The 72,089-nt window shown below is 43.8% G+C and overlaps 1 long non-coding RNA gene across 1 annotated transcript; it reads right to left on the bottom strand.

Moving 5' to 3' along the window:
* Nucleotides 1-29,630: 29,630 nt before the first annotated feature.
* On the bottom strand, nucleotides 29,631-33,653 carry LOC308238958. Its single transcript, XR_013959671.1, has 4 exons — nucleotides 33,526-33,653; nucleotides 33,021-33,182; nucleotides 32,726-32,833; nucleotides 29,631-30,474 (listed from the first exon to the last, which is right to left on the bottom strand). It is a non-coding gene; the product is annotated as an uncharacterized lncRNA (long non-coding RNA).
* Between the last annotated feature and the right edge of the window lie 38,436 nt (nucleotides 33,654-72,089).

The following is a 72,089-nucleotide window of genomic DNA, read 5'->3' on the forward strand; positions in this document are numbered from 1 at the left end:
AGGCAGCCGATCCGTGATTCTCTCTCATCATGGATGTTTCTATCTCTTTCTCCCTCTCCCTTCCTCTCTGAAATCAATAAAAAAAATATTATTTAAAAAAAGTCAGTAACATCTCTGTCAGTAATTAAGTATCTGAAGCTTAAGTGTGTACGTCATTATAAATGACACTTTATTTTGAAGAATGACAAGTAAAAAACAAACAAAAAGAAAAAAAACACAGTCTCTTTCCTCGGAGAGTCTAGGGGACAAGAAATGCAAATTTTTAAAAAAATAGAGAAGAGGGTAAAGGAAGAGCAAATTCAATGAAGGATCTGAAAACCAGGCAATGGTCAGTGGAAGACAATGAGTGTCTGGCAAGTGCTTCTCAGCCCCTGCCTGACAAGAACTTTAGGAAGAGTCTGAGGAATGACTTTGTTCACTGCCAAGAGTGGTGACAGAACAAGGCTCGGTGGCTAATAGACACACACACTCCTGTCTATAGGTGCAGCACTTAGTGCCCTAATACAGTGAGGAAGCTTGCCTGCAGAGACATCAAAGCAGATACTTACTCATTTGCTAACTTATCCTTCAGTGGGACACCGCATGCCTCCTTTGGCAAGGCAAGGACTATTCCCAGAAGATACGGAAATGCATACGACAGTGTAGTGAGCAAGACTGAGAAACCACTCCCATTTTTCATACAGCGGGTCAGTGCTGTGTAGAACACGGGCATTGTGGGAACACAGAGGGACCTCCAGTCAAGCTCAGAGGCCAATCCGTCTTTGCTCTTATAGAAGCGTGGGCATTATTAGCTATTGGGGGGAGGGTGGCAGTGAGAAGAGGACCTTAAGGGACTCTCCACCTTGGGAGAAAAACTATGGACTGAAATGGAAATGGTGTATGATTCCAGGTAGCCACTGAAGAGCCCTGTTATTTTATATTGGTGACATCCTATATAATAAAAGCCTAATACGCAAATCGACCAAATGGGGGAACGACCAGTCGCTGTGATGCGCGCTGACCACCAGGGGGCAGACGCTCAACGCTGGAGCTGCCCTCTGGTGGTCAGCGCTCTCCCACAGGGGGAGCGCCACTCAGCCAGAAGCTGTGCTCATGGCTGGCGAGTGCAGCGGCGGTGAGGAGCATGGGGTCCCGGACTGCGAGAGCCCCGGACTGCGAGAGGGATGTCTGACTGCTGGCTTAGGCCCAATCCCCGGGGATCGGACCAAAGCCGGCAGTCAGACATCCCCCGAGGGAAGTCCCAGACTGTGAGATGGCGCAGGCCTGGCTGAGGGCCATCCCCCCCCTCCCCAGTGCATGAATCTCATGCACCGGGCCTCTAGTTTATTAATTAAAAGGTGTATATGTTCATTATAGATGATAGGGAAATGAAATAAAACATTAAAATAAAGCTGCATTTTAATCCAACCACCCCACTTATTACTAATATTGTAGATTTTCTTCAGTCCATTTTTCTGAACCATACCTAATACCACACCCTACATTTCCAAGCCTGTATACGGTTAGATATTCTTAGAAAGCTTTTCTAGCTCCAAAGCAACACCCCCCCCCCACCCATCTTTTCCATAATTTCACTGGCAGCAACCATGTGGTTTTTCAAGGCTGTGTGTGGGATGCAGATGTCCCGGAATGAAAGATGTACTGAGTAACTCCGGAGACAACCTCGTGGATAGATCAGAACGCATTTGTTTTTGTGAGTCCCGCGCTCCCTTATCACTGTACCCTTTATCTCTCCAAATAGACAGTGGTGTCTGCGTGGGCTGGGATCATCTCGTAGGCCATTTGCATTTTCTATGACACTCGTAGAGTGCCGGGCATATAGTCAGTGTCAAACGATACTTGATAGATGGGTCTGGGAGGTCTCCGACTCGGGTAAGAATTTAATCACACACCCTTGGCCTCACATGCTCAGGGCTCGGCACTCCGTTTAACTGGCCACAGATGAATAGGGGGTTAGCCAGAGCCACCTGGACCTCCGCCCCTGAAATCCCAAGACCCGCCTGGTGTAAACCTTTTAGACTCGTTCCATGTTGGAGCCATAAATTACCTAATTCTTCTTAACACCAATTACCATGATTTGATCTCTGAAACGCTTGCATTCGTTGACCCCAGACTTCAGTGAGCTCATATCTGAACCTGAGTTATGGTTCTTCTCTTGGGTTTCTTTTAATTTTCCGAAGGTAAAGGGACCCCGAGGGTGGCCTTCCTCGGAGGTGACAGTATGATGTAATGACTCTCGGGTCAAAATGTCATGAGTCGCTGTCCAGAAAGTGATAACCCTCTTGTCCACCACTCCATCCTCGGGTGCTGAGGTTAGATTCCATCTGGCCAAGTGGAAAGCGGCCAGCCAGGCTCCCGTCGGTCCTCACACCGTCCTCACAGAGCACTCTGGCTGCCCATTCAATCACAAATGAGCAGCAAAACTCCATGCCATGCTGTGGGCGGAATCAGTTCCTGGGACGGTTAGGATGTGTTTGGTATATTCCTCAGTCTGCTGCTTAAAAGAAGAAAAAAAAAAATTAAAAAAATAGCAGCCTTTTCCCCCTCTTTCCCTCCTCCACTCCCTTAGGGCCTCAGCTTGTGTCTGTGCATGAGTCCTGGGGTCCTAGGTGTCAAATGTCAGGCCTTGTACTGAGCTGTCAGAGAGAAGAATGGGCTGAGATGATTGATGACTGGGAGGCCTGAAATCCAAACCTCCACTGCAAATGCTTCTTTTACAAAAAAGCTGGGGCTACCCACAGTGCCTATATTCAAGGTCACTTCGCATGCCATTACACCCACCGCTCTGGGCTCCCAACAAGCCCGGCCATTCACACAGGGGCTGACTTCTCTCTTCCCTGCCCAGCTCCCCCCTTCTCCCTCCCATCCCTCCTCTGCTCCCTCCCAAGCCCTGGCCCAAATGTTGGAATGCTTAATCCCAGGCAACTCAGAAAAAAAAAAAGAGATAAACGAAAAGATAGGGTCTTTCTGTTTTGTTGTGTTGTCTCTTGTTTGTCTTCAGGCTACATTTGCTCTGAGAAGCCACGGGCTGGAGCCTTCTGGAGCACAAGTCAGATGACAAGATTATTAATGGGAGCAGGGCAATGTCATATCTGATTTCATGCATATTCATGAAGGGAGCCACACAGCTGGGACCATGCGCTGTGGAGAAGGAAAATAAAGAGTTGTCTACCCCCCACCCCAGGCATGAAGAATGGCATTGTGGAGATGAGCCTGCCTGGAAAAAGTTTAAGTGACTGTATCTTTCATTGTGAAAAGAGGGAGACAGAATTTGCAGAAGCAACCAAGGGCAACACAACCAGCGTTGGCTACGAGGGCCAAGCTCCGCAGCTCAATTCTGACGTAGACCCTCCGACCTAAAATCACCTACCTGACGCTCTCCTAATCGGACTACGCAGAGGGACATCCTTTGCGAAGGATACCAATCAAAAGAAGTAAATGTACTGAGAAAAATCCAAAAGGGAAAAAAAAAGTAGAAGAAGAAAGAAAAGAAGAAATCGGTGAACAGAAAAAAAAGTTTTTTTTATGGCCATTAAAACATGGCATCGTCGGCTAATAAACAATAAATGATAATTCGTTATGAATGAAACGATGTAAATGTAAGAGGGATGAATCTAACTTGGTTACTGGGACCAGGATCAAGTAGCATTTTCGTCCCAATAAAAGAATTGCAGGAAAGCATCTGGGATCCTAACTCCGCAGCACAGACACGTGAAGAAGCTGCTGCCTGCTGTGTCCCCGCGCCTCTCTGGAAGGCCCACTCATAGATGACTTACCGGCCGGTCCTGGGGATTTCTAGTCCTCGTTAGTCACTGGAGCAGTCCTCTTTCCGGAAGTAGGTTACTCAAGACATCGTTTGATTACCGGAGGCATCTTGCTATCGTTTATACATACTGTGATTCGATGAATAAAGTTTTACAGAACCACTGATCACTTTTCATGCTGCTTATTACTAGAGGCGCGATGCACGAAATTCATGCAAGAATAGGCCTTTGCAGCTGTGCCTTGATCCCTCCCTCGCAGCCTGCAGTGGCTGCCTTGATCCCTCCCTCGCAGCCGTGGCAGCTGCCTCGATCCCACAGCTGCAGCCCGGCTTCTTCCGGAAGGTCATCTGGAAGGACGTCCAGACGGTCATTCCGCTGTTCAGCCGTTCGGTTGATTTGCATTTTATGCTTTTATTATTATAGATATTTTAACATCGGGATTCTAGGCTTCTGTTCTTTAACCAGTAGTTTAATTTAGACATAAAGGAAATAAGTGTAAGAATTGAAAAATAGATCATCTGACCCCTGTGATCACAGAAGCATCCCAGGGTATCCTTCTGAGTGATGGGATGTGAGTGACAGCTCAGGGCAGGGCTGTCTGAGCCCCATCAGTGCTAGATGTGCTTTCACCTTCAAGTCACCTTGGGAGGCCCAGTTTTGAAGAGAAAATATTTTGATAGGTGAGTTAGTGATTGAAGGTAGAAATTAAGCAGACCCCTTATTGCCTTTAAAGATAGGAAGTGTTGAGGGCTTTTGGACCCCTGGGATAAGCCACTGAAGATGGAGGGGAACCATGAAAGGGTTTTCCACCATGATAAAGGCCTGGTCAGACTTGCCACGGTGTGGAGAATGAAGGAGAGGCTGGGTGGGTGGCGGGAGGTGCAGATTGGAAGTGGGAGGAAGCGATGAGGGATTATTGCAGCAATCTGAGGACCAGATGGTAATGACTTAAACTGGGACACGAACAGTTAGGATTTGGAGAACTGGACCGATGCTAAACATTACCAGGAGGAACATCTGTATCTTCAGTAATTGCTCACTTGTGGAGGACATGGTGGAGAAGAGGACAGCGATGATGGGAAACTGGTTACGGGCACAGATGGGACCATGGTGCTACTCTCTGAAATAAAGAAGTCAGGATGAGTCTAGCCAGCGTGGCTCAGTGGTTGAACATAGACCTATGACCCAGGAGGTCGCAGTTCAATTCCTAGTCAGGGCACATGCCGGGGTTGCGGGCTCTCTATCCCCAGTGTGGGACGTGCAGGAGGCAGCTCTCTGTCCCTCTCCCTTCCTCTCTGAAATCAATAATATATATGTACTAGAGGCCCGGTGCATGAAATTCGTGCATGGGTAGGGTCCCTAGGCCTGGCCAGCGATCAGGGCCGATCGGGGGCCTTCTGGCTGCTGGCCGGGGCCTCCCTTCATTCCACACCTCCCCCTGGTGGTCAACGCACATCATAGCAAGCAATCGAACTCCAGGTCTCCTGGTCGAACTCTCGAGGGGACACTTTGCATATTAGCCTTTTATATATATAGATATTTATATATTAAAGATAGGATGAGAAATAGGTTTGTGTGGAGAAAGACTATTTCAGTTTAAGATATTTTCAGTTTGGCACATTTGTAAATAATTTAAGGAGCAATATCTCCTAAGGATACTTTATTCAGAACTCTAGAGAGAATATTGAGAGCAATGGGGCTGGAAACTTTGGGTAGAATCTTGTGAAATGCTCCCACGTAGGGGACTAACTCATTAACAGCTAGTTACCGCTCTCCTAATATAATACTCCCTCTTTTATATCAATTTAGGGGTTGCGAATTAAAAGGTAAATTCTCTTAGCATGTGGAATATATGTTCATTACCTAACCCAAACAATTATAAAACCATTGGGATTAAAACAAACTTTAAAATTTCCATTTCTTGTACCTTACTGCATCTCCTGAAATAAGGTCCTTGAACTAACCCCTTTAAAAATAAAAGATCCCATTGTACATTCTGACTCATTATTCCAGACTTCTTTGGTTGATACAAATTAGCAAAAATGAGAGTTAGAACAGAACTTGGTGGTAAGGCCAAACAGCAGGAAGCAGTGACGTCTCACATTTTGGGGGCCCACTCCAATGCAGGCTGATGATAGTGCCAAATATAAAATCCTTTGTTAATTACCTGCATTTAGCCCACTGCATCATTTCTGAAACCGGTTGAGTAGTGGATAATATCTTTATATGCATATATTTTTTTCTTAATTTCAGAGAAGAAGGGAGAGGGAGAGAGAGATAGAAACATCAGTGATGAGAGAGAATCATCTATCAGCTACCTCCTCCACGCCCCCTACTGAGGATCGAGCCCGCAACCCGGGCATGTGCCCTGACCACGAATTGAACTGTGACCTCCTGGTTCATAGGTTGATGCTCAACTACTGAGCCATGCCGGTTGGGCAAGTAGTGGATAATTTAAAGCCTTAAAAAACATTTTTTCTCACGTCGCTAAAGCAAAGAAAAATCCTCTAGCTGGGGTTGTAATGGTGTGAAGAACATGACAGGGAGATGGGGACAGAGCCAATGGCATGTTAATGACTTTTAGCATTCTTCCCGTGTCAAGTCATCAGCATTTTTATTGCCACTCTTTCTCAGCATACACTATTAGAATTTATTGAGCCAATCTGTCTCCATCACCTGTGATATAATATATTTTATTCAATAAGATACGGAATAATATTTATCTTTCAACTCCAATGACTGACTGGCTTTTGGGACAATAACTGCTTATCAACCAAGCATTTCAAGAGCAGGAGCGGTTGTACATTTTAATATCCGACCCAAAGGTTGTCATTTTAGTATCTGTATGCTGGGTACAGAAGGGCAAGACTTTAAGAAGTCACTCCGATTCAGTAGTTATGGCAAATGATAGCATCAAATCATGTTGCAAAGTTCTAGCCTAGTGAAGCATTTTGCAAGAAGGAAGGAAAAGAGACTCCGAAGTTCACCCTATGGGACTTTTGCGCTGGGTTCTCTGTACCAGAGATGAGAATCAAGCTCAGTACCAAGCATATTCATCTCATCAGAAATATGGGAATAGAGACTCGGTGTTTTTTTAAATGCCTCAAATCTCCCTCATATGCCCGGCTGGCGTGGCTCAGTGGTTGAGTGTCAACCTATGAATCAGGAGGTCATGGTTTGATTCCAAGTCAGGGCATATGCCCAGGTTGCAGGCTCCATCCCCAGTAGGGGGTGTGCAGGAGGCAGCCGATCCGTGATTGTTTCTCATCATTGATGTTCTTCTCTCTCTCCCTTCCTCTTTGAAATTAAAAAAAAAATCGCCCTCATGGAAGTGAAGGTATAATTTATGTCCTCCAGTCATCGATCGGAATCTGAGTGCATTCCAGGGCTGAACACTGTGCCTCTGGTTTGCCATGTCCTTGATGAACTTGACATTCCACGGAGCCCATTGGGAAGGAGAGTTGCATTGTGGGTGGCCACTTGGTTCTATGGAGGGAGGTGTATAGCTCTTAACAATCATGCAGTGCAGTTAACCAAGTCCTCAACTTTCTTCACCTGTAGGCCCCTTTTGCTTACCTCGGGTAATTTTGAAAAAGAAAGAATCAACTATCTAATCCCCATATCTGCTTTGATAAACGTTTATTTCGTATTTGCTGCTTTCCAGTTTTCTCCCTGAATTCCCATGTCAACGCGTTGCCGAAGGGTTGTCAGAGCCCTGATGTGACGGAGCTGGTATTGGGTGGTGTCCCCTCAGACTCCAGCGGCCCAGAACTCCTGCTGCTAAAAAGCACTAACTCATCTGCTGTTGGCTTTGCTCCCCAGGAAGTCCCCTCTCCCAGCCAGAGAGCACGGAGCCGCACACGAGCCACTTCCTGTCAGGCAGTTTATTGCTTGATTGTGTCAACTGCTGCCGACCGGAGCAGTGGGTCAGGCGGCAGGTAAAATGCAAAGATGCGCGCCTTCCAACAAGCACATGTCATCTCAGCACGTGTCATTTAGTGCCACGCATGCCCAGTGCAGCCTCCATCCTCACTGCCATTTCTCAGCCTTCATCTGAGCTCTCCTTCCCATAGTACTCAATCGAAGTCAACTTTCTCTGCCAAAGCCACTCACCTCTTTGTTCATTCTTTACTCCGTAGTAGAAGAAAGTGAGAAAAAAAAAAAGTGGATGTTGAATCATCTAATTTGAATTCAAATCCCAGTTGAGCTACTTCCTAGCCGTTTGATCTTAAATAAACTCCGTTCTCTGGGCGGCTGCCCCTTTGTCATTAACGCTGCCTGTAAGGGGCTCGCGTAAAGATAAATGGAATAAAATATGGAAGGGGACTGCGCCCAGGTTCTGACACACAGTAGGTGCACGCACTTCCCTGAGGACAGAAAACACACAAAAAACAAAACACCCAACTTTTAGGTTATATGATCCTCTCAGAAGAACACAGGGTAGAATGTTGCTTGTTGGTTCATTTATTTACTTATTATTGCGCAGGAAGAGGGAACCAGGAAGGAGGAAGCGTGGTTAGCAGAGATCACACGTTCACCCCGTTGGGAATGGCTCTGAGTGTGCGATTTGTGTATCCGCCTTCTATCTTCTCAGAGTCGCCATTTTAAAGGCACGTCCTTTCTTTACTTTGGCATCACGCAGGACAGTAACAGCGGGATTCAAAGGCGTGTATCTGGTTTAAGATTTGTCTCGGGGAAAGCCAGAGGAGGTGCTATATTCCCAGCTTAGCAGGGGGGGAGAGGGGGGATCGTGGCAAAGGAAAGCTCAGCCCCAAAGCTTTGGCTGTCCTCCAATGACCGGAGGTTGCTTTGTTGTGTGTGTATTTGTGTGTTGGTGTTGGGGGTGGGAAGAGCAGGGAAAGTGAACGCAGCAGGGACATCTGAGAACGAGATCTGTGGAATTGGATCAGATTTTGAATTTCGTGTGCGGGTTGACGGTCTTGCAGACAAATGTCAACGTTGCCAATCTCGGCAGGTCTCGCTTTGGGCAGGTTCATCGGTCCTAAGGCACTGGGGTTATCTGTAGAGAGGAGAGGGTGCCATTTATTCTGGGAAGCCAAATGAGGAAATAAAAATAAGGTGTAACCAGGCCAGTGTGGCTCAGTGGTTGAGTATGGACCTATGAACCAGGAGGTCACGGTTTGATTCCTGGTCAGGGCACATGCTGGGGTTGTGGGCTCGATCCCCAGTAGGGGGTGTGCAGGAGGCAGCTGATCCATGATTCTCTGATGTTTCTATCTCTCTCTCCCTCTCCGAAATAAATAAAAATGTGTTTTCAAAAAAGAGAGGAACTAGTTAACACGTATGACATTGTCACTGGTAAAGAGGAGAGCTAAAAGACCCCTTATTTAATTTCTCAAACACACATTAGCCATCATTAGGTCAAAAACATCACCCAGGTGTCTCCTAACACCATCTTCAGGAGGCCGTGTGCTCCTGGACTGACACCCACCTGCTAATAGGCATCCAGAAAATCCATTTTCTGCTACATTTGTTAATACATCTTAGTAAAGCATGAATTATAAAGAAATGCGATGTCTTAGCTAAAAGAAATCAATAATGATTTTAAATACAAACTCATTAGTATTAAAGATTATTCCCATTTTTCATTATATTGAGAAAGAAAGAAAACGATCATCATACCAATGCTTGCCATTCATTGAACTGACATAATGTCAAATGCATTGTCCACAAAATTAAAATGTCCCACACAAATCAGATATTATTTATTTACGTCTCCTTTTTCTTTCCCCAACAAGCCTTTCGCCTCCACACACAGTTCTTTCCAAAGATTATTTGAGACAGCTTATTAAAAAGTATGCACATTCACAAAGACGAAAATAGATAAAGAAATCAAAGAGGCATATATTGAAGCATGGAACAGATTGACAAATCTCAGAGGGAAGGTAGGGTTGTGAGGTGGGGAGAGATTAACCAGGGAACTTCTATGCATACTAGAGGCCCGGTGCACGGATTCGTGCACTGGTGTTGTATCCTCGGCCTGGCTTGCACCCTCTCACAATCCAAGACCCCTCTGGGGATGTCAGAGAGCCGGTTTCGGCCCAATCCCCGCAGGCCAGGCTGCGGGACCTGTGCACCGGGCCTCTAGTATGCATATAAGATCTTTGGTTAATCTCCTTCTGCCCTTCCCTCTTCCCTCTGAGATTCATCAGTCTGTTCCATGTTTCCATGCCTGTGGTTTTCGCTCCTGTGTTGAGTTTCTGCCCCCTGGTGGTCAGTGCACATCAGAGCTACCGCCTGTTGGCCGGTCAACCGGTCACTTAGGCTTTTATATATATAGATAGATATGCTAGGCCATGGGCACAGACAATAGAGTGGTGGAAGCCTGGGAGGGGTGGGGGTAGGGTAGAGGGGGTCAATAGGGAAGAAAAGAAAGGGTACATCTGTAATACTATCAATAATAAAGATAAATTTAAAAAAATAGCAAGTCATATAAATGACAAAAGGAACAATATAGCATGTTCTTTAACAGTGGTTGCTTTTCATCCTATAACCTAAAAGTACTCTATATATATCAACTTAATGATACTCTTATTATATTTGCCCAGGTAATTCATTTTAGAGAAGATAAATATGCAATAAGATATCAAGTCATTTGAGGTTACTGTAGAAACAATGAATATTCTGGAAAATAGTTTTCCATCTTTTAGGTTATTTTCACAAGCTCAAGTAGGAATCGTAATAGTCATTCTGAACAAGAAAATCTCCATGGGCTATTGTCTGTGTGTGCAAGCCCAGTTTTTTTTTTTTTTTAAATATATTTTATTGATATTTTACAGAGAGGAAGGGAGAGGGATAGAGAGTTAGAAACATTGATGAGAGAGAAACATCAATCAGCTGCCTCCTGCACACCTCCTACTGGGGATGTGCCCGCAACCAAGGTCCATGCCCTTGACCGGAATCGAACCCGGGACCCTTCAGCCCGCAGGCCGACGCTCTATCCACTGAGCCAAACCGGTTTCGGCAAGTTTTATTCACACATGTGTACCATGTAGTCACGTGTATTAGTATGCTTCTGTTTTAGCGTATGTAGATATATGTGTGCTTTCTGTGTGTGGACAAAGATATTCCCAGAAGGCAACGGTGTATGGAGGCCACGGCATTTCCTAGTCCTTGTGGTCTCCAAGCCAGTGCAGCCCCAAGGCACGTAGGTGAGTGGCCTTCTGCCAAGCAGGATCCCATCCCTGGGAGGCAGCTGCTTGTCCCCACCTGTGACTGTACCCCCAAGGTTATTGTAACAAGCACGGGGGCTCCCTACAGGTAAAGGTGTGAGGGTAAGGTTGCCCATGTCCGTCAGGGAGAGGAGCTGGAGGCATGGCCATGCTAAACCTTTTACAAGGGTCCCGATGCCATCTCACCATCATGAGAACACCACACCAGAAGTCTCCCAGAAAGCAAAATACAATTTTTTAAAAAGCACTGACATCTCAGTGGTAGGTTTGGCATTCTGCATAAATTTCACTTCAAATATTTATTACGGAGGATCGCTCTATTTTTCTTTTCCTGGTTGCTCTTTAAAGGAGGAAATTTTCATTGACAAACCATGGGTATAATATATGAAATCAAGATCACCTACTGCCCAGGAAAAGCCAAACATCACTAAAAAGGATTAGTTTCTTTCACTGTCTAGAAATTTTTCATGGAAGACCTTGGCTGGCCTTTTGATATTAAAACTTCCTAACAAGTATTACACAGGAGTTTTAAATTAGAACTTGCTGTCACCGAGACAGTTATAAACTGTTAAATATGTCCTTTCTATGCTAAGCTCCTGTAAAGTGTGCACATGGCCGTGGCCGGGACACCCTCCCTGACAAGCAGCAGGGTGAGATCACAGGGATGTTTGAAAGCTGCCTCCAGGTGGCCCCGCGAAGTGTGTATGTGTATGTGGGGGGGTGTGTGCGAGTGTGCATGCGCGCGAGCCTGTGTCTGTGTGTTCAAAATAAGCCACGTTTCTCTGACTCTCAATCACATCATTCCCCCCAATGACTCATCTTGGCATCCTCGGGAGGGAGTGCAGTGTGTGGGCCATGGCGTGTGCTCAGTATGTGTTTCCCAATAAGTAACTGCTCTTGAAATTCACACTAGAAACTCCCACAGTGAAAAACTTCATCAACTAGGCGTTAGGCTCACTTTGAAATGATGAGCATATCAATCTGTCTATTAGATCAATCCAAACAGTGTTAGAGCAGGTAGGCAAGTTCTGAAACCTACAGGAGGTCTTCCAACACTAAGTCCCCCTCTAAGGTTTGTCAAAAGGAGGAAAATGTAAGGGTATTTGCATACCTGACGTTTAGTATCACTTACTATGGGCCTCTTGCTCCGAGCCAGGTATGGACAGGTTCAGTTCAGGCAAATCTCAGGAAGAGAGAATAAGATTTGATGTCTGAGGGCTCAGAACTTTGATAGAAATCGCAAGGGCTGTGTCCTTTTCCCAAACCCACTGTATTTCACTCCCCTCTCCCTACTCTCCCACCCTCTTCCTTGCTTCATTACCTTCATTCTGTTCTTGGGGTGGGGGCAGAGGGAGAGGAAATTTATGAACGGGTCTCCTTCATGGTGAAGGGCAGCAGGTCAGGCTCTTCATTTAAGGGTGAGAATGGGACCAAGAGCCAGCAGAATAATTACACACAGAGAAATCTCAGCCGAAGTGCCAAGAGGCACTTGGATGTAGTTAAGGACAAGATTCTGGACTTGAAATGGGCAGGTTGTGAAGGATGCCGTTTTCATTCACAATTGTATTTCTTTATAACAATAAAAATGTGATAGAGTTGCACTGACTTATTTTAATGAGAGAAATCCTATATAATAAAAGGCTAATATGCCTTTGACTGGGAGTTCAACCTGGAGTTAGATCAGGGGGTAGAGCCGGCTGGCCAACTGCCTGTGGCCCCTCCCCCTAGCTGGCCCTGCCCTCGATTGCCCCCCCATCAGGGGCAGGGCCGTCCCTCCAACCACTCATGGCCCCTCCCCCCCTGCCAGCCAGGCCCCATCGCCCGATTGGGGTGGGCTGGCCGGACTCCACCCTTGCACGAATTCGTGCACCAGGCCTCTAGTAAATATATAAGCAGTAATTTTAATTACATTTTTTCTTCCATGATTTACTTGGTTTAATGAATGTAACACTATTACCACTTAACAACATTTTATAAAAACTGCTCTTACGTAGAACTCTGCATTCAACTTCTCTCTCTCTCGGGGGTTTATCATTAATCTGCATTATGCAGGCTTTTGCAACAGGAGAATCCCAATATCTAGTAAAAAGAAAAAGAAAGTAAGAAACCTCGGTGAAAGGAACTTGCTTATTCATAGGTGAATTTCTCAGAGCCATTATCATTTTTATCTAATATGCACCGTTCTGCACTGCTTGCCTCTAGTCCCCATGCTTGTTAAGGGGTTTAAGAGGAGAGTCTGTTGATTTCAGGGCCTTTTGGAGTTCAAGGGCAAAGTGATTATTTCCTTAAAGGAAAAGGAGATCACGGACTCATCACAGTCTCTGAAGTTCGGCTCTTCTTTGCTTCACTAATTAGAAGTCAGACCCAGTGCACATCTGGAGGCTTTTATACACGCAGTCAGCCCTTTGCCCTGGGACCAATTACAGAAAAGCGTCTCTTACACGTTACTTTCTGTGACTATCTGGTGTTCGCATACACCGTCATGTTTCACCACGCATCATGCCAAGGCCATATAATCACACAGTTGAAGAGCTAATGCTATGTTTGTTCTCAGTTTAACTACAAACACAACTGCAGTTAGGCCTGTGGCTTCTCTGTAGCCTAGATATGAATGCGTGCACATATACATCCATGTAGTCATGTTTTAAAAATGACGCTATTGAATCTGTAAGTAATAGCATGCTGTTTCTTCCGAACACTATGTTCCTATGTCTAACTTTACCCTCTGCAGCATTCTTTTTTCTTGCGAAATGAAAGCAACAGTTGAGTGTGTGTATTCTAGTAGAGAATTTGACTTGGATACCAGCAGGGACAAGCAGTCTTTTTCAGTGTGTTTCAGAGAACTCTGGGGACACTGGTTATGTCCATCTGCTGTTTAAAGTGGCTTCATCTTGCCCTAGCCGGTGTGGCTCAGTGGATAGAGCATTGGCCTGCAGACCAAGGGATCCCGGGTTTGATTCCAGTCAAGGACACGTACATCAATTTCAGGCTCCTCCCGGGCCCTGGGGGGGCTCATGCAAGAGGCAACCAATCCATGTACTTCTCTCACATGGATGTTTCTCTCTCTGTCTTTCCCCCTCTCTTCCACTCTCTCTAAAAATCAATGGGAAAATATCCTTGGTGAGGATTAACAAAATAAGTAAAATGAAATGACTTAATTTTCCCAAAGGTATTAATCTAGGGGAAAGAGAGAGGAAGGAGGGATGGAGGGAGGGAGGAGAGAGAGAGAGAGAGAGAGAGAGGCGCCAATGTCAAAATGGCTTCACTGTTGAATCCCATCAAACTCTGAGAAAGGTTTATGCCCATTCTACCTCCTCTCCTTCACCCAGGAGTGAAAGAGAAACACATTCTCCAGCTCTTTCCTTGAAGACAGTAACCTCATTATTAAAATCTGACCATGAGTATGTGAAATGCCAGGACCTAAATGTTAAAATTCTAGAAAACTGAATGCAGCAAAATATAAACATGATAACTCTTTTGGGTTAATTCAGGTAGTCAAGGTCAGTTTAATATTTAAAGCAATCATTATATTCACCACATTAATCAAATGAAAGAGAAAAAAATGTGTGCATCAAAGGAAGCATGCAGAGTATCTGGAAACCACTCAGACACGTACCAATAGTACGTACACTGTGGTATATTAATACACTGTAATACTATTCAGCAACAACAATGGACAAATCGTAGCTACAGAGACACAAGAATAAGTTACACAAAGATACTGTTAATCCAAAGAGACCAGACACAAAAGAATAAATGCCATTTGATCCCATTCATATCAAGTGAAAACCATAGACTTTTGGGTGCATGCTTAGGGGTATAAGGAGCCGCGGAGGTGACTGTGTAAGGGCCAGGGTTCTGAGGACTTTGGAAGAGCTACAGGAGGTAGTCATTGAGATGGGGCAGCTCTAGGAGGCTGTTCAGGTTCTACTTCTTTTTTGTTGTTGTTGTTAAACGTCACCTGAGGGTATTTTTCCATTGATTTTTTGAGAGCATGGAAGGGAGGGGGAGAGACACAGAGAGAGAAATATCGATGTGCGAGAGACACACTGATTGGTTGTCTCCCAGGCTGGGGATTAAGCCTGCAACCGAGGTACGTGCCCTTGACGGGAATTAAACCTGGGACCCTTCAGTCTGCAGGCCAACGTTCTATCCACTGAGCCACACCAACTAGTGCACGTTCTATTTCTTGACGTGGGTTGGGGTTACATGGGCGTTCATTTTGCAATAAATCATTTACCTGCATATCTTTGCTAGTATAGCTTTCTGCACAATTTTGGGTTATATTTCATAGAAAGTCTTGACTGTTTATATTTCCCTCACTAAGGAGCGATGTTGATTGAAATATCAAAGGTCTGTGTCACAGATGTGAAAAACAGGTATTAAAAGAATCAGTGTTCTAGTTATTCATGTGAACAAATTCAAAACAACCCTTCTTGGCCTGCCTTCTCAGTTTACTTATGCCTCAAGCAAGGACTAAATCACCTTAGGGAAATACAAAAAAGTGAAGCCTGTGCCCCGTATGAAGCAAAATTCTTATTCAAGGTCACGTTGAAATTCTGGGCATTTCACAAACAGAAAACAATGGCCAGAGCCATTGAAAAGGCACCAGACGACTGGGCTCATGCCTTTCCTTTGAGAAGCGTGCTCCTAACCCAGCCGTGGGCAAACTACGGCCCGCGGGCCGGATCCGGCTGTTCTATCCGGTTCTCTTGCTCTCCCCTCCGCTCCTTTACTTTGAATTTATATTAGTCCACACAAACACTCCATCCATGCTTTTGTTCCGGCCCTCCGGTCCAGTTTAAGAACCCACTGTGGCCCTCGAGTCAAAAAGTTTGCCCACCCCTGTTAACCTGATGCAGAAACATAAAACCACACCAGGTCATCTCTAGTTAAACTACGATCATGAATCAATGCGGGCATCAATTTAATTGTGAAAACAACACGAAAATCGCATGAATAAGGAAACTGACTTTATTCGGATGTGCAAATACTGTATCAGGAACTCCACTCATGAAGGAGGTTGTCACCTTGGGACCTATCAAACCAGAACACCTTTCAGGGGCAGAACCGGGGCATGATTTTTCTTGTCTTCTCTCTACAAAGCACCCATTGGAAGATGCTGGGTAACTGTGTGTACACGTCATTGTGAACGAGCTACATGCGAGGTAAAACTCAGCTAAGAAAAAATCCTTAGGCAACGATGGGCGAAATGAGGGAAGTCGCAGTGGAAAGGGCAGGATAGAAAAAAGGGCGGGCCCATCCTATGGAAACTCGTGGAGAGAAGGGAAAAAATGCTGGACATAGAGAGGTGCCAGACCAGGGGTCCTCAGACTTTTTAAACAGGGGGCCAGTTCACTGTCCCTCAGACCATTGGAGGGCCGGACTATAGTTTAAAAAAAAAAACTATGAACAAATTCCTATGCGCACTGCGGGCCCGGGATGCGTCGGCTGCTAAGCAGGACAGGCAGCGGCACCCGGCGGGCCGGATAAATGTTCTCGGCGGGCCGCATGTGGCCCGCGGGCCGCAGTTTGAGGACACCTGACCGTAGACTCCGCTGGCGATGGGACCTGGAGAATTCCACTAGAAACCGGCACCTTGGGGACATACATTTAAGCTGTGCTTCACTGCGTAAAGTTCCTTTAAAAGCTAGGGGTGTGGGCGGTTGGAAGAAGCAAAGAAAGTCAAACAGGGCATGCAGAAAGGGAAACGGCGGGCAATCCAGGGGGGGACGCGGTTAGAGGGGGTTTCACAGCAGGGGGCTGGGCCACACAGGAATAGAAATGGAGAGAGAAAATGATTTTGCCTAGGGCTAGATGTAACTCATCACACACACACACACACACACACACACACACACACACACACACACACACTCTGATTGCAGTGTTCAGTGTTTGGTATTTTTTAAGTTGTTTAATTCCAGTCAACATGTCTTGGTTGAGAGCGGGCATCCTGGGCACACGTCTGACAACGATCCGTCAATATGGCCCTCGCTCTTTTCACTTCCATACCCCTTCCTTTAGGATCATAAAGACGCAAGGCTGGCCATCTTTCATCCGCCCATAGAATTCCCCCGGGCCCCAGTGAGGGGAAGGGTGGCTGAAAAAGGCTCCATGGCCCAGCCGGTGTAGCTCAGTGGTTCAGTGTTGACCTATGAACCAGGAGGTCACGGTTTGATTCCCGGTCAGGGCACATGCCCGGGTTGCGGGCTCGATCCCCAGTAGGGGCCGTGCAGGAGGCAGCCGATCCATGATTCTCTCTCATCATGGATGTTTCTATCTCTGCCTCTCCCTTCCTCTCTCTAAAAATTAATAAAAAATATTTTTTAAAAAGAGAAAGAAAGAAAGAAAATGGCTCCTTGGCAGGGAGATGTAATAGCATAAAAATAGAGCGAGGGCAGGAGCCACAGAGCAGCAGGTCAGCCCATGTGAATGGCCGGCCCTGCAAACAGCCTGTCCCTTCAGCAGAGATTAGGGACGCTCTTGGTCAGGGGGCAGCAGAGGGCACTCCAGGCCACATCAGGTTAAGCTGTGGTCACTTTATCTCTTGTTGTTGACGCAAAGTCCCGAGGCCGTGGCCCAGGGTTTTCCTGCCGAAATGTGTTTACAAGCAGGTCAAGGACTTGCAGACAGATAACCATTAGCAAAACAACTTTGCTATTGACAACAGAGCAAAGAAAGGTGTGTTTGCAGATGAATTATCACTTGCTTCTTAAAGGGGGAAAAAAAAAGCCGGGTCCCAGCCTTCTTCCCAGGAGGCTGCTGAGTTTGGGGAGAACTGCCTTTGCCCAGCTCCATTCACATCTTCCCAACTGCACATGAATCAGGAGCGGAATGTTTTTAGACTCCAGTCATATCTACAACTATCCGGTTGGGTCTTATTAATCTAAAGAAATTACTTCATGCCAGCCTTAGGAAAAAATGGGATAAATGCTGAAAGAGCAAGAAAGGAGCCTTGGAGCTAGGGCAAGCGAAGTTGCAAAAAAGTGCGGCGATTTTCTGATTTGAACCTGTCATGACCTCCTGGCTAAAGATATGTAGGGTGAAATCCTAAATTTATCAGGACTGAAGGCAGAGGAGGGGAATAATTTGAGAACATGGAGGGAAGTGGGGGAAAAGGAAATCCTTTAAAACCAATCAACAAACTAAAAGACTTGAATTAAAGCCCTGGCCGGGTTGCTCAGTGGATAGAGCATCGGCCTGCTGACCAAAGGGTCCCGGGTTCGATTCCGGTCAAGGGCACCTCAGTGGCAGGCTCCTCCCAGCCCGGGCCCTGGTCGGGGCTCATGCAGGAAGCAACCCATCTATGTGTTCCTTTCACATTCATATTGCTCTCTGTCTCTCCCTCTCTCTTCCACTCTCTCTAAAAATCAATGGAAAAATATCCTCGGGTGAGGATTAACAAAACACAAAAGACTTGAATTAAGGTTATCAGAAACAACACGAATGAGAAGCTTGGCTAATGAACCCCGGAGAGGCTGTGAGCACCCTTGCAGCTTGCAGTGTGATGTAACTCTGCATAGAAGCTTTGGGGATAAAAAAAAAGGGAGGGGGTGGGGGGCTCCTTGTGTCATGGCTGCTCTTATGCTAAAGAAGGGGACTTGCCTTTTCTCTCAAGGAGCAGAATCTGAACTTGGGAATCCCACCCGGGTAAATCTGAGCTGTCTCATTAGAAAGATACTTCTCAATTAGTTTTCTTTGCCCTCCCTCTCTCTGTGGCCTGCCGGCCCCCTGACGCACACCCGCACAGACCCCAGTCCCGCGCCTGTGAAGGGTCAGAAAGGTTCCTGCCGATCTCTCCCCATAGAAGCCCTGACAATGCGGCATGTGCAGTCCGGACAATGGCATGCCACTCAAAATCCCTCCCTTCAGATTGTCCCTCCCTTTAAAGGAGACAGCCACCGTGAATGAAACACTTTTTTCCCCTGGGGACGTCTGACTTGCTTTTATTAACCCAGATACAAAGTGCCACTCAGAGGCCTGGACAGTCGAATCCTTTATTCTCCTAACTAGCGATTCATTTGCCCCTCAAGAATAGTATTCAGGCTCTTTCGTTTTCTATATTTCTTATTTATTTTACGTTCCCAGTACTCCAGGAGGCGTGCTTATAAAAACATTGCCATGTACTGTAAAGGCTTCCTATTAAAAGGACGTTTTAAATGGTTTCATCTTAACGCGCTTCTGTCACTCAAATTGGAAAACTTGACGCTAGTTCTTTTCCAAGCTGTTAAAGATTAGCTTGATGTAGATAAGGCTATTCCCCAAACTCATTATCTGCCTTCCGAATGCACCTTAAGGACTCCTTAATAAAGTCAAGGTTACATGAAGCGTATTCCACTGGAAATCGGTGAATGACTATTAATAAGTCTGCATTACAGACGTGATTTTATCCCGGCTCTCCTCTTTACAATGAATGCTGCTTTCCTTTTATAGTTTTTGAAACAATAAGGCTATTTCTTAATTCTGCATAACCCACAAATCAGTAATAACTGGTGGGGAGCGGCTAGAAAATGTTCCCACCCATTTGTAGGTGTTATATAAATATCTTTGACTTCTACATCACCCCAGGATTAAAGTTCCTTCTCCACACCCAACTATTCAACTCCCACACCCATACATATGTGGGAGTGTGTGTGTGTGTATGCGCGTAGACACACGCATGCACGCGCGCGCGCGCACACACACACACACACACACACACACCCATTTCCTAAGTAAGAATACAAAGAGCTCCCGTGTGACCATTTTGGTTTTGCATCCCAGTAAAACAAAATTCCAGTCCATGTCATGATGTAACAGGTGTTTCTCCAGCTCACAGAGATTTAAAGTACAGCGGAGTTGCCATCACAGTAATTCTGTTATCACCCCTACTTCTAAGTAACCAGAATGCCTCCCCAATATTATTTCCCAGTGTTCAGTCTTCTACTAAACCTGTACCTTTCCAGGCACTCACAGCAAATATCATGTGTTGCCTCATAAGAATCACCTCTTTATTTTACTTTATTTTGTTAATCCTCATCCATTGATTCTTAGAGTGGAAGGGTGGGGGAGAGACACAGAGAGAGAAACATTGATGTGAGAGACACACATCAATTGGTTGCCTCCTGCACATGCCCTGACTGGGGCTGGGTATCGAGCTGCAACCGAGGTGCGTGCCCTTGACCGGAATGGAACCCAGGATTCTTCAGTCCGAGGGCCGATGCTCTATCCACTGGGCCAAATCGGCTAGGGCCCGCTTCTTTAATTTTGGACCCAGGGTTTCTCCTCCTGTCTTCACCAGAGTCAAGATCCAGGGTTATTTGGGATTTTTGTAAAAAATAAGACCTACTGGTTGTTAATTTCTTATAGGTCATCAGTGGCATCTCTCATAAAGTAAGGTTTTCCATAGTGGAATCTTCACGTTTGCTTTTACCACGTCAGCAGAGCTGTGAGCAGAGCTTTGAATGCTGCTGACAGGCAAAGCCAGGTTTTCCTCAGTTCAGTTCTGACAACCCTGAGCCGTCCTCACGTACTTTAGTTGCATCATTTCTACTTGGATCTTCGAAGCACTGGTTTTTCAGGAATAATATTCTTACCTTTTTGATGTACGTTGGATTGAAATGCAGTGTATGCAAATCATTTATATTTATTGATAACTAGTGGCCCGGTGCACGGATTTGTGCACGTTGAAAGGAAATTAATTAGAAGGTTGATGGTGGGGTGGGATTGGGCTAGATGGGCCCTGGAGCCAACCTCCCATGATCCCTCCTGGGCTGGCTGCACCTGGGGCAGGGCATGGCTCAAAGGATGTCTGCAGTCACCACAGCTCATTAGTAAACCACATTTGGGGCTGACAGTGCTCCAGCAATAATATAACCCACGGCTGAAGGTGGGATCACATGGCCCTGCAAGGAATTGGGCTCCCTCCTCTCTGGTTCTGGGGTGCGTCACCCAAGAACTGCTGCTGCCAAGTCACTGCAGCTCGGCAGCTCATGCACTGAGTGTCTGCCCCTGGTGGTCAGTGTGCGTCATACCTACCAGCCGGTCGGACGGTCACTTAGCCATATATATATATATATATATATATATATATATATATATATATATATATATAGATGTTGACTCAAACCCAAATCACCATGTGTGGACGTATGACCATAGTAACAGTGGTGTGGAGGCCAGTGTTCCTGGCTCCTGGGAATTATATCAGATGTACAATAATGTTGCTAAAACTGCACCATCACCTGCTTGAATATGCATCAGTGGATCCTTGTTCCCTGGGCCACACCTTCTCAATAAAGAGACTTACCCACTGCTTAGTGTCAACCTAGTTGCCTGTGCTCCACACCCACATTTAAGAAAATTGGGGCCCAGCCAGCGTGGCTCAGTGGTTGAGCATTGACCTTTGACCCAGGATGTCACGATATTGATTCCCTGGAAGGGCACATGCCCGGGTTGCAGGCTCTATCCCCAGTAGGGCGTGTGCAGGAGGCAGCCAATCAATGATTCTCTCTCATCATTGATGTTTCTCTCTCTCCCTCTCCCTTCCTCTCTGAAATCAATAAAAATACATTTTAACAAAAGAAGAGAAAATTGGGAAAGCCAGCAGTCTTCCTAGTGGAAGAAGGCAAGCCTGGCCTGCTTCATGTTTAGGGGCAGAAGAAGAACTAAAGATTTCTTCAAGTCTCTTCCATTCCAGTCGTCCCAAAGCATTCTGGGATGTTTCGCTTCTGTAGTTGTCCCAAAGGAGGCCAGCCTGGCCTTCTGTCTGCTTATCTCCTCTTTTCCGTCCTGTGTGAGTCAAGGCTGATCGAGTGGCGGGGCAGAGGCAAAGGGGCTATTTGGGGGCAGCAGTACAGTGGAGTCACGGCACCTGTGGATGGCCGTCCCCAGCAGCAGCTTCCACGATGCGGGTCAGTGGGATGACTCAAGATGGTCACCAGGCAGCTAATCCCAGTGACGGTGGGAGGGTCCTTCTGACTGAGAACTGACTAACTCTCGGGAAAATAGGCTTAAGGGACAGAGGTTGCAAATGATCCTATAACTGAAAGCCTTTAAAATATTTTTACATCCTGTAAAAGAGAATCATAAAAGCAGCCCATGAAATAAAGAAAATCGCAAAGACACTTTATACATTTTTAAATTAGTCATAATGAGCACCGTATATTTTAACTTCCATTTGCCATCCTTGGCTTGCTGTAAATTTTCAGTGTTTTCCTGCAGCTCCTCGTTCACGAAGACACTTGTGGATTAAAAAAAAAAATTATAGCAAATGTACTTAAAAACAAAATCAGCTCCAACAGCACATTTATGCTCAGTGCATCCTGATTTTATGACTGAGATTTATTGGCAACTAACTTGAGTTGAGAGTCCCTGAGTGGGTCCTGGGACCAACTCCCAATATGAGCTTTTCTTCTGGGCTTCAGCTCTGGCTCTGTGATCCGTTTTTGAGACATCAAATAGGAGACAGGAAATGGAGCGGTCAAGGTGACACCCTTTAGATTTAGACTGAATTCATACCCCAGTTCCACCACTTACTGCCCATAAGCTTGTCCCTTCCCTCATTGAAACGTCAAAAATCAAATGTCTGTATGTATATACCTAAATTGAATTATGGGTATCTCATTCTATTTCAGTTTTCTGCATGTCTGTCCTTAAGACAAAATCACAATCAATATATTGATTATTTTATCTGTATGTATCTGTAAGCCAGCTAGTAGAAGTCCTCCAGCCTTATCTTCTTTTACAAAACTGTGTTGGCTACCTAGGTCCTTTGAATGTACATTTACATTTTTAATGAGCATGCCAATTCTTAAAAAATCAACTTCCTGGGATTTTGATTGGGATCATGTTGAATCCATAGATCAGTTTGAATATAATTGATATATATATTATTAATGTTTTCAAAAACTAGCATCTGATTTTTGTTCATTTCCTATGTGGTTTGTTTTCTATATCATTGATTTCTGCTCTTACTTTGATTCTTTTTGTACACTTACTTTGGGTTTAATTGGCTTTTGCTTTGTCAGTTTCTTAATGTGGAAGGTTATGTAATTGATTTTACATCTTCTTTAATTTGTAATATAAGCATCTGAAGTTATAAATGTTCCTCTAAGTCAGTGGTTCTCAACCTTTCTAATGCCGCGACCCTTTAATACAGTTCCTCATGTTGTGGTGACCCCCAACCATAACATTATTTTCGTTGCTACTTCATAACTGTAATTTTGCTGCTGTTAATGAATCGTAATGTAAATATCTGTGTTTTCCGATGGTCTTAGGCGAGCCTGCTAGCCGTTCTCAACCTGTGGGTCGCGACCCACAGGTTGAGAACCACTGCTGTAGAGCCTAAGACCATCGGAAAACACAGCTATTTACATTACAATTCATTAACAGCAGCAAAATTACAGTTATGAAGTAGTAACGAAAATAACGTTATGGTTGGGGGTCACCACAACATGAGGAACTGTATTAAAGGGTCGCGGCATTAGAAAGGTTGAGAACCACTGCTCTAAGTGCTGCTTGCACTTTATTCAGCCAATTTGGGGGTTTTATTATTATGTAATCCAAAATATTTTCTGTTTTTCTACCTGTGATGGATTTGGGAATCCATGGTTTATGTGGAGATGTCTTGATAAATTTCCAAATACTTAGGGATTATTTTCAGATATATCATCACTGTTTCCTTTTAATTAAATACTGTTGTGGTCAGATGATATAAATGGAATGATTTCAAGCCTTCCATGTTTATTAAGAACTAGAAGCCTGGTGCCTGAAAATTCATGCACTGGAGGGAGGGGTCCCTCAGCCCGGCCTGCCCCCTCTCACAGTCCGGGAGCCCTCAGGGGTGGGAGGCAACCCGGTGATCAGGGGAAGGCGATGCCCCATCACACCTCTGCTGCTGCCACTGCCGGCAGTGCAAGCCTCAGCCAGCCCTGGTTACCTGAGCCTCGGGCAGCCCTGGGCAGCTGGGCAGCCACCATCCGAGGCTTGCCTGCACCTTGGGTGGGCCCTGAGCGGCTGGGGGGCTGAGGGGACTGGGGGACTCTGGAGGCAGGTGCGTGGAGTTGCTGGGCCCGCCTGGGGGCGTGCCTGGCTTTGCCATGTGCCTGTCACCCTGACAGGGCTGAGGGGACTGGGCGTCGCCATCTTGTGGCTGTGGGTGCCGCCATCTTTGAGGGTGTGGCAGTCAATTAGAATATTCCCTCCTTATTGGCTGTGGGTGCTGCCATCTTTGAGGGCGGGGCAGTTAATTAGCATATTTCTTTCTTATTGGCTGTGGGCACCGCCATCTTTGCGACGGTGTCAGGGTCAATTAGCATATTCCCTCTTTATTAGATAGGATGTTTTAGTATCAAGTCTGTACTCTATTCTAATGTTTCATATGTATTTGTTAGATACAGCATTCACTAAGTGGCAGCTATGTTATATTGGTTGATGTCCTTTTTTCTCTTATTTTCTTATATTTTACTGTTAGGCTACAGATCCTACAATACATTAATAATTTTATTTTTTGCTTTAAACAGACATTAGTTGTTTGAAGCTATACATATATTTAAAGTGAATATTCTACTGAAATAGGTCTTTTATGTTTACCAAGATACTTACCCTTCTGGTATTCTTTAATCTTTCTTAAAGAAAATTCTCAGTTCCATCTGCTACTATATTTTTCATTTGGCTAAAGAAACGTATTTTAGCATACATTACAGTATTGAATTTTATATGTTTCAATTGCTCAAGATTTAATTTCAGCTGAAAATATTAAAATTCCTTTCGGGGGGGCGGGAACTTCTGAGTTTGGAATACAGAAAGACAGTGGTGGGGGGTGCTATTTTTCCTCTACCTACCCGTGTGAAAACACCAAAGAAATGCTCCATTTCACCATCACTCAGAACAACGGATATCAGTCAGTGATATTTTGGACACCAAGATAAATGCCCACCTTCCAGGCAGGTAGGGACCCTTCTGGCATCTGGGAGAGCACCTGACCTCTGGGTGGCAAATACCTAAATGTCCCTGTGTGTCTGGCAAACTCTTGATCTGTGCCCAGCAGAGTCATATTTGCCTAGGAAATCTGATGCTTCCTGGGAATTAAGTTACCTAGAAGGAATAAAAATACTAGGGACAGATATCATTAACCAATAAGAAAGCTGGTTCCCTTGTTAGTCAATAAGGGAGCTGGAAAGATGATCGCTCTAAGTCACAGATTTTTTTTTTATTAGTACACATAGAAAAGCCTCCAAGGAAGCTCTTAAGAAATTTAGGGATCTGAACTGATAAAAATATTACTGTGAATGTGGTATTTGTGCTTGTGTACTCATACAACTGGACATGTTTGAATTACATAATAGTAATGATAGGAAACCTGAAGAAAAGGTTCTTGAATTTGGCTGAATACAAATGTAAACTTCTATGTTTTAAGTAAAACTTTGAAATTATCTAAAAGGCAGTGATCAACTCAAGAAAAATCAAACAAAAAAAAAATGAATAACCTTCATATATAAAAACCTCGTAGAAGAGAATACATCTATTTAAGAACACGTGAAAATACAAATAAAGAACTTCCCTGAAGAAAAGCTCATAGAAAGTAAACATATAAAGGATGTTTTTAAGTTCCTGGTAGTCAAAAATGCAAAATAATATAACAATCAGATATATTTTACTCATTGTAATGGCAAAACATTTTAATGATAATGTGCAGTGTGTGCAAGTTTATTCATAGACATCTAAGAAGCTTTAAGGAGTTATGTTTTACTTATTGATGGGCATCCATGCAACCATTCAAAATTACTTAAAAGAAAATATAGCAGCATGGAAGACAAGCCTATATTGTGATGTTAAATAAAAGGCAAGTTACAAAATTACAATTATCTCATTTTTGTAAAAAAAAAATAGTGTAAAATATAAATTTAAACTAAGGATCTATGTAGGTAGTTCTTATCAATATAGAAATTTAATGTCTAGGATTCTAATGAAAGACAAAGCCACAATTATATTGAGAGACTAGAGGCTCAGTGCACAAAATTTGTGCACGGGTAGGGTCCCTAGTGGCTGCTGGCCGGGGGCACCTCCCTTCCCCCAGCCACTTGCCTCCTCCACTGCCACCAGCCCCGCCCCATGGTCGAACTCCTGATCCACCGCCTGGTCAAGGGGACAATTTGCATATTGGGCTTTTATTATATAGGATGATGTTAAATACACATTTTACTAAAAAAAGAGTAAAACTTAGAAAGTAATCTATTACAAAATGAAAGAGATTTGTAGTGTAAAAAACATATCTGATTTGGTAGTTAATTATGCTCCTGATTTTCCTTCTTAAGTTTTCCAGTGAAATACTATTTGTAATGTCCTTTATCTGCTAAACGCAGTGCGTTCCACTGATGGTCTGTTAGGTGCACACTATTCAGAACTTTTTAAACCTTTATCAGTGATTTGTTGTTGTTGACCCTGTGTTTCTCTGTCAATTTTTAAAAAAATAGAAATCAGCCCTTTAAATAGCCCCCTAATCTTTGTACAAAGTCACACTTTCCTATGTATCTCTCTTAATTTTCTTATCAGAAGGGTGGCCTGTAAAGAGATCTCCTCCTTCTGTACTTGCTAGAGGAGACTGGACTGAATCCCATATATGTAAATAGGTTGTAGAATTCAAATGTTGGCAAAATGATACAAAACAGTGTCATCTCAAAACTTGGGTTGGCAAAGCTGGGGTTGGCAAGGGAGTGTTATATCTTAAAATACAAATTATGATTATCTGGGCTGAATTAGAAAAGATTTTTTCCACTGTAATTTTCCAAGTTTCTGTAACAACGTGTTATAATTGGGAAAAAAATAATGACTATTATGTAAGAGCACATATGTGGACCTGTCATTATTTGGGGCACAGGGCCTAGATCTAAACATGGTTTCCGGGGTGCTCTAGCTTGGGAGTAAGTGGCTGGGGGGTTTTCCTGCAGAAGCCAGGAGACATAGCATCTTATCGTGTCATTTGGGGGCAGAGGGAAGAGATAAATTTGTGTCTCCTAGTCCTGAAAAGATCATATTTGTCTGGTTTCAGGAAGCAAAGTGTAATGTAATAATTTGAGAAGTCAATAGCAATTGCCCACCTAGGTATGCCCAGTCGCTTGGAGCTTTTTAAAGCTTAGCAAAATTATTTAACCTCATGTTGGCACAAATGAAGTTTGATATATGAGTATGCCAATTCTCATCGAGATTGCCATTTTAAGAAATAGGAATAAAAACCCAAAAGGGGGACAGGGGGGAGGGAAGAAAAGAAAACATCTCGCCCTCTGAAGCAAAATTGGATTTTCAGCATTTTGCAGTTTCGAATTTGAACATGACGATGACCTTAAAGATGGTGACCATTGAAACAGTTGTTAGAAAAGTGTATTATTTCCACGCCGTGTGCTTTGAAAATAGAGGTTACAGGAAGACATAATCACAGCGTACGGTGTAACCTACTTTGAAAGGTGTAGGCAGCATAGCAAAAAATGCCCTTACATCATACTTGTCAAGAAATAGAAGTTTTATTACCGAGGAATTTCACTTTTGCTGCTTATTCCTAACACTAGCCCAGGAGTGAGAGGATTTGTTGATCTAATATAGATAGCGATGTCTTGGGTTTGTTCAGATTTATATGGACAGCAACTGGGGATCAGGAATTACATTGAAAATGTAATAAAATGTTCCTGTGCACTTTAACTTACAAATACCATCCTTAAAAAAAGTAAACATCAAATAATCGTAGGTATCTTTCAAGAAAATGTTGACAGAGCTCACGGAGCTACGCAGCTATCTTGGAATCGTTTCTAGGTAAACCTAATAAACTCATTTTTGTATTCTATTACTGTGGAATAAACTGTCATACCTGGGGGAAGACAGGATAGCAAAGCCTATGCTCTCATTTGCTCCAAAATGCATATATTCTAGTCTAAAAAAAAGATGATTTTTTTAAACATTACCAGAGAGGGCCATTCAAACTAAAAATAAGCATTTATAAAGGGCAATCTGTTATCAAAAAACTACAACAAAAAATCAGTAATCGCACATAAAAGAGCAAATGCCCTTCCATTATTCTCATGAAGCATAAATATCATGGTTAGAGTTCCTATGAGACACTCTCCGGAACAACAGTAAATTCTATTTAAAAAATGTTTTCAATATTTCTATTTAAAAATATTTCAGATCTTTGAAACGAAAACCCTTCCTTCGAAAATTAAAAACAAAACTAGGAAATTCACCCAAGTGACATTAAAAAAACACAACTCAACAGTTCACTTTGTTGACTAGAAAATGTCACTTGCTAACATTCAATCTAATTTGCTCACATCAGAGAAGACACATATTCCCCCATCAGCTCTATTTAAGTAATTGATTGACAATACAGGGCCGTGGTACATGTTAACTCAGCCTTGCCAAGGTTGGCCTGGTTACTACATCATAAGCTACAGGATGCTGTTATCCTGAGCTCTGATTTGTATATATATGCATTGCCTCCAATTATCTACACTAATAAAAGAGTAAGATGCAAATTGACCGTACCTTCACAACACCCACCAGCCAATCAGGAGTGAGTATGCAAATTAACCCAACAAAGATGGAGGGTTAATTTGCATACCCAGGCACCCAGCGGCTGGGGGCGGGATGCTTGGTGATGACGCAGGCGTTCTGCACCACCCCAGCCACTCTGGGCCTCTGGGCAGCGTGGGAAGGCAGAAAGGCAGCTCCGGGCCAGAGCGAAAAGGCGGCTCTGGCTGGAGCGAAGGTGGTGTCGGCAGCCAGGGTAAGGAAGGCCCATTCTTGCACGAATCTTCATGTATCAGGCCTCTAGTAGATATATATATATATGTATATATGTATATATATGGATGTATATATATGGATAGAGCACAAGGGGGGGAAGGGGAACATACATATATGTGTGTGTGTGTATATATCTATTCCTATGTAATAAAGAGCTAATATGCTAATTAGACTGAACAGCAGAACAACCGTCCGGACGACCATCTGGATGACCTTCCAGATGAAGCCAGGGCTGTGAGGGCCAAGCCCCTTGCACACATTTTGTGCATTCTGGAAAGAAGGAGGAAGTTTTAAAATCATACTTGTACGGCTTCTTTTTGGAATCCCACATCATTGGTTATTAGAGGCATAGCAAATTATTTTTGTCATTTTCAAGACTTGAGGCAATTTTCTTACTTTCCACGGGACAGTTCAGAAAATTAGACTGGAGTTTAGGATGGATGTCAAAAGTGAAGGTGAAAAACTATTCTATAGATCCAAGATGAAGATGAGAAACTGGGCACTCAAGTTTTACAAATTTAAATGAACTATGAACTAAATATTAAGTGAAAACAGATGATTACAATTCATTAGGCAAAATATATAGTAATATATTATTATATCATAGCATATCATAGCATATTACATTATATAAAGGAAACAAACCTGATAAACTACAACAAAATTCTGACTTAGGCTAAAATTTCCTTGGAATTTCATTAAGTGACTAGAGGCCCGATGCACAAAATTCGTGCAAGGGGCTCAGCCCTTGCAGCCCCGGCTGCCTTGTGGGCCCAGCTGCCTTGCAGCCCCACAGTCCCGCCCACTGATCATTCCGGAAGGTTGTTCTGGAAGGTCATTCCACCATCTGGTCTAATTAGCATATTAGCTCTTTATCATATAGGATAATTTTTTTAAGGCTATTTTATTGATTTTTTTACAGAGAGGAAGGGAAAGGGAGAGAGAGTTAGAAACATCAATCAGCTGCCTCCTGCACACCTCCTACCGGGGATGTGCCCGCAACCAAGGTACATGCCCTCGACTGGAATCGAACCCGGGACCTTTCAGTCCGCAGGCCGACGCTCTATCCACTGAGCCAAACCGGTCAGGGCCATATAGGATAATTTTTGATGGATTTAGGATATTCCCTTTTTTTCTTGTGAGCCAAAACAAGACAAAGACTTATCATTCCCTGCCTTGGCCACTCAAGTAGGAAACGTCAACTGGTAGGACACATGGTCTCTACCAGCAGAGAGATTACCGGGTCCTAACTCTCCTTTCAGGGGGTTCTCTGACTCTTGCATTGAGTGCAGCACTGGGGGGACATTCACAAACACCTGGAGGTGCCTTGGAACAGAACACGTCTGCATCTGTGTTCTCTATGGGTGTTCGCATGAAAAATCCACCCCTGTCCTCCGGACCGTGTAGACCTCAAATTCTGAGCCTATTGTTTCTTTATCTGTTTTTTCATTTCCCCTTTTGATTTTTTTATTGCCAGTTCCATTTGAGGGATAGAGTGAGGAATTTCAGAGTACAAATGACATCACCGTGTTTCCTCTGTATTCATGACAAGCCTGAATAGCAAAGTAGATAATCGCTCTAGGATTTACGAAATGCATTAGAAAAGTACAAATCTGGATCCGTATGTACTTTGAGTCCTTCTGATTCTCAAGTATTATTACTTGTGATGCCAGGTGGGTACTGGACTATCGGGGAACACTTTGTAAAGTTTATGATCGTCTCACCACTAGGCTGGGCACCTGAAATCAATACAAAATAATATTGAAAGTAAACTGTAATTGAAAAAGTTTTAACGGATTCTTACATTATTAGGTGTCATAGACTTCTCTTTTGCATTCCCCAGATAGTTCCTCTAAAGTTGTTTCAGTTATTGCACACTCACCACTGCCAAAATCAGGGAAATTAAAACTGAAAAAAAAATGCAGAAAGTTACGCTACTCTAAGAAAAAAATAATTCCCTGTACACGTTCTTTTTCTGTGCAGGCATACATTTGCGGTTGTAACCATTTTATAGATATAATTTTTGTGTTCCTCATTTTTTATTTAGCTTCCATAATGGCCATGTTCGCAGACCGTTCTGCATTTTCTCATTTCTCTGCAGGGCAAGTTGCACTACTTAGAACTACTTTCTGGGTCTGAAAATACCCTTAGATGGTGGCAGTTAAATGTTCCCCTTCCCCCCCCCCCCTTGTCCTTAGCACCCTTTTCTAAAGATTGCCCATTCCAATCACAGGTCAGTAGATTACTTCGATCACAGATCAATAGGTATTTTAGACCTGTCCTGTTTGGGTAGCGCTGTATCTAATTTGCAGACACACATTTTTTAAAGGGGCAGGCAAAGCTGAAGCAGGTACAGATGGAAACAATAAAGATGATTAAAGGACAGGGAAATGGGACCTCTGAGGAAAGATAAAAGGAGTTGAGATTATTTGTTCTTCAGAAAACCGAAAACGCAGGGCACTTTTACAGTGTTCCTCGAGAATGTGCGGAATCGCCACAGGAACGGGCTAAGTGGTTTACATTGGGACTAGGTGGGCGTAAAGCATCCAGGATGACGTACCGCTGGGATGGGCAGCAAGAAGCATTCAGCAAGGGAGTGTTTGAAGGATGAGAAATACTCAGGTGCTTCTCCCTAGAGATGTATCTTGCCATCTGTTGACTCTAAGTAGCTCCATGCCGCTGCTTCAGGACACTGTGGATTTGCCACACGATCGAGTGTCCATTCTCAATCCTTACAGCCTCTGACTCATGTGGCAATATTGCAGGCACCCAGGATGCGTTTTTCTCACCATGGCTATTGTGCCAGTGGTCCTCCAAAACAGACGTAGCCTCCACTCCCTACTTATTTTCCCTGGCTGATGGGGCACTTTTGAATGCCACCATCCCAAGAAGCCAAGAATTCTACCTAATCCCCTTCGACGTCCCCCTCCCTCCCTCTCGTGCTCTATGCAGTCCCAGAGGCATACGCAGCAGCTGCTTCGACGTAGATTTCGCTAATGAAATTTTTTGGAAATTCTTATGATAGGAAAAAATATGTCAACTAGGTAATTTTCCCATATGGTATAATTTTTCAGTGTATTTTAAGAAAATGATTCTCTTGGAATCATTTCTCTCTCTCTTTTTTTTTTTTTCCTTCAGCTTTTGCATGCCTTTATTTTAAAACATCCACGTTAACTGTTTTCCCTTCAGTTTCCCAAGAGAGGGGTCTTAGAATCATTTCTTGTTTTCCTTATTTTTAATCCCAATCCCCTAAGGTCCCCAATATTATTCACAGTTCCCCTTTGCCACAGGGAAAACAAACTTTTGGACATAGGCTAATGACTTCTCCTTATTTTACCGGGTTGGGGTTGGGGATTGAGCCAGAAATTTAAAAAGACAGAAAAAACGCATGGGCAGGGACAACAGGGGGTTGATTGCTGAGGGGATGCGGGAGGGGTAACGGAGGATGGTGTAGAGGGAGAAGAGGTGATGGATGATTTGACTTAGGGTAGTGAGCACCCAATACAGCGTACAGATAATGGGGTGTAGACTTGTGCGCCTGAAGCCTGTATAATTTTGTTAACCAGTGTCACCCCAGTAAATTCAATCAAAAGGGGAAAATGTTCTCTCCTGCACTACAATTCTTTAAATTCTCTAAGCAGGGGTCCTCAAACTTTTTAAACAGGGGGCCAGTTCACTGTCCCTCAGACCGTTGGAGGGCCGGACTATAGTTTTAAAAAAAAACAACTATGAACTAATTCCTATGCGCACTGCGGGCCCGGGACGTGTCGGCTGCTAAGCAGGACAGGCAGCGGCACCCGGCGGGCCGGATCCATGTCCTCGGCGGGCCGCATGTGGCCCGCGGGCCGTAGTTTGAGGACCCCTGCGAGTCTAACGCAGGAAGAATCCCACTACTGGTGAGAGGCTCCGTGTTCTACGTGTTCATCACACACATCTGGACACGGACCCCCTGGGTTCACATCCTGGCTGGAACACAGTGGCTTAACTTACTTCACATCATCTTAGCTTCAGGATGGCAATTCCCCCATTCCAGGCTGCTTGGATTTCCCAGCTGCACACACAGCGGCCTTTTTGAACAGCGTCCTCTCTTCTTAGCACCTTTATTCCAACATAAAGTTTGCCTTCAGTGCCCACTCTGCGAACCAAACGCTAAGATGCCCGTCACATATTGGACAGTTTTTCCAGTTTTCTCCTTTATGCTCTCTTCTCCCTCACACCACCATTAACCACCTCGTCTGCCCCCTGACCCCAAGAAGGCCAAATGCTTCTCCGATGTTATGCTCACCTATTTCATCAAGCATTTAGCCAGATGTTCTCCTCACAGGTCTCCTCTTCCTGCAAGAATTTCCATGCCAGATGTTATAATAGCACCCCCCTCCCTCTCTCATTCCTCCAGGTTTGAGTCCGGGCTCAGCCACTCCCTGTCTTGGGGCTCTGGTCACATGACCTGGAACGCAAGAATGATAACACCCAGGGTTTGAAAGCGCTCAGCCGAATGTCTGGCAAGAGCACATCCATAATAGGTTTCAACAATTGTACCCCTGAAATCACTGAGCATTTTAGTGGTCAAATTAACTTAAGTTTATAAAAAAATTTGGATCTACTACAAAGTCCGGACTGTTACTGATAACACCGTGACCATGGTTGGGTTTTACACCCTTTCTCCTCCTTGCATCTCTGCTTCTGTACGTAGAAGGCCAGGTCTCCTGTGAACTTCATGCTCCCAGTGGGTTTGCCCAGGAGAACTGGGGAGCCCCTGGTCAGCCCTTGCCAAAGGGGCCTCACAATACCTGCTGTTGGGTTCTCCGGCAGAGACACACACAGTTCTGGAGGATAGATCCGCTAGGACACCCAGACAGACCGGAACCACCTCACTAAACAGAGTGCAGCGCATGCCCCCTCCTTGTCTCTTTAAGTTGACTGATAACCAAGCCAGTGTTGTAATGACGCTAACGTGGACTGGCCAAAGTACAGGGTGTCTATCCCTTAATGAGTATCTTCCCTGATGTTGGGATGATTGCAGGTTATCAGAGGGATTTTAATAGGAAACGGGGACCAAAGAAGCCCGTTGACTATGTCCTGCCACCTTCTAATACTCGCCATTAAATATTTAGGAGAGGCGGGGGTATGCCTAGAGGGCTTAGAGGTGGATTTTAATGGTGTTAAAGGCACGTTGGTGGAACATTTTTTAAAAAAACAAGGGGAGGAAAGGTGTTTTGTTGTAAATTTTTAAATATGCTTGATTTGGCTAGCCCGTGAAGAATAAACCGAGGAAGTCACTCTTTCTTTTTATTCCAGTAAATTCTGCAAACGTAGCTTTGCAAATATCTGACATCATTGAAGAGAAAGTAGCACAAGCTAAAGCTGATGCTGTGGGTGACTCAATGCGAGGGCTCACACTGCACAGATTGGTTGTGTTGTCTTCAAATTTTTAAATATCTTGTGAAGCGGCCCTGGCTGGTTTGGCTCAGTGGATAGAGTGTCTGCCTGTGGACTGAAGGGTCCCAGGTTCGATTCCTGGTCAGGGCACATGTTAGGGTTGTGGGCTCGATCCCCAGTAGGGGGCGTGCAAGAGGCAGCCGATCCATGGTTCTCTCTCATCATTGATGTTTCCATCTCTCTCTCTCCCCCTCTCCCTTCCTTAAAATCATTAAAAATATATATTTTAAAAAATAAAAATAAATATCTTGTGAAGCGTTAGTCATTTTTCTGTGGTGTTTGGCACGTCTTGTGCGTAATTTGGGAATCTCACCCCTAACTCATCCTAACATGGTCAGGTTTATTAATTTTGACAAACCAGTGGGTGTTAAATAATAAAATGTTCAGTTCACATTTCCCAGCTCCTTAAGGAAATGGGACATCTTTTCAAGTGTTTAATGACCAACCTGGTTACCTCGCCAATGGATTACCTGTTAGTTTTATTTGTACATTTTTTGGAAGTTTGTCTTTTTGTCATATATGTTCTTTACCTATTCTTAAAATGAATCCTTCTCCATTATAGATGAACAGATGTATTCTCTTGGTCGAGATCTTGTCTTTAACTTAGTTTCCTGGACTTTATTCACTAATACCATTTAAGTGGAATTCAGCCTGAAGTGGAATTTAGAACTTGAAGTTTTAATACACTTATCTGCTTGAAACTTTTCATTTTATAGAAAAGGAAAGTGAGGGTGATAAAATATGCATCTCAGATTACCCTCCTGGTTAGTGGCACAGAAAAATTAGAAATTGGGTCTCTTGATTTCTGGGCTAGTGATTTGGAATCCTACCAACATATTCTCTACAGGGTTCTGGTTCAAGTTGTATTCTTAGAGGGAAAAATATATATATTATATACTAGTATATTATATATATTATATGTGTTATATATGATATATATTATATATAGTGTATATTATGTATAGTATGCATATGTCATATATATATTACATATATATATCTCCACACCCTCTACTAATTCATTATGTCTTGAATTATTCATATACTGATTTTTTTCAACAAAGGCTATATATAGGTGTAAAGGACATTTTTAAGAGTTCTCCTTTTTTCCTCCTCCTTTCTTCTCTGCTGGGCTTCAGCTGATCCCCATGAACCATGGATAAAGAATAAACATGACTTTCCCATACCCTAGCACCGTGGTTGGCAAACTGCAGCTCGCGAGCCACATGCGGCTCTTTGGCCCCTTGAGTGTGGCTCTTCCACAAAATACCACGGCCTGGGCGAGTCTATTTTGACGAAGTGGCGTTAGAAGAAGTTTAAGTTTAAAACATTTGGCTCTCCAAAGAAATTTCAATTGTACTGTTGATAGTTGGCTCTGTTGACTAATAATGAGTTTGCCGACCACTAGCCTAGCACTATCCTCTGCCTTATTTATGTCTGACCTGGTACAGCACAGCTGACCTGGGGAAGTTTAATTGAGGCTGGAATTGTATGGCACAGCTTGAGGCCACCTGAATTTAGGGGGTGCGACACACACAAAGACACACACACGTTGACAATGTGCCTAATGAACTGAGTGTGTGCATGTGTATGAGTGTGTGTGTGTGCGTGTGTGTGAGTGAGTGTGTGTGTGTGTGAGTGTGTGCGTGCGTGTGTGTGTGTGTGTTTAGCTCTGATGAAATGACAGCCAGGGAGACAGTCTATTGTGGTTTTTACTGGACAGAAGTCTTACAAAACAAGAAAATACACCTATTGCCCCCATAATTAAAAAGTACAGTTTAGTGATTAAATAAATGCAGAATTACTTAAATATGGAAGCTATTAAGGTAAAAGCAGAACAACAGTCGGTTGTAACTAATTCAAGGCATAACTATTCCCTGAAATATTTTTAAAATATTTTATAATAGACCAAGTGCTTGAGAAATGCTGGCCTTTCCACTGTGTGGTTAGGATAATTTAATAACATAAAAGCACACCAAACATTTGCTAATTGATGTTTAAGATAATCATTAAAGTGTTTTAAATGGTTAATTATTTTAAATATGGCATATTATATTTAATAAGATTATGACCAAGACTTTGGGTATGATTTGTACATGAAACCAAAGACATTACTATTGAGAAGCAAAAATTAAGTTAAATTTTTGTTTATAAGTTTACTAGATTAAAAATCAATTGTACTCTTGGTCATATATTTCCCAGTTATCATTTTACTACATGGTAGATTTTGAATTGTTTTAGTACAGATATTATTGTAAGTAAGGTAAATCTGAAAATTAAAGCAATGTTCATTCGTTGTACTTTATATAATTAAACAAATAACTATACCGTTATTTTCAGAGGTAGTACTGCATACCCTGGGTAACTAGTTAACAACATGCTAAAGCCCAAAAATATTCGAAAAAAAACACTTCCATTTGGATGAAGTACAACACTTATTTTTTGTTCCACCCAGCACAATTAAAATTAATCCCCTTAAGTAACCACAGAGTAAGATTAAATGGATCGATACATATTTTTATTCAAGTACTTGTGTATGGATGTGTATACACACATGTATATAAAATGCCTCTAGAAAACATGCTTTGCAATAACCACAAATATCTGAAAAATTTCTCCCATTTGTTGTTTGGATACAAAGCATTTCATAGATGCGAGCAATGCTCAGAGTTTGTGAAAAAGAAAGGAAGGACTCGACCTTGCCCCCAGGGCATCCTAGACTCATACACATAGAGGCTGGACAGATAATTGCACCCATATGCACCCGTATAAACTCGCCCGCAAATGGGGTTTATAGCTGTGAGTGAAACTCAAGATGTCCCAAGTCACAGCCTATAACGTCATTAATAATCCAAACATTCAATGAAAGTATTTTAAAATTAATTCTCAGAGTTCAAGACTTTTTAGTTAAAAAAATCATTTCTCATATCAGAGGAGAAATGAATATCTGAAACATAGCAACAATTTCTAAAATTTAAGATCAATGGTCAAAAACAAGAGAAAGACTGAGGACGCTGTTCATAGTCTGCCTGGAGTCCCAGGTTTTATTGATTTTGTTTTGCTGGGAGACGCACACAAATTAGATTGTCCTGATAACTGTGTCCTAATTTAAAAATCTGCTACGTGTGGTTGGCAGCCTTATATAACACTATGTGCCCAGCACCATGCTAAACACCTTACAACTAGCAATTCATTTCATTGCAGTTACTCATTAATCAAATACTCCTGCGTGGGGTGGGAAGGAATGCTAGTTGACTATTCAGAGGTGACGTTCAAGCACACTTTTCACAGAAAGAGCAGGAAACATTCAGAGCCAGGTGTCAGCCTTCATGCAGCCTCACATTCATTTCTAACTCTGGGTCATAGCACAGAAACCACCAAGATGTATGAGAACTCTGTTTAAAAATGAGTGGGAATACGCTTTCGGTACCAGATCGTAAATGGTTTTTAGTAAGAGAACTAGATAGCTTAAAAAGTGCCTCCCTCCCAAAGTAAACATGCCCAGAGTTAGATTTTTCTGGCTATAATGATTCTCTAACCATCTTAATAATTAACCTGGCGAGATTTTATCTCTGTCTTCCACGTTCCCTACAAGCTTGGTTCCTCAATGCCTTTTGAATAACAGCAGCATCCTCCCCCCAGAATGCCTCATCTACACAAATGAAAGAGTAAGATGCAAATTGACTGTACCGTCACGACGCCCACCAGCCAATCAAGAGTGAGTATGCAAATTAACCCAACGAAGATGGTGGGTTAATTTGCATACACAGGCACTGAGCAGCTGGGGGCAGAGTGTACCGCACCGTCCCAGCCGCTCCGGGCCTCTGGGCAGCGTGGGAAGGCGGAAAGGCAGCTCCGGGTCGGAGCGAAGGCGGCACTGGCAGCCAGGGGAAAGAAGGCCCATTCTTGCACGAATCTTCATGCATCGGGCTTCTGGTGTTTGTTAATATACAATAGCAGGAGGATGTCAAACTCGAACTACTTGTTAGAAATAGGTATTGGATTATGGCACTGGAAATGGCACAGCTATCCATACAGCCGATTCCTGATGGACTCTGCTTCTGCTTGTTGACAGTTATACTCATTCATGATTCGATCTAGAGCTATTAGTAAACGGGGACCTATTTGTGGCACTGAATTTACTATGCCTAGAACGGATGGTTGCCATTTTCAGTAGAAGTTATTGTTGAACATTGATCCTATTGTTATTCCCCCTTTAAGGTGGCAAGAACCCCACCCAGTGTGAAGAATTAAAAATGGCTTGATCTATTTTTTTCTCAATCTGTCGAAATGCATAGATATTACGCTCTGACATTATCTGTAAATAAATGCTTTAAAAACTAAACTCAACAAGATAAAAGATACATATATACACATATACACATATACATATATATATGGTGTCCCCAAAAATGTATACATATACTTTGAATAATTATAAAAGCATTGTTTATTAAAATATATTGTATTTTCAAAATTGAATATACCTTTTTGGATAATACACACACAGCACATAAGAACAAAAGATAGAGTCAAATAAAATGGCTTGCCTATATGCTATTAAATAGGGTGATCTTATCCTCCCATGTACCATCCCAAGACAACAGATGTAAACAGCACATGGATGCTGAGGCTGACAGATGTGCCATATTATGCAGGGAGGCGTTTTCTGATTGAGGGCTGTTGCCCTCTGGAGAGGGAGCAGACACCATGGACCATTTCACCTGAAACCCCAGATCACACTCAAGTCGCAGGCCCTGGAGGGGTTGTCACCCCAGGGAACCACTAGCGTCCCCTTTTGTCCAGATCTTGATCTCTCTCCCTTCTCTGAGGTCAGTAGGGCTAAAGGCACTGAGATGGTCCGCATGGATCCCTGCACATTCGCCTTCAGGGGGAATTGCCTTTATTACGACCGCTCCGCTTTAGGTCGAGGTACATTCCACAGCAGAACACGAAACATCAGTAAATACGCATTCACTCACAGCACCTTTGGCTCCTTGGAGAATGACATACGTTTAAAATAATAATAATAGCCGAAACCGGTTTGGCTCAGTGGATAGAGCGTCGGCTTGCGGACTGAAGGGTCCCGGGTTCGATTCCGGTCAAGGGCATGTACCTTGGTTGCGGGCACATCCCCAGTGGGAGGTGTGCAGGAGGCAGCTGATCGATGTTTCTCTCTCATCGATGTTTCTAGCTCTCTATCCCTCTCCCTTCCTCTCTCTGTAAAATATCAATAAAATATATTTTAAAAAAAATAAAATAAAATAAAATAAAATAATAATAATAATAATCATAAAGTGACGTGATAAAAGACAGTGTGACTTTTCCATAAGGAGCATCATCAGCAAAGTCCCCACCCTCTTTTTTTAGCCTGTGTTTGGCGATTTCTATTGAGTCACACCTGCTTTGACCCCTAGGCCTCCATGGGAGTTTATGGAGATACTTCCTTAAGTGTGCGCATAAGGTCTATTTATTCAAATGGCAAACTGTATGGAGAGACTCACAGATCGATCTGAGGCCATCATGCCTTTAACGTGACTCCAGCCGGGTTTATTCTGGCGACTGTGACAAGATCCCAGCGTTGATGACGATTCTGTACATTTACGATGAGCAATAAAGTGACCGAAGTACTGGGACTGGAAAGAAATCTTTTCGGATTTCTTATTTATTGCAGTTTTAATAGAAACTCAGGAAAAGCCTTATCTGCTGTCATTTGGTTTAAATTCCACTGTCCTTTTTGTATTTCACCAAACTCCCTTACCTCCAATTCCCTTGTATCCTGCTGTGCCGGCCTCCGAGCCGTTGATGTACTTAGCTGTGGTTTTATAATAAAATTTTAGCTCCTATCCAGAGAGAAGAGAAAAACTAGAAGAGGAAAAGCTGCTCCTCAGATACTAAATTTACCAGCTGCCTGCGTCCATCATATGACCTGGAAATGGCTATATTCTTGGCATATTTAAGAAGTTTGGGGAGTTAGTCCCATGATCCAGTTTAGACATGTGCACTGTTCCTGGGATAATAGCCTCTGACTGCTTTATAGAAGGGAAGATAGACGAGGAGTAGAAGGTATTAAAAAGGGAAGAAACGAAACACGTGTAGAGCCCTAGCCGGTTTGGCTCAGTGGATAGAGCATCGGCCTGTGGACTGAAGGGTCCCAGGTTCAATTCTGGACAAGGGCACATGCCCAGGTTGCGGGCCCAATCCCTAATAGGGGGTGTGCAGGAGGCAGCTGATCAATGATTCTCTCTCATCATTGGTGTTTCTGTCTCTCTCCCTCTCCCTTCCTCTCTGAAATCAATAAAAATATATTTTTAAAAAACACAGGTGTAGACACACACACGCGCGCACACACACACACACACACACACACACACACACACACACAACCACATGGCCAAACAGCAAGGACAAGAGGCTAGAAGTCACACACTCCAAGGGTTTCCTTCCTGCTCTTTCATTCCAGTCCAAAGCAAGCCATTATCTCTGTTTCAAGATGGAGGGGAAACCTGAGTAGCTTTGTGGCATGCCTTCCTTATGTGATACTAAGTACTCCACTTACTTTCATCCCAATTCAAAAAATAAGAAAAATCCAAAACTCAGTTGCATCAAAATGTGCAAGTTAGTTGGACATCCCAGCCATCTAAAGTTGTGGTCAAGTGTGGATTCTATAAAAGTCTCATGGTCCTCAGGCAAGGAGATGAGATACAAACTTGTCAACAACAACAAAGTAAATGCCACTCAGAGTAGGTGTGGACAGTGGCATTCTTTTCAAAGGCTTTGAGAAGGCCAGTTTTCATGCTAGTTACACGTCTAGTCCGATCCAATTCAACAAGCATTGCTAAGCACCTACTATGTGCTAGAATCTTTCCTGATGTACAAATTAGAAGCATTTTGCCATCAACCATAGTTAGGAACCTCACTCATCTCATCTGTAAAGTGGAGACCATGCTAGCTGCTCTGCTTGGAAGCAGCAAACAGAATTACATGATGTTTTAAAGTCCTTGCTGAAGTATATAACTTTGTGACTTGAATTATTTCGCTGGTTCTATGGACCAAATGATGTTCTATGAAGAAATGGATTCCAGTCGAATCTCCTTGAGGAAACAAACTCAGCTTCCCAGAAAGCAAAGTTGGAATTCATGATATCACTGAATTATGGGCAATCAAAATACTCATATGTAGGTGCCTTCTGGAACATTCCATCTGGGTCCACTTTGCCAAATTTGACACTAAGGTGCAGTTAGTGCAGAAAACACTGTGTTCAGTCTTAGTCAGGAACCAGTTGCTGCCTCCCCAAAGCTTGGGATCTTGGAAGCTGACTCACCGGAACTTCTCTGGGATGGTTCCTGAAGAAATGGAAGTCCCCTTCCCCTTCCTGTCTTCACCAACAGATATTTACCTCGGTGGCTCAGAACAGTAAACCCTGCAGCAATGGATGGAGGCGGGACTCACACTGAGACACCCTCTACTTCTGAAGGGAGCAAGCTGATTGGGTTACTGCACCGACATTCTTGGTGACAGAATGTGACAACTGTCCCTCTTCATTTCCCATTCGGCCTCTAGGAGATGGCAGATTTCGTATCTTTTACGCACTTTCTGTCTGAGAAACTTCTCCTTATGCCTTCTTTTTTTGTTTAATATATTTGTATTGATTTCAGAGAGGAAGGGAGAGAGAGAGAGAAACATCAGTGATGAGAGAGAACCATTGATTAGCTGCCTCCTGCATGCCCCCTACTGGGGATGGAGCCTGCAACCCGGGCTTATGGCCTGATCGGGAATCAAACCACAACCTCCTGGTTCATAGTTTGAAGCTCAACCACTGAGCCACGCCGGCTGGGCTCCTTATGGCTTCTCATGAGTCCTGAAGGCTGGGGGAAAATCGGGTTACTTTATATTTGCAGCAAGGATTCGTATTACGTTGCTTCAATTTGCAGAGAGATGCGAGCGGCGGTTTGCAAATATCGTCACCACTGACCTGAAGAGGTTGACCACCTGCCCCTCGGAGCATTGCCTTCATGTCGGTAAATGCGCTGTTTGCAATCACAGCCCCGCGTCTCTTTGCTGCTCTGCCAGGTCCCAAGCTTAGACGATCAACATTACTCTAACTTGTGATCTTGCACAGCCATCAGTTTAAAACAATTTCCATGCACATTTATTCAGGCCGAGGCACAAGCAAGAGGTCCCAGAGTGGCAGGTTCTTGCATTACTCTAATCCAGTTACCACCGAGTTAAAATGCTTTCATTACCGTTGCAAACCCCTGGAGAAGGGAGCTCTGACAAGCGGGGGTCTGCTTATTATGTTTCAAACCGAGGCTGACTCCAAGAAATAGGAGCAAGACTGAACAAGTACGTTTTCACACACTTCCCTTCGTCTCTCTTCCTTGGTTCATGTTTTCAGTTCTTCTGAATTTGAACTCTCTGTACGGTCTTTCGGCCCACCTCGCTGGAGATTTGGAGAGCGACGATACAAGCAATAATCTATAATAATAAAAGGGTAATATGCTAATTAGACCGGATGTCCTTCCTGATGAAGCGGGCCGGAGGAAGCCAGCCTAGGTCCCGGGTGCCGGAGGGAAGCCGGTGCTGGCAGCCTGGGGAAGGAAGGCCTACTCTTGCACGAATTTTCATGCATCGGGCCTCTAGTTATAAATACATTCCCTATTTATGCAAAGTCCTTTGCAAACCTCATGTGTCTTGGGCATGCCTTCACCTGCCTTCCCCCCCCCCCCACTCAACTAAAATAGTTTGAAACTGTCTCAACCTGTTCACCTAAACATTGGTGAATTATTAAAAATTAACTGCTTCCTTCATCATTGCGGATGAACATTCTAAATCACATATTTAAGGTACAGTTTTATATAAAGGGACTTATCGATGCAATTAACATTTATGCAACAGCTACTTCAATGCAGGTACTGTGCTAAGCGTGTGTCTCGAAGAAGGAAATGTGCCAGGGATACCAACGTTTTTGGAATTTACAATCTTAGTGGGGAAACTGGACAAGCAAGCACATGCTTTTAATATGTTAAGACCTGCACTGTGAAAGGGACACATCCAGGTCCCTTGCAGAAACCTGTCTCCTAGACAGGCATCATTTGGCTAAAGTTTCTAAGTGAGAATGAAAGCTTTAGACTACAGTGACAGTATTTCCTGAACCAAAAATCAATAATACATGTAATCTGAGAAACATGAACAGTGTCAGATATTTGAAATCTGGATGAGCCTACAAAGTTCAGTACTTAAAATAATTTTTAAATGTATTGCATCATAATAATTATTACACAAGCTACTATGAAAACGTCTGCTTTCTAACTAGCATTCATGTGGCCGACCCCCCACCCCGATTCGCCCCCGAGCGATAGGTCAGGTCTTTGCTAAGAGAAACCTAGAAAGACATTGCGCCAAGTCCTGAATCTGGAGCGCTTATCTGAACTAAAATCCAACCCTTCAAGCTTGTCACCCTGCCATTATTAATGGATCTTTAACACCCTGCTAAGCTGCTCTACCACTCAGCTGTGTTCTTAAAGTCGGTTGAATAAGTGGCATTCTCTCTGCCCACACAGTCTTTGTTAATGTGCATATTGCAAAATCATCCTGAGTAAACAGTGTGTGTCATCCGCATTGAAGGGAAGTAATGTATGGATTAGTGTATAATAGCCTGGGTTAGAGAGAAAAATGAGTCACCAAAGTAGCTGGTTCAAAGGAATAAATAACTAAATCATTATCTTGATGCCTGACTTAGAAAGCTTTAGCTCTCAAAGGCATCATGTCTACAATATAAAGACCATGTGAAAAGCCTCCTTGTGGACTGCAGGTAGGTAATTTCTGCTGTGGGCTGTGTCTACACTTACCAAAACGTAGGATTTCATCCAAAAAAAAAATGGAAAGGAATTCTTATGGTGTTCAGCCAAATGTCTTGCTCCCTGATGGTGACAATGAGAAAGCACTGCCATGGAAGAGGTATGGTAGGTAGGAATCAGATGTTTTGCTTGTCGAATATGGATGTACCTGGAAGAACGTTCCTAACGGCATCCATTCTGTCTTCCCTGCGCAGGAGATGTGTAGACAGATAAGATGCGCCTACCGTCACGGAGAGCACAGCTGGGACCAGATGTGGCAAATAGACCTGATGGCTGTGTCAATGCCAGTTGGTTAGAAGAGGCTGCCGGCGGCGCTGTTTGGAGACGAATTCTGACTCAGCAGGAGAAGGTATTGTGACCAATTCGTCATGTCTGGTGGGGAGGCTGTAATGGAAGTGAAGACTCACTGTCAGATGTTCGACAGCAGCGATTCAGGGGGGAGAATAGCCAGTAAACAGGGTATGCACTAAATTGGTAAAATGGAAATTTCCAGAAAGGACTGTGGGGGCACAGCTGAGGTGAGGTGGGTCAGGGGAGGTTTTGGAGGGAAGATCGCATTCGGTACATTCGGTTTGGGTTCTGAATGGTGATCAGGTATATACCAGTGTCATGGGCTGCATGTTGTGTCTGCCCAATATTCACATGTGGGGACCCCAGGCCCCAATGTGGTGGTCTTGGAGATGGGGCCTTTGGGCGGTAATTAGGGCTACATGACGTCAGGAGGGCGGAGCCTCCATGATGCGATGGCGCTTTATCGGAGGAGGCCCCAGACCTGGCTTCCTCCTTCTCTTCCCTGTGGGCACTCAGCCAGAACGCAGACATCTGCAGCTAGGAGGGCTCTCGCCGAAACTGGACCCGTCTCCCCGTGATCTGATTATCAGAGGAACTGAAGGAACCTGGAAGGGCAGAGGAAAACGTCTTTCTCCCCCACAATAACAGTACTGTTTGTACATGGGGGAGTTGCTAAGAGAGATCTCAAAAGTTCTCATCACAAGGGGAAAAACAACGGTGTAACTGTGTGAGGTGATGAATGTTCACTCAACTTATTGTGGTGATCATTTCCAGGGTGTGTGTGTGTAACTATTATGTTGTACACCTTAAATCTATACAATGTTATGTGTCAAGTATGTTTCCGTATAACTGGGAGAGGGGTGCAAAAGAAATCTAAGGATGCCCACTGGCTCAGTGGTTGAGCATTAACCTCTGAACCAGGAGTTCACGGTTCGATTCCCGATTCCCGGTCAGGGCGCATGCCAAGGTTGCTGGCTCGATCCCCAGTGGAGGCATGTAAGAGGCAGCGGATCAATGATTCGCTCTCCTCATTGATGTTTCTATCGCTCTCTCCCTCTACCTTCCTCTCTGAAATCAATACAAATGTATATATATTTAAAAAAAAAAAGTCTAAGGAGAACCTGAAAGGGGTAACATGCCGGCAATCATTGCAAAAGAGCTTCAGTCAGGCAGGCAGAGAGACTGCCATCGTCACACACACCCCGTTATCTTTCAAACAAAGTCTGTGAAAGGTGCATGGTTGTGACTTGGAGGGGGAAAGTGGGTCAATAAGATTTTATCTGCCAAATTGTTGTAGTTAGTGGTGCAGAATGCTTTCCGATTAATGTTCTGTGGTTCAGTAAATGCTTTATTTTGGGTACACATAAGAGTTTGTTTAGGAGATCATTTAGAATAATAAAAAAGGGAGACTTGAAATGAAATAGCAGGACTTCTTAACTCTGCCCAAGTTTCTGTCTTTCTTTCTTCCTTTCCACTCTGTTTTGACATCAATACTACCTTGTTTTGTCAACTGTGCTGGAGACAGATAAGGGTGACAGGTATGCAGCTCCGTAATCATTAAGTCTGAAGTTGTCTTGACATCTGCCAATAGCTAAAACACCTGATTTTCAAGTCTGAGTTATCTGCTCGCTCACTTTTCTCGCTACTCAAGTTTAGAGACGCAGCCAAAAAACACCACCACTATCAACAAGAAAACTGCGCTGCAGGAAGTAGAAAATGTACTTTTAGAAAGCCTCATTACTTTCAATTTATTGTTACTTTCTGTTTATGTTTAAGTTACTGTTGCAAAATAACTTATTAGGCTAGATGGTGCTTGGATGGTAGCAAGCGTGTTAAAAGAGAAAATACTCTTGCCCTAGCTGGTTTGGCTCTGTGGATAGAGCATCGGCCTACAGACTGAAGGGTCCCGGGTTCGATTCTGGTCAAGGGCACATGCCCGGGTTGCAGCTTGATCCTCTGCAGGGGGCATGCAGAAGGCAGCTGATCAATGATTTTCTCTCATCATTGATGTTTCTGTCTCTCTCTCCCTCTCCCTTCTTCTCTGAAATCAATAAAAGTGTATTTTTTTAAAAAAGAGGAAACACTCTTGAAATGATAATAATTCAAGATTGTATTCCTTCCACAAATAAAACTGGAGATCTGAACACTGCATATTAAAATATGAATATCACTTACAAATGGGTTATCCAAACCTAACCATAATCACAATTAATTTTTGTAACTGTTTTCACCAAAAGGCCCTTCTCTTATGAAATAGAATAATGATAATTATTACCAAATATTTTGAAGGTACTTGACTGTAATTTTGGCCCGAAACAAAATATTGGCTAAAACCAAAAAGCATTTAGCAGTTGGTCCCATTCTGAAAGACAGATGTTTAACTTACTTGTGGGGGGAAATACACTTGGCGTATAAATATATCACTAACTCGTTTTTAAGCAAAATTAAGCATTTTATTTCGGGGCAGGAGAAATCTGTGAATGAAATAATGGCTGAGCTAGCATGAGACCGCACTGATATATTTTTATTTTAACAGCATGTTGGCTGGGGTGTGAGGTAATGGCACTTTCTTTCATTGCTGGTGGGGCTGTAACATGATAGAAACTCATTGCAATATAATTTGGCAACACATCCAGTACATTAGGGTGCTGGTTACAATACTGTGTGGAGGGTAATTATTCAGTGGAGTGTCTGTGGCATTATCAGAGGTTTATACATAGAAAATGAGTAACAAGTATTAATACTAAGGAAGGAGTTTTTTAAGTCAATATTTGACATATTTTGTTCATCAGTGTGTTCTGCCCTACTCTCTTTTTTTTTTTTTTAAATATATTTTACTGATATTTTACAGAGAGGAAGGGAGAGGGATAGAGAGCTAGAAACATCGATGAGAGAGAAACATCGATCAGCTGCCTCCTGCACACCTCCCACTGGGGATGTGCCCGCAACCAAGGCACATGCCCTTGACCGGAATCAAACCCGGAACCCTTCAGTCCGCAGGCTGACTCTCTATCCACTGAGCCATACCGGTTTTGGCTGCCCTACTCTCTTGTTAGTATCAATGATGAAACAATATTTAATTCCCAAAGTATGTTGACTCAGCTATCTTTTATTCCCCTTCTTCCTTTGCACTTGCGACTATGAAGGTCAGAGAAGGTCAAGGCAGAGCTTGGCAACTATTGTGACGGAGTCCCATGCGAACCAGCCCACCACGTCCACTCTGACAATTTCTTCTAGCGTGACGGCGTCCCCACCTCCTCTGCGCCGCAGTCCTTACACATGCAGTCTTTGAAAAACTCCCTTTGGAATTCTGTGCCTTTCAGTAGCAGTTTAAGTTTCAGTCCTAAGCTTTATTTTCTTTCCATTAGAGAGCAAAGCAGGGCAGCTTGCTCATGCCGTGCTAAAGGAGCACGCTGGTTAAAAATACTCGTCGTGCTTTTTTCTGCTGGAGGAACATTTAAAGAGGACCATGCTTATAAAATGAACAGCTCAAAGCATGGAAGTTTCCCGTTGTGACCTCGTGGGCCTCAGGGCCTTTCTCAGGAGCATGTCTCTGCCCAGTGCCCTTGGTCAGTGGGCTGAGCCACTTTTTCTAACATTTCGAGTTGCCTCTCAGGATGAGAAAGGAGTTGATACTCGTTTTTTTATTAATTTCTTCCCCTCACATATATTGGGATTTTTTAAGTTTTAAAAAGTGATCAGATAGCTCCTTATCTTCTTAAAACTATATCTTTATTGTTGAAAGTATGATAGATGTCCCCTTTTTTTTCCCCATTGACACCCTCCACCCTGGACCCACCCCCTCAGCCCAGGCCTTCCCCGCACTGTTATCTGCGTCCATAGGTTATGTATGTGCGTGTAAGTTCTCTGGTTAAGCTCATCCCCACCCCTACCCTCTGAGATTCATCGGTCTGTTCCACGCTCTCATCTTTCTGCATCTATTTTGTTGGTCACTTTACTTTGTTCATTAGAGTCCACTTAGGGAAGCACCTTGTCCTTTCTCTCCCCAAATCAACCACTTCTAACTGAGTAAAAACGTGACGTTAAACTCAAGGCGGCATCGGGACCAGCACCTTTTGGTTGTGGTTGGTTTTTTTGTAGTGTTGATGTTATATTTTGGGGTGGTCTTGCTTTTTCTTAATCCCAAGGTTAAAGCTGCATCAAAGAGAGCATCTTCATTCCATGGGGGTCTCCTAACCCATCCAAAAACTAAATTTAAAAGAAATCTCAGAAGAAGATGTGACTTTGGGGTCGGCACACAATGCAGTGTACAGATGACATGTCATAGAACTGTACACTTGAAACCTATATAATTTACTAACCAATGTCACCCCAGTAAATGTAATTAACGTTTTTAAAAGCTCATAATTAGATATCACAAACTATCAAATAAATTGATTCATGCCTACGCCTTTTATTGAGAGCCCTAACAAGATGATATTTTACAAAGGAGTGAAATTGTCAGTGTCAGAGGGAAGTAAACAAGTTGGGTTCTGGTGTCTCTATTTGTAAACATTGTGTAAAGTAGAATAGAGAGTCAAAAGGGTGGGACTCGGCGATAACCCTGTGGCCATAGTCTTTGGGGTACAGTTAGACTGTCCTCCTGGAATCCATCTTCTGTTTAAGGGCAGAGATGGCGTGGACATTAGCGGCAGGAAAAGGAGCCACCACCCTCTCCACTCCACAGCGTCAGCTCACCTTTAGGACCTAGCGTTTTGACAGAGAGCAACGTCATCGGTGCTGAGAAATAATATCCTCGAAAATGAATAAGAAATAACCTCAGATTAATGCTATATAAATACATTTGCTACAGGTTTCATTAAATATTCATGGGACACACATGTACAGGTCAAATTACCTTTAAATATTAAATTTCTTTCCAGAGGTGGGGAATGTCTGATTTATTTCGTGTTTATAAGGAGCCAGGAGGGGACCCATATGTTATTATCTGCCAGCAGATTCAGCTGCCACTTTAACTGGGACCCCAAGGTTAGAAGGGACTTAGCTCATAAAAATGTGAAATGGCTCAAGTGTCTCTGGCCTAGAAATCACAAGTGGAACTCAAAGATGTACTAAAAACATAAGTATTTGCACATACTTTATTTTTTTAAAGTTATCTGTATTGTTGAAAGTATTATAGATGTCTCCTTTTTCCCACTGACCCGCTCCACCTGCACCCACCCCTTCCAGGCCTTCACCAGCCTATTGTCTGTGTCCATGGGCTAAGCATATATGCATACAAGCCTTTGGTTGATCTCTTTCCATCCACCCCCACCTCCACCTTCCCTCTGAGGTTCGACAGTCTGTTCCATGCTTCTGTGTCTCCGTCTGGGTCTATTTTTGTTCATCAGTTTATTTTGTTCATTAGATTCCACGTATGAGTGAGATCACGGGATACTTACCTTTCTCTGACTGGCTGATTTCGCTTAGCATTCCATCCATGTTGTCTCAACGGGTAAGAGATCCTTATTGTTTTATAGCGGCATAGTATTCCATGGTGTAAATGTGCCACAACTTTTTTATCCACTCATCTCTTGATGGGCACCTGGGCTGTTCCCAGATCTTAGCTGCTGTAAATTGCTCTGTTGTGAACATAGGGGTGCATATAGTCTTTCTGATCGGTGTTTTGGGTTTCATAGGATAAATTCCCAGAAGTGGGATCACTGGATCAAATGGCAGTTCCATTTTTAACTATTTTGAGGAAACTCCATACTGTTTCCCATAATGGCTGCACCAGTCTGCATTCCCACCAGCATTTGTCCTTTGCTGATTTGTTGATGGTAGCCGTTCTAACAGGTGTGGGGTGCTAACTCATTTTCATTTTATAATTTGCATCTCTTTGATAATTAGTGACTTGGAGCCAAATGTATGTCCACTTTGGAGAGTGTCTATTTGCATATACTTTAAAGAAGAAATGAATTGTTTCGGGCCTCCTAGATTTTATGCGTGTAGCATGTTGTATTTAATACATGTAATACAAGCAGATGATGGAAGTAGGAAGTAGTATTCTTCCACGCAGTGCAAGAAAGATTAAGCATTATCACAAGTTGCATGTGACCACAGGAAATGGCAGAATTGGGATGGAACCCTGGTGTGACAGAGCCCAGCAGTGTCCCTGGTCATGTCAGTTATCCCGCGGGGCATTGGAGACCACCCGTCTGGAAGTAGTCACAGCCAGGACTAGTGAAGCAGTGCGGACTTTCCCATCATGCAGTGCGGTGGGGAACCGCTCTGGGTTCAAGTTTAAAAGAGTTGTGGTCTCCGTCCTGTTCTGCCTCTGAGTGTTGAGGTGCATTCACAGAGGCCCCTGGTTTTGTCCAAGGGTAAAGCAGGAATGGTATTACTGGTACAGACACCGCCTGGCTCAGGCTAGGCTCAAAGGACCAGCTGAGGCATCTGTGGGCTCAGGGTCTGGAAAATACCACGTTCAAAACACTGTAGGGCTGAGGAGGGTATCCTCGCCCATCCCCGGGAACAGGCTAGAGCACCTGCCACCCCCTCACCCCTCCCTGGAGACGACTCCCACATTCATTCCCAAAGTGCCCCCAGATGAGACTTTGGACATTTCTATAAACAGGCTTTACATAGAGTTACTGAGCCACCCGGAGAGTGTGGGAAGAAAGCGCTCAACAGACAGGTTTCAACATATTCCCGAGCTGACCAAGCAATTTCTCAAGCACACTGGGGCGTTCCTGGAGTGGGTTACTGATAATGCTGGGACAGCGGGTGCGAAACGGACGGCCCGAGACAAGTGAGGGGAATGATTACTGTCCATAGACCCCATGATAAAGCTGCACCCCTGAATCCTCCGCACAGGAATCAGTTTTAGGGACTCTAGCCTGCTTTTAAATTTTTTATTTTACTTTTTTTATTTTTTATTTTTCATATATTTTTATTGATTTCAGAAAGGAAGGGAAAGGGAGAGAGAGATAGAAACATCAATGATGAGAGAGAATCATGGATCGGCTGCCTCCTGCACACCCCCTACTGGGGATCGAGCCTGAAACCTGGGCCTGGGCCTTGACCGGGAATCCAACCATGACCTCCTGGTTCATATCGCCTGATTTGTTTTAAAAGCCACAGTTGGGTTGTTTGTATCTGAAAGTGTTATTTTGATATATACACTGAGTGGCCAGATTATGATGACCTCTGAACGCATAATAATCTGGCCACTCAGTGTATATCCTATATAATAAAAGGCTAATATGCAAATTGTCCCCTCGACCAGGAGTTCGACCAGAAGGCAGGCCGGCCAACCACCCATGTCCCCTCCCCCTGGCCAGACTGGCTGGACCCCATCCATGCACGAATTCATGCACCAGAGCTCTAAAATACACACACACACACACACACACACACACACACACACACACACACACACTCTGAGTGGCCAGATTATTATGTGTTCAGAGATCATAACAATCTGGCCACTCAGTGTATATAAAAATGTTCAATATGCCACAGAATTCCTAAGCTTGTTTTCTTCATTTTATTTAAATACCAATTACCTTTTTTAAATAATTGGAAGTGCTCCAGGACTTTCTGAGCCTCAGAGAGGCTCTGTCCACAGCCCTGGACTTGACCTTGCCCAGCTCTGTCAGTGCATCTCAACTGGCTGGGTATTCTCGGTTCAGTGTTTCCTAAAATTCAGTGTGGGTGAGGCCAACATCCCCTAAGACGTGATCGGACTCCCAGGGACAGGAGCTTACTGCCGGCAGTTCCGCTGTCTTTGTGGCCAACGCCTGCCTAAGCTATCACAGTGAACCCTTGGCACCCCGCGAGCTAGAAAGGAGGCAGGGGAGAGGAGCAATGTGAGTGAGAGCGAGGCCAGCATCCCGGCTGGTGGCTCGTTCAGAGGCCTCTGTTGCCTGTGGTGGCCCTCTGTCCCCGGGGCGGGACGCCCAAGCGGCAACGTCAAGGGAACTCCAGGAGCAGGCTCAGAGCCAGGCACCCGCACCTGCGCTGGCCGCGCGAGGAGAGTCGGGGAAGTGGCTTCTGGGAAAGGGAGGTGACAAGGACTCATGCTGGTTCCCCATCTGTCACTTACCTGCGGCACCATCTGGAACAACCGCTCGGAGCCGGGAGGTGCCCTGGCCTCTGGGAACAGAGAGCCCTGCTCTGCAGACCCTGAGTGACGGGCACCTGCTCTGGGGGCGAGGGCAGTTCTTGGTCCATAGCATCCCGCACGGGTGAGAGGCCTCGGCCGGCTCTGCCGAGGGTGCCCGTGTCACTGCCCCCTTCTGGCCCGATGAATGAGTCATTTCAATCACACGCACCCACATCCGCATGCAATGTTTTCACGTCTTTAAGCCTGAGGCCCACAGGACTCTAAGGCCCCTTTGACAGAGAGGATGCCTTTGTGGAAAGCATATCACTAAGGGTCATCCAAATCATGATGGGTGGATAAGGAAAACGTAGTCGATGTGGTGGGTGGAGCCCCATGGGCGCCCACGAAGCGCTGACATGCTGCCCAGAGCTGTAGGTGGTCACTTCAATGAGGATCCCTGTGGCGGAGGGGCAGACGGAGGCCTCTGGGTGCTTGATGCCCCCAACTACCCCCCCCCCAGGCCACCCAGGCCGTGACTCTTGTCTGACTGGTGTTCCTCTCTTGCTGGTATTGGGGTGGAAGTGGGGTCTCATACCTGGTGATGGAGACTTGCTAGACCCTGGCACCACTGAGCAGGGGCTCTGTCTGTTCAAGCTACAGTCTTTCAGGGGTTCCGTTACCAAAACCTCACCTGGATCTAATTCACACACGTTTTCCACACACCATTTATGTTTTATCTTTAAAACGGGCACCATTATTCCATGTACACATCAGAACACTGAATTTCAGACGTTTGCAGTTACTTTCTTAAATCACATAACTATTAAATAGAATAGCCAACGTCTAAATACCTTTTTTTTACAAAGCCTACAATTGGAAAATTTTTCTAAACAATTGAATATTTGTTCTTAATTTTAAAAAATGGATACTTCCAAGTACTATTGAAAATCATTCAGTTTACATAAAATACAGAGAAGCCCTAGCTGCGTTGCTCAGTGGATAGAGCATCAGCCTGCAGACCCAAGGGGCCTGGGTTTGATTCCGGTCAAGGGCATATACCTCAGTTGTAGGCTCCTCCCCAACCCAGGCCCTGGTCTGGGCGTGTGCAGGAGGCAACCAATCGATGTGTTTGTCTCACATCGATACTTCTGTCTTTTTCTTTCTCTTCCACTCTCTCTAAAAATCAATTTAAAAATGTCCTTGGGCCCTGACCGGTTTGGCTCAGTGGATAGAGCGTCGGCCTGCGGACTGAAGGGTCCCGGGTTCAATTCCGGTCAAGGGCATGTACCTTGGTTGCGGGCACATCCCCAGTGGGGGGTGTGCAGGAGGCAGCTGATCGATGTTTCTCTCTCATCGATGTTTCTAACTCTCTGTCCCTCTCCCTTCCTCTCTGTAAAAAATCAATAAAATATATTTTAAAAAAAATGTCCTTGGGTGAGGATTAAAAAAAAATACAGAGAAAAGTAGCCTGGTTTCAGTGTCCATCTTTAAGTCCCCAAACTGCCGTAGAATTCAGAAAGTATTTAGTAAGCACAGTATTGCTTTTTAAATAAAATGAATAATTTCATTAGGTTTACAGGGGGCATAACTTAAAATAACTGGTATTATCTTCAAATGTGGCTTGTTACAAAATCAGACTGAGGATCACAGAGACTTACAATGTCCATAGCCTTGTCTGGCAAATAAATGATTTAATAGAAAATTTTAAGAAAACTCTATGACTAAATTTGTGCCTTCTCCTTGACTAAATTATTTTCTTCTCTCAGACCTTCACCTTCTTGAGGGTTAGGATTTCTGTCATATTAGTCTTTTTATCTACAAAACTCCTCACACATTCCTGAGCATGGAATGGATGCTTAAAATATACTTATTTACTTAAATTATACAATATTCCAATCATGGTTCTGGCCTCGGAAAGTAAAAAGTTTTTGCATAGTTTTACAGTTTATAAATCATTTTTATGAGTGATATTTTTAGGTACAATTGCTATGGTTATCTCCCATTCAAGCTATAAAAGTTAAAGCTGAGAAAACTTAAGGAGTTTCCCAAGATAACAGGGCTTTTAAAAATGATGCCTTGATGAGCCCAACATAGATCTTTGGACTCCCGATCCTATGATCTTGCTTGTATGAGACTGTAGACTTGCTGGATGAATGGATCAATCAATCAATCAATGAAACCATCAGAAAGTGGCCACCACAAGCATGTTGTAAAGCAACCAGCTAATGGATGATCAGTGCCAAGGTTACTAGTTATGTGTTCTTGATTTTTTTTTTCAAAGAAGACTGTGGCAGATGAAACACAAATACAAAAAAAGGTACCACACTAAAACAGTGGTCGCATTCTTTTTATATATATATTTTATTAATTTTTTTTACAGAGAGGAAGGGAGAGGGATAGAGAGTTAGAAACATCGATGAGAGAGAAACATCGATCAGCTGCCTCCTGCACACCCCCTACTGGGGATGTGCCCGCAACCAAGGTACATGCCCTTGACCGGAATCGAACCTGGGACCCTTGAGTCCGCAGGCCGACACTCTATCCACTGAGCCACACCGGTTAGGGCAGTGGTCACATTCTATGTATCTTTGCACCCAGAGAGGCTCAGGGGTGCTTATTTGATGAAAACGATTCCCAAAAAGCTGACTTTTTGGAATCACAGTCCCAGTGGCTCCTCGTCGGCCATGGTCATGGTCATAAGGCTGGACCTAATTCAGAAGCATCGAGGGCCATCTGACTCCAAAGAGCAAGTCTATTTTTATAATATCAAGTTTGTGATAAGGGGCCCTAACCACTTTGGCTCAGTGGATAGAGCGTCGGCCTGTGGACTGAAGGGTCCCAGGTTCGATTCCGGTCAAGGGCATGTGCCTTGGTTGCGGGCACATCCCCAGTAGGGGGCGTGCAGGAGGCAGCTGATCCATGTTTCTTTCTCATCGATGTTTCTAACTCTCTATCCCTCTCCCTTCCTCTCTGTAAAAAATCAATAAAATATATTCAAAAAGAAAAAGTTTGCAATAAGGGAAAACTTCACACATGGAGTTGGACGGGCCTCCATTTTTAACACCACTGACTTCCCCTCACCTCCCTGGGGGGCCCCGAAGTGGGTGGGCTCTTTTTCTCGGCCCCGGGCCTTATCTCTGGGAAGTTGTTCAATTGACACCCCAAAGTCACTGAACAAACAGGGTAGGATTCTCCACAGCAGACCTTTTGTTCAGATCCATTTCACCGGCTTTGCCTCTCCAAGGCAGGGAGTGGCTATCGTCTGCGCACTAATAATATCCTTCAGCCCACGATAAAGTCAAGTCCAAAGTAAACGGAGCCGCCTTATCAGCATGTCACAGCTATCCCCTTACCGCGCTGTACTCGCCAACTGTGCGTCCTCCCCGCGATGTGGACTCGATGCCCATTAAAGGGCCCTTCCAGAGCGGGTGTTTGTTTGCCAGAGGCGAGCGGGCCGCCCTGGGGTTCCATTCCCCGGTCGTCACCCCCATCGGAGGAAGAGAGGTGTATTTTACAGCGAGATTCCTTCCTTGAGGATCTCATAAGTGGCATCGGGGGAAGTTCAGAGCTCCGTGCCAAGTTATCCCTTCTCTTCCTCCTTGTTAATATTAACTGATGGACTCTCGGAGGGGAAGTATATTTCTCACTGCGAGTCGAGAGAGCGCTGTGGTCGGCCAGTTCCTCGCCCACCCCGTTGTCAGAGAAGATGAGTCAAAAGGGATTTACACACCCCGTTAATCCTAACAGATGGCCCTTCTCCTGGATTCTGGGAGAAGTTGAAAATCAACCCACGTTGTCTCCAACTCCAAATTAGGCAAATGAGCACCCTGGCCTTGAGGGCTGCTGAGCAGAGTCCTGGCAAAAGGAACGGGGTCGGAGGATAAAAGATGTAAAACTTGAGAAAGACCCGTATCTCATCTCACCTCATTTAAAATTCTGTCCTCCTCCCCCCTACCTCTGACATACAAATGAGGCATATCTGGAAAGGCGTGAAAACCGTAGTAGAGTGTGTGTGTGTGTGCGTGCGTGTGTGTGTGTGTGTGCGTGCGTGTGTGTGTGTGTGTGTGCGTGTATGTGAGAGACAGAGAGGCTTACCACCCTACGTCACATCCAGTGAAAGTTCCTATGTACATGCACATGCATGTATAGTGTGTGTAAGTGAAACTGTACATATGTCACATTTTCACGTGGAATATACTTCACACACTCAAATAGCACACGGGAACAGGAACAATGGAGGCAGCTTATGTTGAGAAACAGCAAGTTGCTGCAGGTTTTCTTGGCCTTTTTTTTATTGTTTTTTCCAGTTGTAGACCTATCCCCCTGGGAGTGGCTGGCTCAGGAAGGTGTGATGGGCTGGGAAGGCTTTCCTCATAAAATCCCCATATAAAAGTCCTGTCAAGATTGATAGATACTGGAGTGTGTACCGCACTGTTGCTGCGCCCGCTTCCTTCCACACACAGCATGCCTCTGAGGGCCCCGTCTTGGCCATCAGACCCGCAGAGAAGAGAGGCTGGCGGGAGAGACCGCCCACTGCCACCTCGCACGCACGGGGAGGTGTGTGTGTCCCTACCCGCTCCCCTCCCACCAGGGGCAACATGATCAGACTCCCGGTCCACGGTGGTCCATCAGGTCTTTTTCTCACATAAGCTTCTTTACTTTAACAGAGAACTACTTCACAGGTTGGAGTGAACTAACAAAGGTCTCAAGAGGGAAGGCCCAGAAGCCTTTGCTATTTGGGGTCCCAGGACCTCAACGCGTGGGTGTCTGGGCTTTCTGAGGCCACTGGAGTCAGTCCTTTCATGACACGTCAGGACCCTTGCAATGAAGAGCCTCACTTGAATGCGCCAGGTCAAATCATTTTCCGCTGCTTGCAAGCCAAAGAAACCGCTAATATGGTGTATTTCATTTTTAACATTTTATTATTTTTCATTAGTATAAATCTTCTCAGTGATTTTCCCTGGATAGATAATGATCAATTCCCAAGGGAAAAAAATGTTCCGTTTATTTTCAGACCAATAGCATGAGAGGGCAGCCAACATCCAGCTGAAAATCTGTGTCTTGCATATTTTGGGGATTTCACTCATCCAATTCCCCAGAGTGGTAACTAGCTAGTTATTTTCATCATTCCAAAACCCACCGAATAAAAGGCTCTTTTTTTTTTCACATTCAGTAACCCAACTGGAGGGATGATGCAAATACCCAAATCCTACTTAAAAATTAGAGCGATATATCCATTTCTAAGACAACTTATATATGGAGCTGGCTTTATCTGTTTTCTCAACGTGCTTGAGAATGACCGGTTGCATTTTGCATGTACTTAACAGCTGAAAGGACATTCTGAGCAGCCATATTTACCATTGCCAAGATCTCCATAAATTAGCCTTGTCATTGGAGACCACGTGTACCTCGGCGAAGGCATTCCAGCAGCTCACGCTGTGGCTCAGGACTTCAAATGAAAAGCTTTGCCCGGCACTATGATCCTTCTGCCCTCCCGCCTCCCCCCTTCCTGGGCCACCATCTGGGTAGCCTTGCATTAAGGCACTGCCAAAAATTGCCTCATCGAACAATAGGTGTCACTGTGTGACAGCATCCAAAGATTAGGCTGTTTCCTCAGGTTGATGATAACACAAGAATGAAAGGACCTATATGATCAGTGTGGGACCCGGTGTTTGGGTTGGGTGTGGTTTTTATTCTAGCCAAACCGATACACATCCATCTTAATCTCTCTGTGCAGTGGCCCTCTGTGATGGGAAAGAGTCAACTGAGAACTTGTTGCTACCCTCTAGGACAGTGGTCGGCAAACTCATTAGTCAGCAGAGGCAAATATCAACAGGACAACGATTGAAATTTCTTTGGAGAGCCACATTTTTTAAACTGAAACTTCTTCTAACGCCACTTCTTCAAAATAGACTCGCCCAAGCCGTGGTATTTTGTGGAAGAGCCACACTCAAGGGGCCAAAGAGCCGCATGTGGCTCGCGAGCCGCAGTTTGCCGACCACGGCTCTAGGAGCTTGAGATGAAGAACTTGGAAAGCCTTTGCCTAATAGGCAACTGGGAAACAGTTCAAGTCCAAATGCCAGGGTCCATGCTGTAATCTCACCAAGGGACACATATTACCACCTACCATCCATTATAACTATTAATTCTGTCATCTCATTTTTGCAAAGGTTTCCGCTCCAAGCCTACATTCTCCCCATCAGATGGAATATGAGATACGTTGAGATTGTTAAGAGCTCAGACGATAGGGTTTTATCAGGCTATCTGAGCCACTCAGAGCCCCGAGCGCTCTCCTTTTCCATGTATTATAATAAACCAAATCATGCTGGTGTCACGGACCTTGAATACTTACTAACCTTGATAAGCACTTACATCTAAACAAAAAGAGAATCAATTTGCATTTTCCTTTCTGCCGGCTCGCATAATGCTTCATGTTACAGTTGCCATTATGGGTTATTGCTGTCTTTACATAGCACATTAGGCTGTGTGTGTCCATTGTTCACGGAGAGTTCCAGCAGCAGTTCTAGGTCAAAGGCGTTTGCACGGTGATGTTGCTTTTGTCCTGCCCCCACGCTGTTGTCTCCAATGTGTGTATCCCGACAGGTCTCTCTTCAAGACCTGCACACGGTCCTCTGTGAGCACCTGTCAGTCATCAGCTTCACTCACGATCAGAATGAACAATGCTCAAGGTCTCAGTGACACACACACACACACACACACACACACACACACACACCCACCCACCCCCCCCCCCCCCGTACCTGGGTGGGCAGGTTAGCAAAGCTGCCAAGCTTCTTGGTTGGCCCTAAAGAATTGAAACCTCCACAAGCTCAAGAAATCCCTTGAACAGCCCGGCCGGCGTGGCTCAGTGGTTGAGCATCAACATATGAACCAGAAGGTCACGGTTCGATTCCCACTCAGGGCACATGCCCGGGTTGCAGCTCAATCCCCAGGGTGGGGTGTGCAGGAGGCAGTTGATCAGTGATTCTCTCTCATCGCTGATGTTTCCATCTCTCTCTCCCTCTCCCTTCTTCTCTGAAATCAATAAAAATATTTTTTTTTAAAAAAAGGCAATTCCTTGAACAAATCATAGAATTCTAAACGATCTCCCGAAGCTGACAAAAGCTGCCCACCATACCCTGTCTGGCCTTTGCAGTCACAGTTTCTCCTCTGATCTATGGCCTCTGAACATTCTGGGGCAGAGGAAACCAACCACAGACATTGATTAAGCAAACATGTGTGTATGGGAAGGGATGGGAAGTGTGCTCGCTCCGGAAAGCGCCGCCACTCGCGTTAGAGTAATTGAGCAACGGCGGCTGGCAGGTAGGGTACCACAATTATTATAGATGTAACCTTTGGGGAAGTGAAGCCTGCAAGTCTTAACCCAGAAAGATAGATGCCCTCAGTGAGAAAGAATGGCCGCCGAAGGCCCATTTCACAAAGAAAACGCGTACAAGTAGTGGCTCCAGAGCCCATTCCAACAGTGACAAATGGCTTGGTCAGAGATCAAAAATTAAAGCATAAAATATTGATATTTTAAAATTGAGTTTTCGTCATAAAAAAAAAACACACTCCGAAGAACCATTTTCTCCCGGTATGTTTGGCAAGCCTATTTTATTGTATATTCAGCTAGTCTTTCTTCTGCATTAGTCCTGGGCCCCTTTCATGTCCTGATTCCATTTGAAATCAATAAAGAATGCATCCGGAATATTTTTACAGTTGTGAGAAGTCTGAATCTGAACGCCAAATCCTTAATCTGTTCATTACTGATTAATCAAGTTGTGTCATGGAGAAGCTAGGCTCGAAGATCCTAATGGACAGGTAAAGTCTTTTTAAATTTTCTTCAGGTCCTTGTGTGAAGTAGTTAATGATGATAGAGGAGATGCAGATAAATAAAAATAACACAAGCGCAGACAGAGCTATTGATCCTGGGGATATATGGGCGTCCTGCAAAGAGTTTAAAATATAATAAATAACACTGCACTCAGAAATACAGCTTGATGTGTAGTCCAGTGAAGGAAAGGAAAACGAATATTCCTGGAACAAGGAAGTGGGGCCCCTACACCAGTATTTGGAGTGAGCCCCAGGGGAAAAAAGGCGAATGAGGCCAGGGCCCTGTTCTGTAGAATTTTCCAGTCCAGAATGCAGCCTGGCAAGCAAGTGATGGCACAGAGAATGTAATAAGTGCAGATTTCCATGTGCAATATTACCATCTTCGTCTGGCCGGTGTGGCTCAGTGGTTGAGCATCAACCATGAACCAGGAGATCAGAGTTCGATTCCCAGTCAGAGCTCATGCCCAGGTTGCAGGCTCAATACCCAGTAAGGGGGCGTGCAAGAGGCAGCCGATCGATGATTCTCTCTCATCATTGATGTTTCTCTCTCTCTCTCCCTCTCCCTTCCTCTCTGAAATCAATAAAAATCTATTTTTAAAAATATATGTTACCATCTCCTTCATCCTTGTGATTTTCCTGTGAACCTGATGGACAAGGGCCAGGCAAAGCTGCTTAATTTAACGTGAGCTTGCTCCCTCACCTCTCAGCCCCACGCCAGGTTGGCAAAGCCTGTCAAAAGGCAGCAAGAATATTATGGGATTCCATAGATACCAAGGCAGAGGAAGAATCTGAAGACCAAGTAGCTGCCACTCACAATCACTCCACATCCATGCCGCATCCTCTCATTACAAGGCCAAGTGAATGTTTACTGAAAAAGGAAGGGAAGCATTTACTCCAGTGAAATGAAAGCGATTTATTATTATTATTATTATTATTATTATTATTATTATTATCATTATTATTATTATTTGCCAGGAATAAAAATACTCTTTGGATGACTGGGAACTCCACTGAAAGGATTTTAAAATAAAACTTAGGGCCAATTAAAAAAAATTATTTAGTGGTGAATATTTGTATTATCCAAAGGCTTTTCCTTCTATGAAAGGGCTCCCCACAGAATTCTTCTAAATAGTGAAGTCCCCCGGTGCGTTTAAATGGTGTTTACAGATCATTAACTACTCACAAAAAGTCTGGTGCAGAAAAACTGCCCACGTGTGAGAATCTCCACTGATTACCCAGAATCTGAGGGAAGGATGCCTGAGAGGTGGAATCCACTTTGCCAGAAATGAATTTTCACAGTGGATTTTGGAATATGTCTGTGTGTGCAAGATTTCTCCTTTGAATGCAAACTGAACCCACATTTTAAGAATATTATTTTTTTAAAATTTATTTTTATTAATTTCAGAGAGGAAAGGAGAGGGGGAGAGAGAGAAACATCAATGCTGAGAGAGAATCATTGATTGGCTGCCTCCTACACATCCCCTACTGGGGATCGAGCCTGCAATCTGGCTTGTGCCCTTGACAGGAATCGAACCCCAGACCCTTCAGTCTGCAGGCCATCGCTCTCTCCACTGAGCCAAACCGGCTAGGGCAAGAACATTATTTTTAATGCTGAAATATTTGGGCTTTATATGAAAATTTGTCAAACTATTAACTGGGTGTTGGTATTTAGGCGATTTTCATTGTGTGTGTGTGTGTGTTTTTTTTTAATTCATTACATTACACTATTATTACTATCTAAGTGCACAAAATTTTGTCCACATTTCTACTTGAGTCTTTGGTATTGACTTGTAAAAGGAGAATTAATGGGCAAAATGCACATTTTTTTTAATGTTGCTGATATAAATTGTTCAGATGCTTTTCAAAAAGCGAAATCTGATGTATGTTCCCGTCACCATAGTGGCCTATTTACTGAATCTTCACCAGAAGTGATTATGAACATTTTGAAAATGGTTCCTAATGTTTTAGCTGAAAATAGTACTTTCTATTTATTTTAAAATCATTGTGAGTATAAGTAAAATTTAACACTTTTGTTATTTTATTTTATTTTTTTAAATATATTTTATTGATATTTTTACAGAGAGGAAGGGAGAGGGATAGAAAGCTAGAAACATCGATGAGAGAGAAACATCGATCAGCTGCCTCCTGCACACCCCCCACTGGGGATGTGCCCACAGCCAAGGTACATGCCCTTGACCGGAATCGAACCTGGGACCCTTCAGTCCGTAGGCCGACGCACTATCCACTGAGCCAAACCAGTTTCGGCAATACTTTTGTTATTTTAATTAGTGATTTGTATTTCCTCCTATAAACTAAACCCTTGGTAGCGTTTTCCTGTTTTGTCTCAGTGCTTTTTCTTATTGATTTGCATGAGCTTTTTACATATTAAGGATAAAACTTTTCCTTTCGTATCAGTGCCATTTTTTTTCTAGTTAAGGATGTGAACTTTAATTTTGTTTGTGAAATATTAAACATGTGCTTCTGATTTTTTTCCACCGATTTTGACTTAGAAAATCCTTTCTCCAGAAATTACATGAAAAAGTCATTTATGTTTTCTTCTATTGCTTTCACTGTGTGTGTGGTTTTTTTAATGACTTTACCAGCTGGATGAGTAGGCCTGCCCTCCTAATCTCTCTCAAACTTTTTTCCTTCATAGTGTGGAAATTATAAGAACTATTTTGCAGAATTCTAGGCATTCTGTGATACACTTTTAAGCTCTCTGCCCTCATAAGTTGATAAAAATGAAAGTTCAATAATATTATTATAGCTGACAGAATCTGATATGCTAAGTTTCAACATATCTTGACCAGACACAGCAAACACAAATGCATTTTTTTTTCCAGAACGGAGAGAGAAAGAGAGAGAGAGAGAGAGAGAGAAACATCAATGATGAGAAAAAATCATTGTTCAGCTGCCTCCTGCACGCCCCCCCTACCAGAGATCAAGGCCGAAACCCAGGCATGTGCCCTGACCGGGAGTTGAACCATGACCCCCAGCTTCATAGGTATGCTCAACCCCTAAGCCATGCCAACTTGGCCACAATTGCCTCTTTAATAGCTTTAAACAAGGCAGAAGTCAGTAACTACATTTTATATGAGCACCTTTGACCCCAGTTTTATGACTTTTTTTACCTTTTGTTTCACTTTTGTGTTTATTTTTTTCCTCCAAAACCTTCTCCAAATAATCTTGCCTAGTAATAGACAAACATGTAGATTGACCGTACCTCCGCTACGCCCACAGCCAATCAGAGTGAGTATGCAAATTAACCCAACAAAGATGGCGGGTTAATTTGCATATGCAGACGCGGAGCGGCCGGGAGGGGCAGGATGCCTGCTATGAGGGGAGGGGGGGCGGTGGAGGGAGCTACAGGAGCGGTGCTCCGGACAGAAACAAGGACTTGCCAGCTCCCCAGCAGCCTGGGAGTGGGGACTTGCTGGCTCCCCAGTGACTGGGAGTGAAGCCAGGGGAAGGAAGGCCTATTCTTGCACGAATATCGTGCACCGGGCCTCTAGTGTTTAATAAGAGGCTAATGTGTCCCAGGGAACAGTGGGACCTTCTACACTCTTCTCCCTGTGATCTTGAAAAAAGGTTTTCTCCCTCAACACCACCTCCATTCCCACCCCCGCCCAGTTTAATATGGCTCGGACCGCCTTCTCATATCCCCAGCCCCTGAATGAATCATTTTCAGCGCTGAGTTCTGATCATTATATACAAGGTCACTTTTTAATGAGAACAATATAGTAAAACATATGCTCGGAAGATAAATGAGGGACAAAGCTAGCCGTGCCACAGTGAACCCTTTTATTGGAAAGCCCTTAAAAATAATCAGCGTCATGTATAGTCCAGGGGCCTTTGCAACATATTTCAGCCCCACACAGTGCCTGCCACGGTGGATGAATGCCCCGCGATAGGGAGCAATCACTTGGCAGCCTAGGTTATTTTAATGGACACATCACTTTAAACGGAGCCTCCGCCATCTGTTCTGCCCCCTAATTACAGATGCAAAAAGCACATAATTCACAATTGCATCATAAAAAAGTAAGATATAAGTGATTTAAATGCATGTGGGTCTTCCTTATTCAATGCAGCACGCAGCTGTTGTGTTGTTTGCATGTTTCAGACACAAATGAGGGTAGAATCGCTCTTCTCCGATGGAGTGGATTCCCCGGTACAGGGCATGGTGGGGTGTAGTTCACTGTACTAGTAAAAGCGTGTGCGGACCTAGCACCTGACATTACATGAGAGGCCAGGCCATTCCGTAAAGCACTCTGTGATCTGGTACCATGGGCGATGGGGTGTAGGTTTATGTGAAAATCTGATTACCAGCCCTGGCCGGCATGCTCAGTGGTTAGAACGTTGGCCTGCACATTGGAGGGTCGTGGGTTTGATTCCTGGTCAAAGGCGCATACCTGGGTTGCAGGTTTGATCCCCAGCCCCAGTCAGAGCACGTGTGGGAGGCAACCCATCAATGTGTTTCTCTCCCATTGATCTCTCTCTCTCTCTCTTCCTCTCTCCCTCCCTCCCTCCCGGATTCCACTCTTCCTAAAAATCAGTGGAAAAAATACCTTCCCTCTCCGGGTAAGGATTTTAAAAATCTGATTTCCAGCTGGTTCTTTATTAGGCTCCCACATTTCCGTGAAGGTGTAAGTATGCGTATCCGTGTAATAACCAGTGTAGATCGTTGTGTTACTATAAAGAATACTTCTTCAGAGGGTGGGTACCCTGGTTGCCCCAAAATCAAAGAGGCAGTTCTTGGCGTAAGCCCATGTATATCTTAACATGAATCCTTTCTGATTTCCCAAGACTAACTCTTTGGTATCAGAAGCAGAAGGATGAAGATCCTTTTCTTCCCCCTGAAGTATCAAAAATGCTTCCCCGTGGGTTTCCATGTTAATGATGACTCATCTGGGGGGATGTCTTAACAGCCAGCTTCAAGGTGAACTGAATTCCTCCCTGAGAAGCCGCGGAGCTTCCCTGCTATTTGTACTGACAGAGTCACAATGGACCCCCAATACAATTTTGCTTCTTAAAGGAGAAGTTTGTTAAACTCATTCTAGGTATAACCAGTTTGTTTTCAAACAATGAAGTTTGTTAGTCAAATGAAATTTTAATAGAGGAAAATATTTACTTCTCAGGGCTATCTGCGGGGGGATGGGGCTAAAAGTGAATTAATTAGTAAAGAGTGCAAAATAATAGCTTAAAAAGCAAGCGGACTATTTGAAATTGCATGTCGTAACCCTATCCGTGATAAGAAAATATCACCTCTACACACGGGCTACAAAGAATTCAAGTATAATGCTAACCAAGGGTGCCCTGGAGTGATTACATCATAAGAAAGTAATCCTCTTTAGTGGTCTTTCCCAATTCTAAAATTTCTATAGTGAATGCTTATAATTTTTAAAATAATCAGAAAATAGGTATTTTAAAACCCCAAACAGGCCCTTAGCCGGCTTGGCTCAGTGCATAGAGCGTCAGCCTGCGGACTGAAGGGTCCCAGGTTCGATTCTGGCCAAGGGCACATGCCTGGATTGCGGGCTTCATCCCCATTAGGGGGCGTGCAGGAGGCAGCCGGTCGGTGATTCTCTCTCATCATTGATGTTTCTCTCTCTCTCTCCTTCTCCCTTCCTCTCTGAAATCAATAAAGAAATATATTTTATAAATAAATAAATAAATAAATAAAACCCCAAACAGAAACACATTTGAGAGTTAAGGTACTATCTGATCCATTTCCAAGCTTACTATTGAATTTGGGTTTTTATGAGACTCTTCTGAATGTGTCAGTTGGTATAGACCTTGTTTCTGAGTTCCCGGGACTATCGTATAAGACTGAACACACATTGATTGAAATCTCTGATAATAAAAGCATACTATGCTAATTAGACTGGATGTCCTTCCGGACGAAGCCGGGGCTGCGAGGGAAGCCCGGGTCCCTGTTGCCAGAGGGAAGCCGGTGCCGGCAGCTGGGGGAAGGACGGCCTCCTCTTGCATGAATTTCATGCATCGGGCCTCTAGTAAGAAATACCAATCAGTTCATTATGTCAATTAATTCATAAGAAACCTTGATAATTACCTTTTTTAATAAGAAAGCATTGCCATTTTTAAGGAAACAATAGCACACAATCAGAAATTCCCATCAAAGCCACCTCAGTATTCCTTTATGTTTCAATGTTTCTCTTATCTAAGAAAGTACTAAAGAAACCTTGCCCTATTCAGCTCCCACCTCAATTAGCAGCAATACGAGAAAAGGAAGAACAATGAGTAAAACCGAAATGTATTTAATAATTTAAACTTTATTCTGATATTACATTTCTTCTAGCTCTGATTTTTAATTAAAAATGTGTAGTAAATGACGGAATAGGAAAACTCATGTTGCATCTCACACTGATTTTAATTTTCCGTCTCTGTAAACTTCAGTCTGCTTAGGAATTTTCCAACTGTAGCTTAAAAATGGACGTAGAGAACTCTGTAGAGTAAAAACAGAAAATCTGTTAAACACGATTTCTTACCTTTTTTTTTTTTACTCAGTTAACCTGTTATGTGGACATACCTTTTAAATTCAGATTGTACATTGGGTATATCTGTACTCTAGAACATTAGGGTTGATCAGATATAAAAATGAACAAATTCAGTGTTCGCAACCCAGATGCTCATACATAGATGTTAGAAAATTCTTTTATTTTTAAATTCTTTTTTATGATAGGCGATACATTTTACAAAAAAAGAATAGAATTTCAGAAAAACCAACTGGAAAAGGAACCATGTCCTTCATCTACACTCAGGCTCTTTACATTATTTTTATTTCAGAAGAACTAAAAAAAAGTTAAATCAATATTTCTGAACATGCAGCATTCTAGACAAGAATGCCTCAATAGTTGTTATTCAAACAGTCAGTTCTCTTTATTTAAATGTATGTCATTTGCCCTTGGAAAGAGAAATGAATCACAAGCAAAATATGTTTTACCTGAACTTTATTTTTCAATTAAATTACAACCAACATCTCCTTTTTTGGCACAGATTTTAATTGCGTTTAATTTAAATTCAGTTTTAGTTCAGACATTTCAGAGCTATTACTTGTTAGCAAACTTTAAAATGAGCTTAAAAACAAATATATTTATTGAACGGCGTATAAAGAGAACCCACTTTGGGATCAAGGATGCTGAGTAGATAAAGGCCAAAGAGGAGGTAAAGGAACGTATATGGGGGTGTAGTCACATACACTTTCCCCAAGCAGAGGACACTACAGCCCCCTTTCCCCAGAAGAGTGGCACATCTGATACATGAGAAATGAAGACTTACAGTTGTGTGTTTATGAAGGTAACAGAGTCTTCGCTCTGGGAAGATTAACTGAGCCTTGAATTATAAATCCTCTACTAAGACCCCACAGCCCATGTAGTATTGGTGTTAGTACTGGAACCATGGTTGGCATTTTGGTAATTGGTATCCATGGACATTTAGAGGTGCATAGACACAAGTGATGATGATGAAGAAGGTGGTGATGATGATGAAGGAGGTGGTGAGATGATGATGATGATGATAAGATAATGGTGATGACAGTGATGATAAAGGTGGTAATGATGAAGGTGATGGTGATGATGATGAAGGTGAGGATGATGAGGATGAGGATGAAAAAGGGTGGTGGTGGTGGTGATGATGATGATGATGGTAATGACTGATGATAAAGGTGGTAATGATGAAGGTGGTGGTGATGATGAAGGTGAGGATGATGATAATGGTGATGACAGTGATGATGATGATAAAGGTGGTAATGATGAAGGTGGTGGTGATGATAATGAAGGTGGTGATGATGATAATGGTGATGACAATGATGATGATAAAGGTGGTAATGATGAAGGTGGTGATGATGATGATGAAGGTGGTGATAATGATGAAGGTGGTGATAATGAAGAAGGTGGTGAGGATGATGATAAAGGTGGAAATGATGAAGGTGGTGATGATGAAGGTGGTGATAATGATGAAGGTGATGATGAAGAAGGTGGTGAGGATGATGATGATAATGGTGATGACAGTGATGATAATGATGAAGGTGGTGATGATGATGGTGAAGTTGAGGATGATGATGGTGATATTTAATACATATAAAATTACCATTTGCCGACTCTGTTCTGGTTGCTTTTTTTTTCTATTTCATTAAATCCTCTCAACAACCCTGTGAGGAAGTCACTGACACACTAGAAAGGACACACTACCAGGATGAGACACTCCAGGGAACAAATGACACTGGGTCTATGAAACTTGTCAGCAACTCACATCGGCTCACCTATACCAGCCCTGATCCCCTCTATTATGAAGCTAGTCTTGCTTGGCAAATAATTGTGACTAGGATAAATGGAGAAAAATGGGTTTAAAAGTATTTCATAGTAAATTAAAATTTGAAAATTATTATTATTGTAATTAACGTATAATAGTATATTTACTAAGCAAGCTATTTCCCCAAAATCAAAATAGAGAATGAGAAATAGCAGTTAACTCTTTTATTGATCTGGTCCTTATCCTAGTAAACTTGGCAGGAATGATCTCTGAACGCATAATAATGTGGCCACTCAGTGTATATCCTATATAATCCTATATAATAAAAGGCTAATAATGCAAATTGTCCCCTTGACCAGGAGTTCGACCAGCAGGCAGGCCGGCCAACCACCCATGTCCCCTCCCCCTGGCCAGGCTGGCCGGACCCCACCCATGCACGAATTCATGCAGCGGGCCTCTAATATACATATACATATACATATACATATACATATACATATACATATACATATACATATATACACACACACACACACACACTGAGTGGTCAGATTATTATGTGTTCAGAGATCATAATAATATGGCCACTCAGTGTGTGTGTGTGTGTGTATATATGTATATATATATATGTATATGTATATATAGTCACAGAACCTCAACAGAGGTTTCTTGGTGCCAACATCAGTGAGAAGAGGGACAAACCCAACGCAGCCATTCTTTTTCTGATCATGTGCCCATGGCCTTGGTTCTACAAGGAAGCAGGGTATGGACGCTGCCGCTGTGCTATACACAGTGGGAGTTCTTCAGTCTTTGGATGGAAAAACAAAACCTTTTCTTCTTATCTGCAGAAATAATCTAGCTCTCAAGACAAAGTGAGCGAGGAGCAAAGGGAGGCCTTGCCAGCTTCCCCCAGCTCCCAGTCCACCCACCAGTCACAGTGTGGCCCGCAGCCTGTATTGGCATCAGTACAAATGGATTGAAATACTCATTTTACCTAGAAGGAAGGTTTTAGAGCGTGCAAATAAAAAGAGTTTTGTCAGAAAGCAAGACCTTCGGCAAGCCAGAACACTAATGTTTATTTAAAAGAATTTTTAAACTCTGATTCGGGCCAAGAGAGCCGGGCCAGTTGCAAAATCCCATGGGGGCATTTGTATGTGGAGGTCTCTGCCTGGAGAGTCATTTGTTAATGGCGTGTTTACAAAACTCTTTGTCCTCAAGTGGAACTAAGAAAACGCCAAAGACATATTCGGTTCCAATTCCACGACATGGGCCTAAATTTAGAGCAAAGGAAATGTGTGGTCAATTACACACATCAAATTCAATGGCATTTCTAGATGTGATACCAACAGCACCCTAAATTGAGCTTAGATTCTTCAATGTTCAATTCTTTTTTAAAACATTTATTATTTTTCCCCATGATCACATATAATGCAGCTCAATGTTAGAACATAGGGAGTGAGAGAGAAAGAAAAAAAAGCATTGGAACATTTTCCCATCAATAGAGATATCTTTAAACCTAGCCTCAAGCAATGTTCTCTAAAACAAGATTGTAGCCCTGACTGGTTTGGCTCAGTGGATAGAGCGTCGGCCTGTGGACTGAAGGGTCCCAAGTTCGATTCCGGTCAAGGGCATGTACCTTGGCTGCGGGCACATCCCCAGGAGGGGGTGTGCAGGAGGCAGCTGATCGATGTTTCTCTCTCATCGATGTTTCTAACTCTCTATCCCTCTCCCTTCCTCTCTGTAAAAAAATCAATAAAATACATTTCAAAATAAATAAAACAAGATTGTTGCAGCGTTGTTATATAGGATAGAGATTTTGAAGTAACTTAGATGAATAATTTCATTGCAGTATAATTTTTAAAATGTTTATTAAATTGATTGGGGTGACTGGTCAACATGAACATACAGGTTTCAGGTGTGGGTTTCTATGTTATAAGACCTGTATATATTGTACCATGTGCCCACCACCCCAAGTCAGATCTTCTCCTGTCGCCTTATATTAGGACCCCCTTCTCCGCCCACCCCCTTTCCCTCTGGCAACCACCACACTGCTGTTTGTGTTCACAAGTTTCAGTTTCATATCCCATGTATGAGTGAAGCCATATAGTTCGTAGCTTTTTCTGACTGGCTTATTTCACTTAGCGTAATGTTCTCAAGGTCCATCGATGCTGTTGCAAAGAACGCTAATTTCTAAAACGTATGCTCGAGAGAGGCTAAGAGGTATTCTAAGGAGAAGGAGGTTCTGAAGTTGGAAACTTGATAGGGAGATGGGAAGGAAAACTCAGCCCAATGTTAAAAATCAGCCATGTGTGATGGATCCGAGTCCTACTGTGGTGTTTATAGAACTTTCCTCGGACATTCGTGTCTCAGCCCTAGCTTTTCTTTGGCTTGGACACCAGGACCTGTAGGTATCTGAGCTTCCATACTTTCCTCTCTGCACATAAAACACTCTTGGAGAGCTTTTTAGGATCAGAATGCGGCGGCCTCTTGGAAGTCACTCTGAAGACAGAGAGGTCTGGCTGAAGACCATAGTTGCCTACAACTGGGGATGGCTCAGACACTGTCCCCCCATGAGCCTCATTGGAAGGTGAAAAGGTAGATCCAAGATGGCACTCCACAGACGTAGGGCGACATTCAGCAAGGCGATCCACTCCAGCCCACTGAACTTGGCCATGAGCCATCAAGTCCAAATGGGATCTGGGATCTGTCTTCCATAGTCTCTCTTCCCTGACACAAAAAGGAAACATGAAAGAGGTTTACCTACGCTGATGCCCAGTCAAACCCAATGATAACAACAACCAAATGCGGCAGACCACCCCGCGGATGGGTTCCTGCCTTCAGACACGGGGAATTCTTAAATTCTACTTCAGTGCTCCTTCGCAATTTTACTACCAAAACGTTGCCAGGAACGCATGTTACTGCCTGGCCTTGTGATAATCAGAAAGATACCATGGTGGTTTTGAAAAAACCCTTTAAATCGCATCATGGTACATGGTTTTCAGGCTTGCTTCCCTCGCTCCTTTTTCCCCTCCAGGGGAATTGGATCTCAAGAAAATGAAAGAAACCACTGTGACCGAGCTGGAAAGCCATACCACCCCCTCAGAGAGGACCAGGACCCGATCCCACGGCCCTGTGCCTGTCCGCGGTTCACCCGCCTTCCCTCAGCATCACGGGTCCACGCTGCGCCCTCATGGTGGTCGCCGTGCCCACACTCCCCACGCTCCCTGGCCAGAGGGAAGAGAGTCCCACCTCCCGGGGCCATGCCGCGACACCTGGAAGAAAATGTTGTCTTTGGGGAAACAGCAAAATTGTGTGACTGCATTAAAGTCAACACTATTTATCTTCACCTCTTGTCCTCCCCGCGGACAAAGGGGCACCACTGTGGGGCCCAGCCCCCCAGCCCAGCTGCAATGGCCAGGAGGCAGGGGCTGCTACTTTCAAGTGTCAGCCCCTTTGTGCCCGACTACTGGTTTATGAGGCTGATGTCAAGCATTGCAGTCAATGAAGCCTTTGTCCTAGGTGTGCAGGGCCGGGCAGAGGAAAACTGCCCTCTCTCCTATCCCAGGCCCATCCATCTTCCCCTCAACCTCTCCGTCTCTTGAGCCGACAGAGAGAG

This window comes from Plecotus auritus (assembly GCF_963455305.1).
Source record: "Plecotus auritus genome assembly, chromosome: 15".
NCBI classification, from domain to species: domain Eukaryota; kingdom Metazoa; phylum Chordata; class Mammalia; order Chiroptera; family Vespertilionidae; genus Plecotus; species Plecotus auritus.